The following is a 72,089-nucleotide window of genomic DNA, read 5'->3' as shown; positions in this document are numbered from 1 at the left end:
GTAGCTTGTAGAAGCAAGTTTGTTACATTTAATTATTATTCTGAATTTTCTGTTGTTTGGAATGGTTTCTTCAAGTATGCCAGTTTTCTCTACGTCTTCTTGAGCTTCTGTTACGCTTCTACGATAATAAAAGTTACTTAAGAATTTGTTGTTATTCATTCTACATAAGTCACCATACAATTTTAATGCAGGTTTCCTGATTGTAATTCAAAAATGGTTCAAATGGCTCTGAGCACTATGGGACTCAACTGCTATGGTCATAAGTCCCCTAGAACTTAGAACTACTTAAACCTAACTAACCTAAGGACACCACACAACACCCAGCCATCACGAGGCAGAGAAAATCCCTGACCCCGCCGGGAATCGAACCCGGGAACCCGGGCGTGGGAAGCGAGAACGCTACCGCACGACCACGAGATGCGGGCCCCTGATTGTACCGATAATTATTATAGGCTAATAGGTTTCCTTTGATTTTTTCAGTCAAAAGTGAGAATATCTACAGCAAGTCACTATATCTCACGAGAATTAATCAAATTTTTACAGCATCACCAACTGACTTCATGAGCTGTACCGGCCACAGCACATAACTCCTGAATCACTTAAAACCCCATTAGCCCCTGTTCGATTACACTGCTATGTTCATTTTACATTGAGGTGACAAAAGTATTGAGCTACCCCCCAACAACGTGTCGGACTTCAGTTTGGCCGGCATAGTGCAGCATCTCGACGTGGAATGGACTGAACAAGTCCTTGGAGGTCCCCAGCAGAAATGCTGAGCCATGGTGCCTCCATAGCCGTCCATAATTGCGAAAGGGCTGCCGGTGTAGAATTTTCTGCACGAACTGATCCATCCATTACGCCCCATAAATATTTTATGGGATTAATGTCCGGAGATTGCGAGGCCAAATCATTTTGTCGAGTTGTACAGAATGTTCTTCAAACCGATCACGAACAGGTGTGGTCCAATGACACGACACAGTTGTTTGGGAACATGAAGCTGATGAATGGCTGCAAATGTTCTCCAAGTAGCCGAACACAACCATTTCCAGTCAATGATCGGTTCAGGTGGGCCAGAGGACACAGTGCACTCCATGTAAACGCCGCCCAAGCCATTTCTCAGCCACCATCAGATTGCATAGTGCCTTCTTCACAACGAGGGTCCACGGCTTTGTGGGGTCTGTGCCGCACCTAAGCCTTCCATCAGACCTTACCAGACGAAATTGGGACTCATCTGACTAGGCCACGGTTTACCAATCGTCTAGTGTCACAAGTCCAGTCGTTCTGTTAGCAAAGGCACTCACGTCGGTCGTCTGCTGCCAGAGCCCATTAACGCCAAATTTCGCCGCTCTGCCCTAAAGGATATGTTCGTAGTACGTCCCACATTAATTTCTGCTGTTATTTCATGCAGTGTTGCTGGTTTGTTAGCACTGACAGCTCCATGCATACGTTGCTACTCTGGGCGTAAAGTGAAGGCCATCGGCCACTACGTTGTCCGTGGTGGGAGGTATTGTCTGAAATTTGGTATTCGCGGCACAGTCTTGACATTGTACATCTCATAATATTGAGTTTCCTAACGATTTCCGAAATAGAGCGTCTCACGAGCCTAGCTCCAACCACCATCCTGTGTTGAAAGTCTGTTAATTCCCGTCGTGCTGCCATAATCACGTCTGAAACTTTTCATATGAACCATCTGATCACAAATGACAGCTCACCCAATGCACTGCCCTTTTATACTTTTTGTACGTGATAATACCACCATCTGTGTACGTGCCTATTGCAGTCCCATGACTTCTGTCATCTCAGTTTATGACGATGTTATATCACCTTTAAAAATTAACGACAAAGTTATATTAAGTGCTCTTGAGAATTTCACTACTCATTAGTGCAAATCAAATACTCTGTGAGCGACTGGTCTATGATCCAGACAACCATAGAAAATAAAGCTCTGCTGGCAACATGGTATGATGCCGTCACCGAAGCCATCTCAACGCCTGAAAAACTACACAAAACCAGCTTAGCACCAAGTATGTACTGCGGCCATTGTTCTGTAATTAGCTTTTGTCGTTCACAAATTTCTGTGCAAGCATAGTGTAACATCCACGAGATAAATTTTAGCTACAGTGCGACGAGAGAAAATTATGCCTCTAAAAGTTATAAACATTATCTATGCGACGTATGAAAAAACAGTAAAAACGAATGAAAACGATGATAAATATTAATTATTTATACAATATTCTATGATGTAATTGGACATATCGATGTGTATCATACAAAGACAAAGATAATTGTAAATTTCTTTTATGATCTGCGTTTGTCTTCCTTTTTTTTTAACTTTTGTTGGTTGGCTTTTTTAGGTTGCGGACGCATATCGAACTGAGGTCTGTTAAGAAATTGTAATTATTTGTTAATTATTACTTGAAAATAGAGTTCATTATTATTATAAATATGAGTGAATAATTATTTGTAACTTTAATTCCTCTCTCAGTAAGCATTATCTGTGTTAATTATTTCTTTCCGCTGCAAGGAGCGCAGCCATTGATGATAGCGATTTGTATCGCGTTTTTGTCTGTGTTTTCCTTAGAAACAAATCAAATGTTTGCTTGATTAAGTCTAAATAGTGCACAATACGAAATTAGATTTTATAGAGTTTAATAAGCATTTTAAATATTAACTTATTTGCTCTAACAATAGAAAGTCTCTATCAATTGTCTGCCGCCATCTTAACAATTATCTCAGCGGCAAATTCAAATTTATTACGCAACTCTGCAGAATAAATGCCGAAGGTAATACAAATGTGTGAAAATAAATGTGCACCGGTGGTCCCGAACTCATTTTAATGAAAATGATTCGAATCAGATTGGTTCTTTAAAAACAGTGCTCATAGCATGATCCTTATAAGAAACTTTTCTATCTGATGTATGGAGCCGAAATTAATTACGCACGAGTTGCGAAGAGTATTGTTTCAGGTAACATACGTCAGTGTTGTGCGCGCCTGATATTCGGTGGTTTTAATGATCATTTTGCTGAAGATAACTGCTTCCATCTTAATCAATAGTTGTAAGGAATCTGTTGTATGAACTGTGATTTAGTGACACTTACACAACTTACAGACAACACTTTAACACGACGTTAACTTGGAGTTCTTTAGCAACTTGATCAAATCTTTAGCCGGGAGAAAAATTATTTAGTAATTACTCAATGAAATAAAATAAGATTATCATTTCCATTTACAAATTAGTTAAATACCAAACCACTGAATAACACAGCAAACGCCACAATAGGATAAAAATATGGAGCTGGACTAGAAAAAACATAGCTTTCGTAAACGTAACTGTGCCGCATGAAATCGACTTCGGCGGCATATTAAAGCCTCACTGAAGAGTGTTTCCGGCAGCCAAACAAAATAACTACACTTGAATAGCCGCTCGTTTCGTGTATTACCTCCTTAGAACAACAAACTGCAATATTCAAGCCTTTTACATATTCCGGGCAACCGACTACAAGAAAATGCAAACAAGGCTTCACCAGGGATATAGCAAGTTTTGAAGCAAAACCTTATCCCCGAAAGGGAAGTAGGAAATCCGTTGGTCCGGAAACATTCTGGTGACATTGCAAAGGACCAGCTCGTTATACGAAAGTTTTCAAATATCGACGCAACGAAGGACACAGATCTGACAAACAAATGTGTAACTTTAAATACACTTAAGCAGGGAATCACTTCCTCACGGAACAAAATTTAAGTTTTTTCTTTTATCTCTTCTATGTTAAAATGAGCGGAAGATTCTTTGTGATATTCTTGCGTTTTTATCCAGCCATTTCAAGGAGAAACACACGCACCAGAAGGATGCATTTCGAAAGGAGACATTATTTCAGCTACGTGGCTAAAAGGCGAATATTCACGATAAACACGAAATCTGCATTCGAGTCTCGGTCTGTCACAAATTTTTATTTGTCACAATAGCTCCTCTGCAAGGCACATTTTGGAGTGGAGACACCTTATCATCCATTTACCCATAGATTTATTTTGCCACTTTCTAATAATTTTCTCTATTTCTGAATTGAACAACATTGGTGATAAACTACTGCCCCGACCTGATCTCAAATGGTGCAGAAAACGCATTGCATTAATTCTTTTTGACTAGTATATTTTAAATAATTGCACTCCCTTACTTGAAAAATATGAAAAATATTTTCTTGATCTTTTTATGGTCCCTTACCTCAGTCGGTGAAAACGAAACACTTATAGTATTACTTTCTTTTCCGTCTGTACTGTCCCTCGGCGATAGAAAAACGTGAAGTTTCTGAGTCAACGTAATCAAAAAACACGGTCATATATGTCACATATTTTGATACTCGCAAACTCACTCATCAGAACCTACAGGGAACCTCCTGTTGTCCCAGAATCATGAAATTTGCCAAGAAGTATGGTTTCACGATACAACCAACGAAAAAATACGAAAATCGTTAATCTGTAATCATACGACACGAAAAAATTTGTCATTTGTTATCAGAGTGTCTGCCTGTCTCTCTGTCTGTTAAGATCCTTTTTTCACGGAGGAGGCTCGACGTATCAGGTTGAAATTTATATCACATACCAAGATCAACAGTTTTGGTGGTGTAAAAAGTTAAGATTCAACGTCAATGCAATCAAAAGATACGGCCATTTGTGCCACATATTTTCGCAATCTCAAACTCGCTAATCAATACCTATAGGCTATTTCCTATTACCTAGAATCGTGTAAATTGCCAATAATTTAAGTTTCACAGTGCAAGTAAAAGAAAAAAAGAAAATTGTTAATTTGTAATTATGTCACACAAAAGATTCTTTCTAGCTTCACATGCTGTCTGATTTCGAACTTGAAATCCCTGGGACCAGTATCTTGCCAGTATTAACGTCGATAACGGCAGAAATCGTCGAAATCTTTAATTCTTGGAATAGATGAACTGTTCATATATACAATTAAGTTTGTACGGAATTCTCAGCGTGCGAGCTCTATTCATGCCTGACCATTTTTTTTTTTTTAAAGTACTGCATATGTACTACTTTGTGTCCGGTGTCTGAAATCTTTTGCGGATACTTTTCCTTTATTATGTTAAGTAATTGTTTGAGGCCATATTCCATTTCTGCCCACTTTCAACTAATCTTTGCATATCCACATAAATACTAAATAGCGCACCATTCTCTATGTCTCCCTACAGTTTTGTACGCATGATTGCTATTTCTGGTATCAAGTTGACAATTCATGAACCTCGTGGCTGGAGTCCCACTAATCTGTCCCTTCTTCTAGTATTGGATTTTCACCGGTTTCTTTTCTTTGTACTACCATTTCATTACGTAATTTATCAGTTCTCTCAATTTACAACGTTTTTCTATAGCATTCAAATTTCAAATAATTTTAGTTTTCAAATTTCAAACAATTTTAGATTTCAAATTTCAAATAATTTTAGCTTTCAAATAATTTTAGCTTTCAAATAATTTTAGCTTTCAAATAATTTTAGCTTTAAAATAATTTTAGCTTTAAAATAATTTTAGCTTTGTTTTCCCTAGGCCTGCCTTGTACTTGCATGCACTGCTGCACTGATCGGATGCACTTAACTTTATTCTAAATTTGATGTCAATATTTGGTACCAGCAGACAGATCTTTTATTGAATAATGGTCTCTTTCAGTGTGATAGTACACATGGTAACTTAACTGTTCCTAAGGAGGAGAATTCTTTCACTTTTCTGTAACGAGTGACTTCTGTAACTTCAATGTTCGCATATTTTTATCAAAATTTCACTTTTTGGTACGTATCTGACTTACAAATCGAAAAACACTTATCATACTATACAGTACTCTAACAGAGTAGTTGTAGGTGCAGTAGCAAATGATGCAATAAGTGTAAGAAATGTTAGAATACGTTAGTTCCAGAAAAGACGAAAAAACACTACTCAGTGACAAAGGTTAGCTAACATTTAGATGAAGATAAAACGCATTTTTTATCACAATGCGAATCCAACATCCCCAACACTATTATATGGATTAATGGAAACGACGTCATGCTCAAGGTAATCGTTAAATATGTAACAATATCTTTGTTGAGGAGTTTTATAAGTGAACTTGTTGATGCATCAACGGTAGATATCCGCTGAACTAGAAGCAACTGGCGAAACACAGGTAAGGTGAAAGCCGGTCTTTGCTCCAACTAGAATATTAGCGAATCTGTAGTACATATGTTGGAGGGGCTACTTAAAAACATTTGCACGATGCATCAAGTTGCGCTCAATGCAACATCTGGCAAGCTCTCCAAAAAAATTCCGGTTACTTAGAGGGGAAAAAATGCACACATGCTTCAATAAATTGATTTCGATTGGACATAAAACGCTCTTGTTACGGCTTCGCACACGTTTATTTTGTGGACAGTAACAAATGAACCATTACATGAACGTTAATTAATGTATGTATTGGTATGCGTCGAACAGCAGCCACTAGTCGTGTCTATTACGTTTTGTACAAACGCGATCAATTTCATTTAGGGTATTTCAACCTGGTGAGCATCAGGTCTACTTATGTATCATTTTATGCTGAAAGGAACTATTGCTACAGAATAATCTGAAGAGTTCGCCATAATTATTCGTACACTGTGCTGTCGCAGAGGATCCAACAACATGATGATGAAAACCATTACGATCCTTGCTAAATATTGCGTTATTATCCATCAGAAGTCTGTTGCTAACGAGACTAATATACAGAAGAGAGGAAAAGAAAAGTGAGGATCTGTTAGATGACGATCACTTTGGCTGTAGGAAAGGTAAAGGCATCGGAGAAGCAGTTCTGAAGTTGCTGTTGATGATGTAAGCTACAATAATGAAAAACCATAAGGCTTTCATAGGACTTGGTGACTTGCAAAAAGCGTTCGCCAGTGTCAAATGGTATAACATGTACGAAATTCTGAGAAAAATTGCGGTAAGATGTAGAGAAAGACAGGTAATATACAGTACCTACAAGAGCCCAGAAAAACAATAAGAGTATTGAGATTAAAGAGGGTGTAAGAGAGGGATGTAGTCTTTCGCCCCTACTGTTCAATCTATAAACCGAAGAAGCAATGACGGCAATAAAAGAAAGGATCGAGAGTGCAATTGAAATTCAAATTGAAAGGGTATCAATGATGCCATTAGCTCATGATATTGCTATCCTCAGTCAAAGTGAAGACAAATTACAGGAAGTGCTGAATGAAATGAACAGTCTAATGAGTACACAATATGGGCTTAGAGTAAGTCGAAGAAAGACGAAAGTAATGAGAAGTAGCAGAAATGAGAACAGCGAGAAACTGAACATCAGGGTTGGTGATTCCGAAGTAGATGAAGTTAAGGGATTGTACCACCTAGGCAGCAAAATAACCCATGACGGACGGAACAAGGAGGGCATCAAAAGCAGGCTAGCATTGGCAAAAAAAAGAGCATTTCTGGCCAAGAGAAGTCTACTAGTATCAAATGTAGGCTTTCATTTGAGGAAGAAATATCTGGGAATGTACGTTTGAAGAACAGCATTGTATGGTAGTAAAACATATGAGAATCGAAGCATTTGAGGTGTGATACTACAGAAAATTTAGTGGTCTGATAAGGTAAGGAAGTTCTACAGAGAATCGGCTAGGAAAGCAATATATGGAAAACACTGACAAGAAGAAGGAAAATGATTTTACCATGGTACTAGAGGGAGCTGTTGTAGGTAGAAACTTATAAGAAGACAGAGACTGAAATACATCCAGCAAATGACTGACGACGTAGGTTGTAATGCTACACTGAGGTGAAGAGGTTGACACAGGAGAGGTATTCGTGGCGGGCTTCATCATATCAGTAACAAGACTGATGAATCAGAAAGTTTAAGATCATAACTGAGCTTTCACTAAATAGATTGTGCAACTGCTCCTACAAAAGTATCCTTGTCTTCATCATTTGAATCTTGCGTCGCTGCATAGACCTGCAGTGTAGTTGATGAAAGTGTGCGGTGATGATTCGATCATTAACTGGTTTGCTTTCAATAAGTGCCTTAGCCTAAGTACTAGTCCAGCTGATCAGTATGCCCTGAATAACGGACTGTTTTACCGTGGGTGTTTGATAGCTGCCCGTCCAACGAACTTAACAAGTAATTGTGCAAGCCGCCCTGTTTGACGTAAGAATAGCACATTTATAGAGCTGATCCGGGTGATACTTTTTGCAGTAAACTTCCGTTTCATTGTTAGTTGGATACCCAGTTGCCTCATTCTCGGATTGCTCGAATCGCTGTCATGCCAATGCCGAGATTTTGTTTAACTTTCAGGTTCATAGCTGTCAGGTTTGGATAGCTGAATTCTTCTTGTTGTTTCTGTAGTGGTAAAAAGTGTTAACGGTTCCTTTTTCATCCGGGCTAGGGAGCGGCAATTGAGTTGTTGTTGTACTATTACGTAAATATTACTATCATTTAGTATGTGGCAGAAACATGTCTTTAACAGTTAGGACCTCATTTCCAGTTTCGTTCCCGATGCAGCTGCGTTTGCGGCTGGATAACTCTCGTTTCTTTCAAGCAAAATCAAAGCGTCTTGGAATCGGGGAAAAGGCATTCTCAATTGTCAATATTTTGTGGGGGGTTTAAAGTACCGGAATTTGTTTCACACAAAGAGAAACCTCTCGAAAACCTCAATTGGAACCGGTAGGTTGAAGCTAATTTCAGTTTGGTACTAGGAAACCTAGTGTGTTTCCGGGTATATTACTCGATATGTTTTGCAGTTTATAATCCTAGAAGCCTCACAAACCAGGCATTGCCCGGGTGTTCATTTTGTCAGTTTTGCATTGGAAACGAAAACAAAAAATGAACTGTTTGTAACGAAATATCTAAAAAAATTATTTCCATGTATTCATGAAAGGCACCTTTGAAATTATCAACAGTCCTACAAAGATGTATGCATGATGTACAAATGTGTAAGTGCAGTATCCAAACCAACTGGCCGTTGTGGCCGAGCGGTTCTAGGCGCTTCAGTCCGGAATCGCGCTGCTGCTATGGTCACAGGTTCGAATGCTGCCTCGGGCATGGATGTGTATGATATCCTTAGGTTAGTTCGGTTTAGGGGACTGATGACCTCAGATGTTAAGTCCAGTACTGCTTAGAGCTATTTCAACCAAGTATCCAAATCTAGAAATATGGTCCCAGACAGTTTCTGAACGCTCGGCGTAACTGCCTCGCGTGTGTACAACATGATTTTTTAAACGTATCTATGACAAAGCCTTCTCATAGCTGTAAAGACGATTATCGTTTTCCCCTACAGCCGTTTGCACTTCGAAGCTGAAAGCTGTCAAAACACTACGAGGTGTCAGGGACATTCTTGACTTTACTGGACTGTACGAGTGTCTTAGCAGTAAACAATAAATGTGTCAGGACTTGATGCAAGACATATTCTTCACGTATCTCATCGATTATGACGATATATCTCTTGAACTATGTGTCGTACAATGATATCTGTGCACGTATATTCAGTGGCATATGTAGATACCGTCAGCGAAATATGTTATGGATAGGGTTAGTAACAAAGAAGTAATAAATTTGAACATCATGCATGATGCGGCAGTTTTCACGCAACTCAATGTTTATGACTTCATATCTCCTGATATGTCTATCGTACATTGATGTAATTTTGTAGGTGAATTCACCGGAAAATGTGGGTACTGCCTGCAAAATGCTTAGCGAATAAAGGAGTTAGAACGGAAGTAATAAAATTTGAACGTCATCCACAATGCGACTGCATTTCAAGCATCTGAGTATTTACGTCGTCAGATCTCCTGAAATATATGTGGAACTTCTGCAGGTGCATGTAGCGGCATATGTGACGTTGCCTACCAGATTTATTGCGAATACATTTAGTAACACAGAAGTAACACAGGGTGTTTCAAGATGAACATACCGGTTTTAAGGCGTTGTAGTATTTATTACGTTCAACTTACAATTGTAAACAATACACAAAAAGAAAGAGCAACTCATAGCCCCAAGAATTATCCCCGCGGAAAGTTTATGGGCTTTTCTTTTTCGGTGAATAAACTGTAACTGATGTTTCTTACCTTGATGTGCTACAGATATGTCCCGTGCCTCAATGGGAAGAAGCTGAACAACACATCTTTATTTGGGAGCAAGATGGTGCACTGCCTCACTGGCATAACTCAGTACGCGACTGGTTAAACAACGCTGTATTCGACCGGTGGATAGGGAGCAAGGGGCCAATTGACACAACATTTTTTACATGAACTCCCACGTCCACACACGACCTGACGCCGTCATGTGTATGTGTCTCCGATACCAGCTGATCTATCCAACTTTAGAAACAATGTTATTGCAACAATTACTCCTGACACATTGATCAAGGTTTCGCAACAACTCGCCTGTCGACTCGATGTGTGATCGATGTTCGCACTGAATAATTGTAAGAAAAACTGTTTCTGTTTCTCTTTCATTTGGTGTATTATTTATAATTGTAAGGTGAATGTAATATGTGTTAGAAAGCCTTAAAACCCGTATATTCATTTTGAAACAAACTGTGTATTTAAACATCGTGGATGATGTGGCAGTTTTTCACGCGTCTCATTGTTTATATCTTTATATGCCTTGAACACCGGCAGGTGGTGGTTCCAACTCCCACAGCGATTGTTGCCTGACAGTAAGAGATATACACTCCTGGAAATGGAAAAAAGAACACATTGACACCGGTGTGTCAGACCCACCATACTTGCTCCGGACACTGCGAGAGGGCTGTACAAGCAATGATCACACGCACGGCACAGCGGACACACCAGGAACCGCGGTGTTGGCCGTCGAATGGCGCTAGCTGCGCAGCATTTGTGCACCGCCGCCGTCAGTGTCAGCCAGTTTGCCGTGGCATACGGAGCTCCATCGCAGTCTTTAACACTGGTAGCATGGCGAGACAGCGTGGACGTGAACCGTATGTGCAGTTGACGGAATTTGAGCGAGGGCGTATAGTGGGCATGCGGGAGGCCGGGTGGACGTACCGCCGAATTGCTCAACACGTGGGGCGTGAGGTCTCCACAGTACATAGATGTTGTCGCCAGTGGTCGCCGGAAGGTGCACGTGCCCGTCGACCTGGGACCGGACCGCAGCGACGCACGGATGCACGCCAAGACCGTAGGATCCTACGCAGTGCCGTAGGGGACCGCACCGCCACTTCCCAGCAAATTAGGGACACTGTTGCTCCTGGGGTATCGGCGAGGACCATTCGCAACCGTCTCCATGAAGCTGGGCTACGGTCCCGCACACCGTTAGGCCGTCTTCCGCTCACGCCCCAACATCGTGCAGCCCGCCTGCAGTGGTGTCGCGACAGGCGTGAATGGAGGGACGAATGGAGACGTGTCGTCTTCAGCGATGAGAGTCGCTTCTGCCTTGGTGCCAATGATGGTCGTATGCGTGTTTGGCGCCGTGCAGGTGAGCGCCACAATCAGGACTGCATACGACCGAGGCACACAGGGCCAACACCCGGCATCATGGTGTGGGGAGCGATCTCTTACACTGGCCGTACACCACTGGTGATCGTCGAGGGGACACTGAATAGTGCACGGTACATCCAAACCGTCATCGAACCCATCGTTCTACCATTCCTAGACCGGCAAGGGAACTTGCTGTTCCAACAGGACAATGCACGTCCGCATGTATCCCGTGCCACCCAACGTGCTCTAGAAGGTGTAAGTCAACTACCCTGGCCAGCAAGATCTCCGGATCTGTCCCCCATTGAGCATGTTTGGGACTGGATGAAGCGTCGTCTCACGCGGTCTGCACGTCCAGCACGAACGCTGGTCCAACTGAGGCGCCAGGTGGAAATGGCATGGCAAGCCGTTCCACAGGACTACATCCAGCATCTCTACGATCGTCTCCATGGGAGAATAGCAGCCTGCATTGCTGCGAAAGGTGGATATACACTGTACTAGTGCCAACATTGTGCATGCTCTGTTGCCTGTGTCTATGTGCCTGTGGTTCTGTCAGTGTGATCATGTGATGTATCTGACCCCAAGAATGTGTCAATAAAGTTTCCCCTTCCTGGGACAATGAATTCACGGTGTTCTTATTTCAATTTCCAGGAGTGTATATAACAAGTTTTGTTGAAATTGGTTCACTGGTTTAGTACATGGCAAGGAACATACATAGATATATACGTACATAAATATATACACACATGTGTACTTGTCTTTGTAATACATAGGGATTCTCTTCGCAAATCATAATAATTTCGATTATGATAAGGTATCAGGTTTTGCAAATAGTTTAAGAGTGTTTTAGTGAAAACACATTTACAGGACTTGAACCATTTTAAACCGTTTTAGTCTTGCCTTACCACGGTCCATATATCACTTCGAATAGGTTACTCTGTATCAGCCGTAGTTACGTCGCGTCTGTAGTTATGAAATTCATTGAGCCATCAAATGTTTCTTCACTACTTTAGCAAAACTATCTTAAAGCATGTTAATCATTACACAGTTAAAAGTCAACAATTTCTGAAAAGGAAATTGTTTATATAATTCACCCAAAATCCAAAACCCGACACTAGAAACAATAACCAGTCATAAATTATTCATGTGTAGTCTGTATTCAGCTCTACTTCTATTTAAAACTACTTTCAAATTCGGTAATTCCTTACTTTTAGCTACATTACATACAAACATATGCCATTCGTTGATGCCCTAAAAACAAAAACCGACTTAGTGCTTTTCGCTTCACTACTGTTTGTCGAATGTTTGACAATCCAAGCATCATTGCGTGCGTCACGTATGTGTTGACAGTTTGTGGGGCAGAAAACGTGCGCACAGAAAGATGCCCTTAAGCTACACAGAATGCCAGACCTCCTATTCAGCGGCGACATATCGTAATTGGACGAGCTTGGGGAGAGAAGCCTTTGTCATACGACATAGCTCACGAGGAAGTACTGGAGTAGACTGTGTTCCGTCATTTAAAAATAGTGTGGCAGAGTTAGATGCGGTGTAGTCTTTACTTTGATCTTGTGATTACGTACAGTGAAAGAAATGGGTTCCATTATTTCTTGGGAAGGTTGTCGGGGACTGAGTTTTCTCGGGTTAAAAAGATTCGCGTACCTTGTGTAACAGCAAATGGAACGCGAGTTTTGTAACACTTTTTATGTAAGCTAAATATGAAAGAGAAGTAAGAAAGGAAAGGGAAAGAACTACTGATGTTAGCTGCACCGAGACTTTTTGCGTAATCAGCGACGACTAATGAAAATGTGTGTTACTGGAGAATCTAAACAATATTGTTCGAAATATTGGTAATATAATATGCTTCGAAGATGTTATGCTCTGTAGCAGGATGAAATTGAATGTGCTTACATCCTCAACAGAATTGTTTTGCGTAGAGTTTTCCATTATTTGCGGCGCTGTAGCACTATCGAAAATAACCCACAAGCTGTTGATATCGAGACTTTGCCATTGTTCATATCTATGCATAGTCTGTATTTGTATGTGTGTAGAGCTGTCAGCGGTGGACTGTTGCGATTCGAATGCATAACTTCCTGAATTAAGTGCAGTCGAGATACTATCGACTAACGAATAACTTATTACTGGGATAAAAGAATACCCAAAATTTACATTTTGTAGATATCCTGACTTAGTTGTGGGGACGTGTCAGAGATGGAAGGAGTAAAGAAAAGTAGCGAAGCTCATCAGGTAAGTAATAAGAGCATATACTTTGGGAAAAAAAAATATCAGAGCAGCAGCAGAAATCAACTCTTTACACATGCCAGCTCCCTGTTGCATACCCCGCACGGTAGAGTGAAAGCTAGATGAACATGTAGAACTGTGCCAGACTTTCAGTTTCTATCAAATGCATCTCTACATGAATCTTCAGACAAGCTGTTTGATGTGCCGTAGGAGTACACGGATTTGTTTTCAGACTACGTGTTTCCAATCTGCACCACTCATTGAGTCTCATATAGGTACGAGGGGGGTGTTATTGTACTATTCATGATCTTCCTTTCCAAAATGCATTCATATATGTCATCGGGAAGAGGGGAATTATTAGGACTCTTTAGTAGGCTGTTGTATAGGACATCTCGTGAAAAATCAAACAACGCATGGGTATGTGAGCAATATGACCATACGGAAAAATATCGAAAAATATGAAAAAATTACATAAAATCGGTAAATATCGAGGAAAACCTGGAGTAATTATGACAAATTAATGGGAATTACGTAAAATTGAGGGAAATACGACGAAATATGTAAAATCGCGAAAAAACTCAAATGCGAGGAACTGAGGTGGGTTGGTAGTACCCGGACACTCAAGAACGATAAAAGCTTAAAAAATTTTGCTCTGGCTGGATTCAGTTTTAATCCTCCCCCTGTGGGCTACGTGGATTTTCGTAACACATACTTCAAGAAATATGACAAAAGTATTACACAGAGGCGCTATATTAAAGTAGGCAAAACGTATGTATCCCAGTCCATAACTGTTTTCACGCACATGCAGTTGAATATAGATATTACCGAATTATGGTTGATTCTCACAAGCAATGTTATTCCTCAAGTATTAAGGAGAAAAATCAATGGATTTGTCAGATTCTGTAGGTGAGTGTACTGATGCCACACATATCACCTTTAATAGTGTGAGGGTGGTGTACTCAAGAGACGAGGTGTTAGGACGAAATTGCTATACTATCCTACAGATGAGAAAAACTCCCAAACATCATACGAGGACGTCTTTGTGCAAGAGGAATGCTATCAGAGCTGTGGCGAAGCTGCTATAAACAGCAATAAGAGTGTTACATCTCCTTTGGCTACTGATTGTGGTGCTTACTCCCTCATAAGAATTTGCTGTTTCTTCGTGTGCAGTGTATCAATGTATCAGCTATCGAAACTATTCGTGTCCGTTTTTCCTTTCCCAATTTCCTAGTGAGATATAGCCGCATCTCTCAAAACCGATACTACTACAAATGATAAGCATGATTGACGCAGGAAGTGCGTTTGACAGTACATACGTTTCTAACTTAAAAAGCTGTATAAACCCATTTATTTTTAAGAGACAGAACAGCAGTCTCTAGCTAGTTTATAAGCAGCTCGATCGGCGTACAAACACTGACGATGCCTTCCTAGGAGACTATAGTTGTGTAGAAAGAAGTAGTTCTACCATTTTAAAGTTTGTCACCATAGTGATTGGGGTAGGAAACTTGCAAGTTGGTTGTACATCTGGTGTTAGAGTATTAAGAGCGTTGCATTCTGCACGACTAATGCTTCAGAAACCATATGGCTGTAACAATATAGCTTTCTTAGATGCAGAACCATGTAACTATAGGAGTATGTGTTTGTGCTCGACGATCATTTCTCTCATGCCAGTACCTTCCTGGTACTGACGCCAGACAGTGGAATAATACTTCAGAATTTATATCACAGTTTATTTACGTGAAATGTTTCGAACTCCATCCGTCTGGCACTTGTAGTGTAACGACCCAAGTTTTGTATAAATGATTTTCTTTTGACATATGACCATGTGCAGACTTCGTCACCTACGTCAGTTACAACACACTTCAAAATTATTTAAATTCTTTTTAAATTGTCTCTGAATAGTTCTTGAACGAAATTGGAAAACATCATCATTTGAGTCGTATGCGTAGAATTTCGTCACTCAGTCCAATTTGTTTATGCAAACCTTTTCAATTTAGATGTCGTTTTGTTTCTTGTCAGAAATTATATTAATGCAAGTTATCTGATTCAACAAATATTAGAACCACATTGAATAAACTTTCCAGATTCGAACTCGCGATGAAGGTTGTCAAAATTAATAATCAATTCATTCACATAATTCTTCATAAATAAATTCTCGGAACGCGTATTTGAACTTTAGCAGTATCCACTAGTTTATTATCTTCCTACATATAGACGTGAACCTGAGCCTTGACAAGATAGGACTGAACATTTACAACATGATTAAACTTTCTATGACATCATTGTTGTAGAAACATTACAAATTCTTATTTTTCCAGTTTTTGGAAGAACGACGCAACAACTCGGTTTCAGGATCTTCCGTTGCTCTTTGGCTGTCGACCCGCGACGTATAGTGGCCAGCAATTTTCTCTCTGGTCCCGGCTGTGAAGATGCTGTCTCCGTTCGTTGCGCCGCCCTCTCCGTACATGAAACATAAAAAAATAAATACAAAACTTTAGATAATTCACAACAATTACAAAGATTACAAAAATACATAAACAAAACACTAAATTAAATTTATATTCACCTGCAAACTGGGCTGACACTGGTGGATGGGTGACGCTTCAATTTCGCGTCCCACTACACACTCCATCATGTCTGAACCACACGTTTCTTCTTAACCGTCTGTTATATCGCTGCAACATTCTCATGTCTACAGTACACCGATAAGAGGTGCTACCCTTCTCGACATGCACACATCTGGAGAGATCTTGTGCTTTTGGATGGGTGCGGTGGGTCAGACTGGTGCGGAACAATCTTCTCTGAACAGGAGTTACAGACACAGCTCGCCCTGTTCCTTCATGAGACGGGAAGTGTAGGGGTGTAGGGACCTCATACTTCTGGTCAGATGCAGATTAAATTGGCGACAGTGTTGCAGGAACGATTGGTGGAGGACTATGTGTAGGGATCTCTCAGTTTCCGACTTTATCCTAAGAATGCGATAGTACTCTGTGATGCCCAACCGCACAGGTAAATATGTCCAGTCGTAATTGCAAATTCTGCGCAATGATGAATGCGCTGGAAATACTTATACTATCTAATTGCTTCAGTATAAGACGCTCTCTGATATACGGGTGTATATGGCCAAATGGACCAACTGTACAGTAATCCATGTGCCTTACAATCTAGTATACGGTGCTTGCAAAGTAGTGGAGGGGTGATTTAGCGATGACACAGAAATTGGGAAGAAATCTGCTGTGTCATCGGCTGGCGTCTAAATTATGGAACAGCTGGTAAAAGAGCTAAAATTGGTAACGCTATCAACGGTGGTGTGTATTACAGTACATCCTCCCTCACAACGGTGTCTTTCCCATCCCATCCATCCACTGGTACGCTGTTGATTACCACATACTGATGGACTGACATCACTTGGTTGAAATGGAGGGAGCCTTGGTGAAACACTGGATATCTGCTACTTTTCACTGTGGATCATGGGACTAAATGGAATCATAGCCTTCATAAAGTTGTTTGGGAGTGTTCCTCAATACTGCAGACCCGACCTATTTCCATATGCCGTGATACCGTCCACATAGTTTTTTTTTCCCCTAATAAGATAACAGTCCCCCTTTTTATTTCTACTACCTCGCATGTCTTGTGAAAAACGCTTCTCGCGATGGTCAACACTGGAATAGTGATCATGTAGTCGACTGCGAAATGAGGAAGCAATGCTCTTCGAAACGGAACATCGAGACATCAGACTACTTGGTTGCATTTGTATATTTGGCTCCTTTTCACCGGTTATTGCATATTTTAACTAAAAGTTAGTGACGATGCATATTTTCGCTCTATGTTTACAATATTTTAAACGTTAGACGGCTGGTCTAGAGCTCGATCCAGTTTTGATGTCTCACATATTGACCGCGACCTAGAACTGTTCGCAATCGCTAGCCGAGAGGCCACTGCCTAGCGAATTCATTACATAAGAGGAACAGGCAGACTGAGTCAATGCTCCTGCGCCCACGTCTCCAGTTAATCTCCTCCGCTGTCATACCATACACGCCGGCAACTATTAAATTAAACTACGCAAGCTTTTAGTCGCACATCCATTGTTTCAGTTTAGCTTTCTATTGTCTACTACACAGTTGAACGTCTTTACGACGTGTAGCGTGTAACGAGTTGTTCGCCATGCCGCCCGAAAAAAGAAACATAGTTTCGTGGAGTGCTGACCATCCTGGAACACTTACATATGATGGAACTGTTTTATATTTCCTAGTTTGCGAGAAAAACGTTTTGTGCAAAAAAAAAAAAAGGTTTCAAATAGGTCAGCATCTCAAAACAAGTCTTGATATCGCAGGCATGCAGAAGATAGGACAACGATAACAACTTCTGACAACAGTTGCAGTAGTGGGGATTTGTCCAAAGGTAACCAAAAAAGTCTGTTTAACATAGATCTATGTGAATCATTCATTGCAGTCAATATTCCTCTTCACAAACTTATAAACCCTAACCTCAAAGGCTTCCTGCGCAAATATTGCTTAAATCAAAATATACCAGTTGTGAACGTAAATAAACTGATTTCATCTACAAAGGAAGTGTTTCTAAAGACTCCTGCTCGCATCAAGACCTACAAAGAAAAACTATGAAATGTGGCTTTAGCTGCCTAACCAGTATCGTTCGTGCACGTGGATCGAAGCTGTGTTGTTTTACAATGGGCGTTTCGAGGCCGTTAGAGAGATAGTAAACTGCTTCGATAGTGCAGAGGCTTTGACACTTTTCTAGTGCAAGGAAGCTTTTAATGGTTCCGGTATTAAAGAACACATTGCTGTGATTAACACTCATTTTTCCCATGTACCTGCAAGTATTAAAAAGCTTGAAACTCAAGGTTTGGCGTTGAATGAATCTATTCAGTTAATGAATAAAATTATTCTATTGAACTCCTCATTGCCGGAGATATTCCCAAGAAAACTCAAAGAAAAGTTTGACCATATTTTAAACAATAATCGCGGCTTTGGACCCTTGTCCAAGGATGAGGGGAGGCAGGAGTGCCTATAATTTCTCTAGTTCCTGTTTGTACATCAAGGAGGATGGCAGTCGAGCAGGCATCTGTTGCAAACTCTGACATAAAACAGCAATAGACGCAGTTCTCTGCTGTATGCTTACAGATAATACACATATTTAACTCCTCTCTCTCCAGCACCAGCATTTCGCCAGTTGAATATATTTCTCACCAAAAAATAAATAAAGATACGATCTCTCATTCCAGCCTTTTCTCCCACCAGCTTGTAGATGAATGGTAGAGTTTGAGTGCATTTGCCACATGTTTTGAGTGGTACTGTGAAATTTTTTCCAGCTGGATAACACCAGCTGTATGGCTCATCAACTTTTGGGCTGTACTGCAATTTTAGGCACTAGTTGTGTAGCGCTATGCATATGGTTGTGTAATTAGGGCCGATCTTTAACCAACCAAAATAAATAAAGTACACTAACCTAACCTTCCCCTCCTGTGTTTGGACAGTTTCCATGGGTTGGGGGTGCACATGGGCTGGCTTTCCATTGAGAAGGACCAGAGTTTGAGTTCCAGAAAGGACACCGCCATTTTTAATTACCCGCAAATTCCCAGGTTGAGGTGGGCTGGGACGTCAGAACAGCTCTGGGACAGTGAAATTCCCGCCAAAATTCGAAATTCCCACCAAAATGTGAAATTCCCAGCATTATGGTAGGTGTGGGAAGGGGAGTGAGCATACACATGCAGTCTGAGGGAAACAAATGACATAATCTGTGGGTTGTGGTGGTGGTGGGTATGGGTGGGGGGTTGGCAGTAATTTATTGATCAATTTAATTAATTTGCTTATCAATTTGATATGAAAACAAAATCGCCATTCCCCTACTACTCACGAGCCCAGTAGTGGGGGTGCTGGTGTTGTCGTGCTGTTGTTGTGTTGTTTGTCTGTTGGCACTGACAACTCTACGCAAACGCCGCTTCTCCAGGTCGTTACGTGAACGCTGTCGACCGGTCTGTTGTCTGTGGTGAGAAGTAATGCCTGAAATTTGGTATTCTTGGAACACTCTTGACACCATGGATCTCGTAATTTTGACTTCCATAGCGATTATCGAAATGGAATGTCCCATGTGTATAGTTCCAACTATCATTCGGTCAAAGGTTGTTAATTCTCGTCGTGTGGCCATACAGATGTCGGAACCTTTTCACACGCGTCACCTGAGTACAAATGAGAGCTCCAGCAATGCTCTGCACTTTTGTAGGTTATGTAAACGATACTACCACCATCTGTATTGAAACGCGTACGTTTCATATGTGTTCATTACCAGCGATGGCGAGGCATGACAGAATCTCTCAGCCGAGAGTTATTTATCGTTGCTAGTCTGCGCTTGACCGCGCGAGTGTGCAGTTGCTAGTTGCACTCAGTCAGTGCTAGTTGCGTGTAACGAGCCGGCAGGAACAGTAGTTGTGTGTGAGGAGTCGGCGGGCGTCGACATGGGTCTCTGGTCACGGTTTTGGACGAGGTATATTATTTTAGAAGGTAATGAAGCAGCATTGCGCTCAGCTAATAACATATGTTACTTGTAATTAATTTGTTCAAGAATTGCCCCAATAATACGTTTTTATAAAGTAAATCTTTTAAACATAAGTAATCATTTCAATTTAAAGAATTTTTCCTATGCATTTCCTCCAAGAATCAGAATCAAATATACGCCAGCATTGCACGGAGCTGTGCCGAAACATACGAGCAGATATTGCTTACTAATGTAAGAATTTTTGTTTTTGTGTTCGGATTTAATTATTGCACAGGGCCGAAGGTCAGCGTAGCTGCCCTTATAAAATTTATCAGGTTCATTTTAGCGTTAATTTTGTGGGGACTTAACATTTTTGCACATTTTTATTATCATTGAGTTTTATTACTGTGGAAAGTTTACATTTGGGCCATTATTATTCTTTAATTTTGCAAGCAGGTTACGCTTGGCTCATTTATTATTATGCAGTTTTGTGGGAAGATAACATTTCACGTAACATTGACTTTCAAATTCTTGCTGGGAGGTTACAATTTCACTATTAATGACTTTTTTAAAATTCTGCGGGGAGGTTACAGTATATGTGCGTATCGCTGTCCCATGACTTTCATCACCTCAGTGTATTTGAAAGAAGCTGGGAAGATCGAAACGTTATCTGTACTTTGCACAGAAACCACGCTGCAGTTATAAGAAGCAGACACGAATTGGCGACTGCTGTAGTTGAGAGGGGAGAGTGTCAGAGTTGTAGGCCATCTCTGGAATTAGTTTGTTTATACATTGAGCAAACAGTAAAGGAAAGCAAAGAAAAATCTGGAAAGGGAATTAATGTACAGAGAGAAGAACAAAAATTCTCTCAGCCCCAATAAATGCCTGATATCGTCCAACTCTGGTTGTAGTTGCAGACACTCATCAAAATCTGCCTCAATGCTGCCATCTGGATATACTGTCAGCTGACTCATGCTCAGTTGGCTAACGCTGCCAACAGATTAGCCGGATCATTGATTTTTAAGAACACGCACTGACACACTATTATCATTGTTCAACTGGCAATGATTCGTTTGTCTCGGAGTTTAAATAACTAAAAGTTAGAAAAGAAGCGCCCCTGCAAATTTTCAGTAACCCAGTGATCTCTATATTGTATTTTATATTTTAGTCATAGTGATCCACAATTGTCTATTCTAAAGGATAACTGAGATCAACTAGCTGCAGTCCAAAGAGAATATTTCATACAAGAAGAGCTACTGTAATGTACTCTGGTCACATTCATGCAGCCACACAATCCCCTCATTTATTATTAATTTGAAATCGCTGTACTGAGGCGGAACCATTTAATAATTAATAAATGTAATCAATGTTAATTAGGTTGCACCAACATGAGACCCATCTAAATCCGTCACTACAGTATTTTATCTGTAAAACAGGACTATTTAAAAAATTAAATTTGCGGTATTAATTTGGGTAGGGAGAATGTTGAAGCTCGTTACACTTTTCAGAATTTTACCTCTAGCTAGATCCTTAATACAAATTCAGTACATATTCGTATTCCATTTTCAAATTATGGCATTTACTTTTTAAGTGCTATAGATTTATTCTGCAATTATGAGCAATTACTTTCCAAATAGGAAAACACGTTCGTAGTAGGAACAAATGTTAGAATGAAATTTAAAAGCGTTACAGTGGAGAAAATCTTGAAAATTTTGTTTCTAATAGTCTATTTTTTAAGTTATTACACTGCTACATAGAATAATCAGTAAGTGGAATCATATTAAAAAGAGGTATTATCAAAAAACCATTTACATTATGAAATGCAAACTGCTGGAAACTAGCACAAATTTCCTTTCCCAACAGGAATTAAATTGTCAAGACATTAAAGAAACTGAGTTCATTTGCAAGTATCACATGTTCCATGGTAAACGACATTTGTCAATAAATAGTTCTAAACACATGTAGCATTTTACTCACTATAAAATTCTGTATCTGAAGATTAACAAGATATTCCAAGTAGCTTTAACATATCAAGGGACGTTAAATAGAACACAAAATAATCAAACCTAACAAGTGCTGTGTGGAACACAACCTCTTGTCTAATAATAACAATAAAAGTAGAAATGACAAATCTACTTAGGCGGTCTCTAGTGTGCAATCCTTAATGTGATTTTAAAATCGGTCACTTTTTCTTTCCCCTTGTAATATACTTTATTTTATATCTTTGAACTTTTCCTCATTAGCCCTCCCCCCTTTTTTCTTTGAAACCTGTTGCTTCATTATACTTATTTCAGTTCAAAGGACTCTACCTCAAACATTCTTCCTAACAGTTCCTCGACTTTGGTTGTTAAACTGTTCAATTTCCCTCTGAGATCATTCCTTAATGATTCAGTGCTCTTTACCTACGCTCTCTTCCATTGAATTCATACTTGAGTTGACTCCTGTTATTACGTTTTCCATCATTTATCCTACTGAGTTTATTAAACGTTTCAATAAATCAAAATTATATTTCCTTGCTCTCCCTGAAAATCAGCATCAAAATCTAAAACATCACTTTGCTCTCCTTCCTCATTGCTAGTTTCAGGTTCCCTGTGTTTGACACCGTTGCTCAAATGTATGAACTAACCAGAAACAGGAAAACGCAGAAAACATTTCACTGGTATTTACAGGACAAAAAGTAAACACTGTATTTAAGGTGTGAGCTTGTGAATCCATATGGGTTTGGACTTGTGATGAGCTGTTGCAACAGTCGACATCAAATCCATGTTTGTATACACATGGAATTGTTGGGCTTCTCTACTAAAGGCACGTTTTCCTCGCCGCACTCGGGAGTACTACATAACTACAGAACACTTCTTTATTTTGGAGTTTTCTTGAACTGAGTTCATCGTGGAATAGCCGCAGCGCAAGACAGTCCCAGCGAATCACTGAGTTGTGACGTTTCCTATGCTTACGGTTGATAAAATAAAGTCTAAGACCCCATTCGATCACCTCGCAAATCCAACTTGTGATTTCATCTAACTGCAGCCATTTCCAAGTTTCTAGTCCCAAAGGTCACTTCTACTCTCAGTTTTAACAGTTGTGTGCCACGTAAATACTGATAAACATATACTTTTACTTCACAAACTATCTAAAAAAGACAGTCACAGTATTAACTGACATCAGGCATGTTTATGTAGGCTGCTGTAGCCAACTTACGTTTGGATCGCATTCACTGAGATTAAAAGCATTCGGTATATTCCCAACATTGCAAGTGGAATGCGCTTAAGGATTTAACATCCCATTGACGAGACAGAACATAAAAAAAGATCGGGGAAAGCTGTGGAAGAAAATTTGTGGGATTCGTCATCATCATGTAGCGGGAGTTAATGGTGAGCTGCTATCTCCCGTTTTACATCTTATCGAGGTTCAATTGACCAATATGAAGAGCTACAATATAACTTTCTTTAACCAAACACAGATTCATCATTGTGGATACTGACTACACCATAGACAATTCGGATCGATGGCTACTGGATGCATGAAATGGCCAAACCTGCACACAAGGCCATTAATTTCTTAGGAGTAATTATTACCCGTTTTTGATATATGAAATCCAACGCCGGTCGGAAGCCATCATCCACCTCTCATCAAAGAGCTGCGCTTGTACTACACGAACTCTAATCATTCCACGATAAAAGATGAAGCTGACTTTTTAGATTCCATATGCATAAAGTTTTTCTGTTATCGTCGCTGAGGAACCTCGAGATTCGACTGAAAGCGTATTCGACGACTTATCGACTTATGGCACTTTGCGCTATTAGGATGTTGCCTACAGATATCATCGTTCATTAACTGAGTCAATGCTCTTTAACTAATATGTAAAGAGAGATCTAAACGACTTCCAGTTCTAAACACGAACTACAAACCAAACTAAAATTTCATTAAATAATAATTTCTGAAATAAAAAAGAATGTTTTTTCGTTCCTACTATTTAATATAATCTGTAAGTATTGCACCCAATGGGTGGAATCTTACCGCTGACTTCACTGTGTATTCAACTGGCTGAGGTGGCTGTCGACTATGATAAAGTTTTTAATAATGGTGCCTACTGTGGATATCGGATACCACTAGATTGTATTTTCATAACGAGACCAGTTGAAAAGTAAATCCCCCAGGTGTGTTCGCCAGGTATTACCAATTTAGTTCATTTAATTTTATTTAGTCTGACCGGCTTAGGCCCTCTATTCCATCGCACCGGGGCTAACACATACCCCCACATACAAATACACAAACACATAAAATAATAATTGGCATTAATAATAATAACAATAAGGGCATTATGAGTAACAATACTATTGATTAGTGCAGCTCATTTGAAGCCCTGTTTAGTATTATCAGAAACAGAAGGGATAGTACAAGACGAGAAGCTTTCAAACGGCAGTGATAATAGCTGTTAAGAAAGAACAGTCTTACAATAAAAGACTGTGTGATAGGGGGCGGGGAAAGTGGAGGGGAAGGGAGTGTTGACTAGAGGGACGTGCGGAAAAGTGTTTTAAGAGAAATAGCTATTGTTATAGAAGATAGGCCACTACCTGTGTTTTGAGCTTTGAAAGATATTTAATTCCTCTGATATTTTCACAGGGTGTATACGTGGACGAGAAAAAAAAAATTCCCGGATTTTTCCCGGATTTCCCGGTTAAAAATACACTTTCTCTCGTATGAAAATACACTTTTTCCTTGTAAAGTAACAGTATACTTTTCCTCGAAACTGTAAAATCTATCAATCCTTTCAATAGTTGTGGTTTTCTACACCGGCGTAGAATTTCCCGGAACTATAGAAAACGAAACTCAGGGAAAAAAACACGTTTTGGAAAGACGTCTGACGTGCAGCAGCATGTACACTGCATATTTTCGTATTACGAAAGTATAAATTCGAATTCCACCAAACAGTGCGAACACACAAATAGGAAAAGGTAATGGTTTAAATTACTATACATAATGTTGCTACAAGAAAAGAAAAGCTTTCATGTATAATATTGGTCTTTAAGATTAATAAGCTGCTGGGAGATGAAGAAGCTTGCACAGGATAGAGTAGCATGGAGAGCTGCATCAAACCAGTCTCAGAACTGAAGACCACAACAACAACAACAAGCTGCAAGAGAAGCTAAGCTTTCACACATCATCTTTTTTGCGCGTGTTACACTTTAAGATATATCACACACATGCGCCAGTAGAATTTTTAACAACGACGTAAATGCCTGAGCTTCTGGGCTCGAAAATATTCGTCCTCAAAGATTTGATTTTTGAATGAGAGTCAAACGCTCTGTGATTTAAGAAATTCATCGGACAGTCACGCACAGAGTTCATCTTGTGTAAAAGGTAATTTACTTTACTTGAAAATAACACTTTTCAAACAACCATTCGGAATATTTTCCCGCGACCTGTTAGAAATAGATTCGTTTCAGCAGTTGCACCAAATGACAGGCGTCGCCGCGCTTGGGCAGCTACGATGACGCAGAAAGCCCGTACGTTCGTGCGTGTAAAACATTAAAAGATCTTGCATTATGTCATCTACGAAACAAAACATTAGAATATACTCCAAGAGCATGGGAATTTTGTGAACGATACTAAAATGCATAATTCGGCTTAAAGTGCACATTCGTATGTCCAGATTCACATGTAAATTTTCTTGGAGTACCAGTGCCGTATTATCTCATGTTTGGTTCTTTAGTATGGCATAATACCATATGTACTAGAAGATGAAAACGTGAAATTGAAATGCAGCGAACAGGTGAAACTAGCCAATAGCTGGAGTTAAACACTTCGTTTCAAATATCAGCCTCGGCAGAAATGATTAATAATAGTCAAATTTCTTTCACAAACCGACAAAAATAACTTCATGGTTCTGCAAGACGATTAACGCTTGACTGTTAAAAAGGTGGAAACAAAATAAAATCTGAAACTAATAATATATTTTAGTCTTGCGTAATTATGTGAAAGTATTTTAATTCATTTGATAGCTCCCGCCCACAGAGATCCGTTTTGGTTTCATCTGACGCGAGAGCAATAAACGAAGAGGAAACAGCAAAATCACTTAACGAAAACACGGGAGACTACCACCTCCCTACTACAACTCAGACTGCTCTGTGCATCAGGTCCGGATCTCCGATATTTCCGAACCGGGAGAATATTAGATAGTGGCGCTCCCCCTCCCTCGAGCGTTTAAGGTAGGACTCCAAAAGCTTTAAAAAAATCGACTTTTCAAAAATATCTTCATTTTGTAGCGCACATCTTTCTGAAGAGCCTGATATGTAAAACATATGTGTTCGAGTGAACATAAGACATGTTATTTGGTCTTAAAGTGTGCCGAACTGCAGTGCCAAGCCTCTTACCACAGCAGTCTTTCATCCCACGTCTCTGTAGGTCGCTCTGTGGAATTCAAACGTGTAATATTTTGTAATGGATGCAATCAAACTATATTCCGGCCAGTGGAAATTAAAATGTCCTGTGGTGCCTCTCCTGCTTCCCAGTCGGTCGGTTTGACATCCTGCCCCTCTTTAAAAAATCTCACAATTAATACTGGATGGGATTATTTGTAACCGGCAGAATAAGAACTTTTCAGAAAATTTGCAGTCTTTACTGCCTATTAGCTCATAACTTGCTGTTTTGTGTGGCATAAAATTAAATATATTATACATATAACGAGTAAAGACAAGAGACAAGCAAGACAGTACACATTTCTTCAGTTCTTAAGTCCTAGCTTCTTTTTCTCTCTAATCTTGCCACAGATTTACATGGCGTATTTTCCTCTCTGGGAAAGAATCTATTGCCTCAAAGTTCGTCAACGTTTTGCTACATAAAAAGCGAAATGTCGTTGTCTAATACTAGAAAAGCTGTTAATACAAATAGTACCCGAGATTGGTGTGGTTTCTCAATCTGATTACGTGTATTTTGTCACTGTCTGCTAGATAAAACGAAATAGGCCTGCCTAATATTGCAGCAATTGTTACTCACACCAAATAAACGAGACTGTTTTGGCACAAATGGTCATTTTTATAACACGACAAAATATAATTCACGAAGTACCAATATCAAATGCCTATTAGGCCTACTACAAGCAAAACGTTTTGTGCTAGGAAATAGTTTCACATTTCATTCATACTCTCTAGCTTCTGAAGCGTGAGATCGAAAATTAGTAGTACGAAATTTTTATATAAATTTGGAATTGTCATATTCTTCCGTAATTTGTGTGAGTCCTCGTATCTTCTCCTTCCTCGTTCTAACAAACAATCTTGTTATCACTAATTCTGTAACTATTCCTTCCAGTGTCAACATTTATTCTCTGGTTAACTTCACTAAGTCTGCCACAATCGCCGGTTTAGTTATTCCGCATTTATTCTCCGGTTAGGCGTTATTACGTGTACGAACAACGCGTTTTCCGCGCTACTCCCAGAATAGAAGATTCGCGGCTGCTAGCCGAGGATTGTTCAACTGGCCCTTAGTAGTGTAGCCGTCTGGCCAAAAATTTTGTGTCTAAATTTCATTTTCTTGGATACACGGAGAAGACAATACGTAATCTTTGTTGCCTGTTATTGCTGTTAGTCGTTTATTTCCACTCTGGTAGGTTGAATCTATGGAATTCGCTAGTAATTATAACAACGCTGATCATTTGCGAACCCACTCAACCACGTAATCAGCGATTGTCATTCATCCTTTCGGCTTTATTCGCTCAGCTCGTATAGACCCGTCCCCTTTTGTCTGAAGGAAAGTTTATTTCTAGATGCTACGGGGATTCCCCTGGCAGACACATCACGTACACTATGCACGCATTCAAAAATCAACTTACGATTCATTCAACTTAGAATTTGATCAAAATTGTTCAAAAACCAACAGGGATGCGTTCAAAATCATATGAGTAATCGATAAACCAACGTGCGCTGGATGCTTGGCGCACTGTGAAACAAAAACAAGGTCTTTTCGTCAATAATGTCAATTTGGAGCCTCCCTCCACCCCTGAAATTGCCACCCGGGGCAGAAACCTCGGTTTGCCCCCGCCCCCTAGTTCCGGGCCTGTTGCGCATACGTGAATCTGGCAGCTTAGGCGCACCAGTAAATTTTTTTCCGGATAGCATCTGGCTGCTTGCTGCTATTGCTTATACAGCTAACTGCTACAGTTCTGTAGCCAGAAGCGGGAGAAGGTACTGCTCATACGCGACTCATCTGCACATGCGCATAAGCTCGCTCGCAACCGCTCCAACAAATTTAATGTAAACAGTCGTGACGTCACGCTCATCGGAGGCAATTTCTTGTTATGAAACATTGCATAGTCTTCCTAAAGCCTTTGACACATTTTGCTGTTCGCAGACGCTTGTATGAGCACTGTGTTTTGTTCTTGTATGTGGTGCATTTCCTTTGCAATTCGAGTTTTATTTTCATTTTTTTCTCTCGTTCGTATTTTATTGCTGCAGTATTATTCTGCAGTAGCGAGATACAGTAATATTCTTTGTTGAGTACTGGTTCTTACCAGTCAAAGTTACAAAGATTTAACTGAAAACTAAAAAATGAAAAATTCCCGGATTTCTAAAAAATTCCCGTGTTTTTCCCGGTTTTCTCCCGGATGAAAAAATTCCCGGGTTTTTCCCGGATCTCCCGGTTGTCCCGGGTTGTATACACCCTGTTTTAGGAAGATAATTTAAAAGTCAGTTTCCTGAAACAGATAATTATTTTAAGGAAATTACTGTGTTATGAAGTGCTACGGAAGGAATTTTACTCTTTTGAGAAGAAGTGTTTGTGCTGTTGAGATAGTTATGTAAGAGTTGAATATAAATCAGAGGGAGTGCTACGATTAAGAAGACAATAGAGTAAACATAGATGACTGTCTCTACGCTTACCAGCACTCTTGTACGATACAGCGATATGGTCGAAATAGCGAGCATCAGAAGTGTTTCACACGGAAGCGTGCAACGATAGTTGCAGCCGACATGAGTCCTCATCCGAAACACTTTGAAGAATAGGCTCACGATCGGGAGCATTAGTGATTCACGAATTTCTTTTAAAGCTTGAGAGGAAAGAATTCTTTATATTTCTGTAGTCAATGAATTGGTGGTGATACCTGTTTACCTATTGCAATTGTATGTTCAATCCGGTCTGATGGTCCAGGATTATGGCCAAGTTCCTTGCAAAAGGGGAAAGTCTTATTTCTGTGCTGTTTTATCACTGAGGTTGGAAGAGACTGTGAGGTAAAGAGTCATTTTGGGCGACTAACATGGCTTACGTTTTAGATGAGTTAAATGTTCTGGCGACACACTGATAAGGCAAGTAAGTCAGCCTTTACATGTACTTACATTTAAATGAAGGTCGTCAGCTTATAAGTGATACTTGCAGTGCAACAGGGTAGTCCATACATTGTTCACATGCAGTGAGAGAAGTAGTGGATGCATATACAAATATGTCTGTTGTCGTGGTCTTCAGTCCTGAGACTGGTTTGATGCACCTCTCCATGCTACTCTATCCTGTGCAAGCTTCTTCATCTCCCAGTACCTACTGCAACCTACATCCTTCTGAATCTGCTTAGTGTATTCATCCCTTGGTCTCCCTCTACGATTTTTACCCTCCACGCTGCCCTCCAATACTAAATTGGTGATCCCTTGATGCCTCAGAACATGTCCTACCAACCGATCCCTTCTTCTGGTCAAGTTGTGCCACAAACTTCTCTTCTCCCCAATCCTATTCAATACTTCCTCATTAGTTATGTGATCTACCCATCTAATCTTCAGCATTCTTCTGTAGCACCACATTTCGAAAGCTTCTATTTTCTTCTTGTCCAAACTATTTATCGTCCATGTTTCACTTCCATACATGGCTACACTCCATACAAATACTTTCAGAAATGACTTCTTGACACTTAAATCTATACTCGATGTTAACAAATTTCTCTTCTTCAGAAACGCTTTCCTCGCCATTGCCCGTCTACATTTTATATCCTCTCTACTTCGACCATCATCAGTTATTTTGCTCCCCAAATAGCAAAACTCCTTTACTACTTTAAGTGTCTCATTTCCTAATCTAATTCCCTCAGCATCACCCGACTTAATTCGACTACATTCCATTAGCCTCGTTTTGCTTTTGTTGATGTTCATCTTATATCCTCCTTTCAAGACGCTATCCATTCCGTTCAACTGCTCTTCCAAGTCCTTTGCTGTCTCTGACAGAATTACAATGTCATCGGCGAACCTCACAGTTTTTATTTCTTCTCCATGGATTTTAATACCTACTCCGAATTTTTCTTTTGTTCCCTTACTGCATGCTCAATATACAGATTGAATAACATCGGGGAGAGGCTACAACCCTGTCTTACTCCCTTCCCAACAACTGCTTCCCTTTCATGTCCCTCGACTCTTATAACTGTCATCTGGTTTCTGTACAAATTGTAAATAGCCTTTCGCTCCCTGTATTTTACCCCTGCCACCTTCAGAATTTGAAAGAGAGTATTCCAGTCAACATTGCTAAAAGCTTTCTCTAAGTCTACAAATGCTAGAAACGTAGGTTTGCCTTTCCTTAATCTTTGTTCTAAGATAAGTCGTAAGGTCAGTATTGCCTCACGTGTTCCAGTATTTCTACGGAATCCAAACTGATCTTCCCCGAGGTCGGCTTCTACTAGCTTTTCCATTCGTCTGTAAAGAATTCGTGTTAGTATTTTGCAGCAGTGACTTATTAAACTGATAGTTCGGTAATTTTCACATCTGTCGACACCTGCTTTGTTTGGGATTGGAATTATTATATTCTTCTTGAAGTCTGAGGGTATTTCGCCTGTTTCATACATCTTGCTCACCAGATGGTAGAGTTTTGTCAGGACTGGCTCTCCCACGGCCGTCAGTAGTTCCAATGGAATGTTGTCTACTCCGGGGGCCTTGTTTCGACTCAGGTAAGTAGAAATACGTAAACAGGCAGAATACGGCGCTCCTAAATAAGAGTAAGACAAGTCTCTGGCGCAGTTATTAGATCGGTTACTGCTCCTACAATGGAAGATTACCAAGATTTAAATGAGTTTGAACATGGTGTTCCTGTCGGCTCACGAGCGATTGGTCACAGCATCTCCGAGGTAGCGATAAAGTGGGGATTTTCCCCTACGACCATTTCGCGGGGGTACCATGATATCAGGCACCAGGGAAAACATCAAATCTCCGAAATCGCTGCGGCCGGAGAAAGATCCTGCAAGAACAGGGCCAACGACGACTAGAGAGAATCGTTCAGCCTTGTGCAAATTCCTGCAGATTTCTGTGCTGGGCCATCAAAAAGTGTCAGCGTGCGAACCATTCAACGAAACATCATCGATATGGCCTTACGAAGCCGAAAGCCCACTCGTGTACCCTTGATAACTGCAAGACGCAAAGCTTTACGCCTCGGCTGGGCCCATCAACACTGACATTGGACTGTTGATGACTGGGAACATGTTGCCTGGTCGGACGAGTCTCGTTTAAAATTGTGTCGAGCGGATGGACGTGTACGGGTAAGGAGAAAACCTCATGGATCCTTGGACCTTGCATGTCAGCAGGGAACTGTTCAACCTGGTGGAGGTTCTGAAATGGTGTGGAGCGTGTGCAGTTGGAGTGATATGGGACCTCTCCAGTGTATATCCTTCCATTGTGATTCCTTTGTTCCTGTCGTTACACACTGTTGGCGAGATGTAAGATGTGAGTGCAATCATTGTACGTCACTAAAAGAAAAATTTTGACTTATGAATTTAGTGAATGGTATGTCAAGCTCGACAATGTTGAAAGCTTTGCTTAAGACCAAAAAGCACGTAAGAGTCGTCTCTTATATCTTCATAGTTTGAGTTCGTCAGCCACTTTTATAATAGGAGTCGCAGCGCTGCGATTTTTGCGGAAACATCACTAGCATTTGTGTAAAGCTTGGTGGTAAGCTGATCGTGAATTTTGTATTCCGAAGTCTTAGACAATGCTGGTACAATGTAAATCAGCCTATAGTCGGAGGGTCGTTGGGCATAGTCCTTCTTAGTTCCATGACGCTGTTGGTAAGATGTTGGAGGTCAAAAATCAGTTTTAAGGATATCGATGAAATTACGCCCTTGTGCGTTGACCAAGAAAAGATACTGAAGTAGTGAAACAATGATTCAAATCTTCAATAGGAACTAGAGCTTAAGTTACAGATGTGTGTTTACCTATTCCTAGATTTCGTAAATTTTTTCACAGTACGGTGGGCCCGTTAAAGTCCTCGCTTAACGAGTGAGCATACCTGAGTTCTGGATTTCTCCAAACTGATAAATTCGATTGCGTAGTTGCCTGTAGGTAAGATAATTATCAGAGGTCGAGTGCCATTTGTATTTCCTGTGTGTTGCTTCCATGATACTGATAAAGTATTTAAGGCGATCTGTAAGAAATTGTCCATGTTTCATCTTTACTCTTACAACGTATTGAGTTTCTCAATGAAATTAGATACTTCATCATATAAGAATCTGTCGAGTTTATTGACAAGAAATATCAGGTGTAAAGTCAGATATATTCATGTGCTTAAAATACCTAAAAGTCGCCACGTGTGTTTTTTTTTTCTTTTTTTGGGCTTGACAACGAGTAAGTCATGAATAGTACATCATGAGCAGAAATGTCAAGTGCAGAGATCTGATCAGTGCAAAGATTTGGTGGCAAACATATCGATAAACAAAAGTCTTCCAATCAATAAAATTCTTCAGGATATGTAACCGCTTTGTCAGTAAGTAAAGTTCTCCACCGTTTCTTTCACTGTTGCAAAAACTTACTTTTTAGCGTCCTGGTTTCTGGTTATTGATAAGTTATTGTAATACTCTCTTGCTATGTATATAACTGCAGGTCAATGTTTTCAGCATCATAATTTCGGGTTACTGAGTTGTTAATGCAATACTTTCATCCACTTATCAATTACTTTCAGGAAATATCTTGTTTTCTTACTGCCAGACAGGTCTTAAGAGTTAAAAACGATAACGCACAGAACTTACTAACAATAATTCTAGGGTATACGATACAAGCAACTTGAGCCTGTGCCAGTGAGAAGCGCAAGGAAAGTAGACATACTAAAATGGCGGATTACTGTATACAAGAGTCCATACATCTTTTCTGCAATTGCGCTAAAGAAGACTGTGTGAAAATTTTGCTGCCATTGCCTCAGATCTCACTTAGTTTCTTATCAAGTATTGTAACGCAGTTAATCTGCAGCATACGTCGTTTGCTGTTTTCATTTTGTGTTATGTCCCTTTAGTATAGTACGTGAGTCCGCAGCTCGTGGTCATGCGGTACCGTTCTCGCTTCCCGCGCCCGGGTTCCCGGGTTCGATTCCCGGCGGGGTCAGGGATTTTCTCTGCCTCGTGATGACTGGGTATTGTGTGATGTCCTTAGGTTAGTTAGGTTTAAGTAGTTCAAAGTTATAGGGGACTGATGACCATAGATGTTAAGTCCCATAGTGCTCAGAGCCATTTTTTTTATAGTATGTGAACAGTGTTGAAGGAAAATTAGCAACTGTAACGTAAATTTCCTTTCTCTGGTTCGAGATATTGCTTGTAGTAAACTGCCAATGAAAGCAACTTTTTCAACTTTTTTTTTCATTTACTTCAGTTAATACTTTCGGCGCAGTTTGCAGACTTATGCTACCGTTAGTTTCAGGAGACACGTCTTACAAGAATTCCCTTGGCCTGTTCTGCTACGATCACGCTTGAATGCTGCCACTAGCCAAATGATTTGCTACGCGTCCTAAACGTGTATGACAGTGTGACGTCAGAGAACACACAGATACATAAACAACGATAAATTCTGGCACTGTTCACTGCCAATTCACAACGTGTCGCTGTGTTTTCCAATTCTCTAAAAGTATCTGTCACGTAAATCGAGAAGGGATCCGTATTTAATTTCCAAATACAGATTTGCGAATACAAAGGCCTGTTAATCATGTTTTCTGTGGCATCAGTTCGCAGTGTAGCGATGGTTTTCGTATCGCCAGCACAACAAAACGTTCGGTTGGCTCGTTTTATCATCAGAATGACGTCAGCCAATTACCGCCTAGGCATTATCGTAATGTATATATGACAGACCAATCGCGCACAGCACTCCGTACGTTGCCTTATTATGAAGTCCACACAATGGCGTTCAATTTTCCTGAAACGAGGTGATAACATAACAGCGGTGACTGAGTGCAGAATGCTTGCGTATTGAGTTCGTATTTACGTCTTTTTACACCGCACAGAGCAATCGACAATAAAAGACTCCCATTTCGGAGTTCGTTTGCTCTGTTTATAACGTTTCTTTCATTGCACTAAGCAAAATAAATATGTGTAGGAGACTGTAAAGACTCTCATTTTTTCCGAGTTTGATAATATATGTTATTTACGCAAGACTTAACGCAAAATTTAAGTGGTCATTCAATAATTTATTAACTTATTACAAAAGAATAAATCGAAACACAAAATTTAATGTAAATTGCATAAAATAAAAGAGAAAGCCCTTCTCAACTCGAAGGTTGGCTTGAACACTGAAGAGCGTTGCTAGGCAAGGTTCTATTTGATACAGGCTCAACAAGTTTTGCAAAGAAGAACACTTTTGTGTTACATTTATTTAACAATTAAATGTAACACCAACATCATTTTGTGAGAATGTCTTCCACCTTTATTAACAGTTCAGTCCCCTAGACATATTTTTTATGGGGATTGACCGAAGATTACTTGATCAGGATATCATATTTCTATGAGCTGCTTGGTGAGTCGCACTTACTAAGTTAATAAAAATTTACTAAAAATCGCTTTATAAACAACTGAAGGGACAAGCAGAGTTTTTAACCTTATTTCGTATTCATGAACAACAAATTCATCAAGACAATGTACTTCAAAGACATTGTATATATATATATATATATATATATATATATATATATATATATATATATATATACTTCAACAAATAAAATGTGTATAATACCTTACGAATATATTTCAATAGGGTGAATATATACAGTACCTAGTTTTGGAATGAAGGATAGTAACATATTGTAAAGCTTTTGTTTTGAGTCTAATAACATTCACACCGCTGTACATTGCCAATTATCAAACACATACATACTACACTGGGTGATTCGTCTGCCCCTACTAATGTTGTTTATATAAAACTCACAATATTATATCTGGCCCTTAGAAACCACGGGCGAGATTTTCTTATTCTCCCGCTCGCTACGCACAAACTATTGGTCCTACAGAAAGAAGAAACATGACTTATTTTGTAGGAAATTTAATGTAGTTAAATTTCGTACTGGAATGAGTTTTCGCTGGACATCAAGCTTTTTGAGTTAGTCAAGATAATCACAGAGAGGTGACTTTTAAGCCCGCCTCCAGCCCCACGCTTATCCCTTACTAGTCAGGATTTCTAGTATGTTGTTCACAGCACTCCATCCTACCACCGTACAAAAAGTTCCGGCTACACGAACGATTTTCGATATTTGACCTTCTTTTCGTCTCTACATTGATTGAGCCATCACGCTTCCAGCATAGTCGGTTATTTCTTTAACGTTTTTTATTTAAATGGGTCTGAAGACAGTGAAAGAAAAACGACTTTTGTAAACGTTAAGCTAAAGCTAATTACGTTGACAATCGGATACTAATTTAATCGTTACAAGAACAATAGTTTCTAGTCCGGAAGCCTGACAAATACATCGATGTAATTATTTGATGCCGCTAAAATTCAAATAATTGTTGGGTAAAATTTACACAAACGAGCCCCGCGGGATTACCCGAGCGGTCTTAGACGCTGCAGTCATGGACTGTGCGGTTGGTCGCGGCGGAGGTTCGAGTCCTCCCTCGGGCATGTGTGTGTGTGTGTGTGTGTGTGTGTGTTTGTCCTTAGGATAATTTAGGTTAAGTGGTGTGTAAGCTTAGGGACTGATGACCTTAGCAGTTAAGTCCCATAATATTTCACACACATCTGAACACACACACAAACGTCAGTGTTACAATTCATAAGAGTTCGACAAAGCCGGCGGCGGAATGAGACCAGTCATTGAAGAGTGAAGAAGGTCTAACGTGGTAAGCAATTCGTGCAGTCGCAAAGGTTGTACTGTAATAGGAAGGAGAGCCAGAAATGAAATAACAGAAATCCAGACTGATGGGAGGTAAGTGCGTGTGCGAGTGAGAGTTCATTTCAGTGTCACTTATGTCGGTTTGAATAGCTGGAAAACTATGATTTCTTGCGAAAACGTATCACAGTGCAAATTTAAGTAAATATAAATTTCCTACGAAATGTACTTTCCATTTTCTCTGTTGGACTAATAGTTCACATCTACCGAACAAGAGAATATGGAGATTCTGCGCGTGGCCTTTAGGAACTCGGATAAAACATTGAGGGTTGTATAAAACGGCATCGGTAGGGGCAGCTGAATCGCCCTGTACACGCTGCAAGGCACTGTATAGTGTCCGACAAAGGGTTCATCGTTCCACTAATGCCGATATTCTGCCCTATTTCATTTACGTTGTAGTGTGGGAAAGATGAGATCTTGCGCCACTGTACATCTACATCTACATGATTACTTTGCAATTCACATTTAAGTGCTTGGCATGGGGTCCATCGAACCACAATCATACTATCTCCCTACCATTCCACTCCCGAACAGCGCGTGGGAAAAACGAACACCAAAACCTTTCTGTTCGTGCTCTTATTTATCTTACACTCCTGGCAATGGAAAAAAGAACACATTGACACCGGTGTGTCAGACCCACCATACTTGCTCCGGACACTGCGAGAGGGCCGTACAAGCAATGATCACACGCACGGCACAGCGGACACACCAGGAACCGCGGTGTTGGCCGTCGAATGGCGCTAGCTGCGCAGCATTTGTGCACCGCCGCCGTCAGTGTCAGCCAGTTTGCCGTGGCATACGGAGCTCCATCGCAGTCTTTAACACTGGTAGCATGCCGCGACAGCGTGGACGTGAACCGTATGTGCAGTTGACGGACTTTGAGCGAGGGCGTATAGTGGGCATGCGGGAGGCCGGGTGGACGTACCGCCGAATTGCTCAACACGTGGGGCGTGAGGTCTCCACAGTACATCGATGTTGTCGCCAGTGGTCGGCGGAACGTGCACGTGCCCGTCGACCTGGGACCGGACCGCAGCGACGCACGGATGCACGCCAAGACCGTAGGATCCTACGCAGTGCCGTAGGGGACCGCACCGCCACTTCCCAGCAAATTAGGGACACTGTTGCTCCTGGGGTATCGGCGAGGACCATTCGCAACCGTCTCCATGAAGCTGGGCTACGGTCCCGCACACCGTTAGGCCGTCTTCCGCTGACGCCCCAACATCGTGCAGCCCGCCTCCAGTGGTGTCGCGACAGGCGTGAATGGAGGGACGAATGGAGACGTGTCGTCTTCAGCGATGAGAGTCGCTTCTGCCTTGGTGCCAATGATGGTCGTATGCGTGTTTGGCGCCGTGCAGGTGAGCGCCACAATCAGGACTGCATACGACCGAGGCACACAGGGCCAACACCCGGCATCATGGTGTGGGGAGCGATCTCCTACACTGGCCGTACACCACTGGTGATCGTCGAGGGGACACTGAATAGTGCACGGTACATCCAAACCGTCATCGAACCCATCGTTCTACCATTCCTAGACCGGCAAGGGAACTTGCTGTTCCAACAGGACAATGCACGTCCGCATGTATCCCGTGCCACCCAACGTGCTCTAGAAGGTGTAAGTCAACTACCCTGGCCAGCAAGATCTCCGGATCTGTCCCCCATTGAGCATGTTTGGGACTGGATGAAGCGTCGTCTCACGCGGTCTGCACGTCCAGCACGAACGCTGGTCCAACTGAGGCGCCAGGTGGAAATGGCATGGCAAGCCGTTCCACAGGACTACATCCAGCATCTCTACGATCGTCTCCATGGGAGAATAGCAGCCTGCATTGCTGCGAAAGGTGGATATACACTGTACTAGTGCCGACATTGTGCATGCTCTGTTGCCTGTGTCTATGTGCCTGTGGTTCTGTCAGTGTGATCATGTGATGTATCTGACCCCAGGAATGTGTCAATAAAGTTTCCCCTTCCTGGGACAATGAATTCACGGTGTTCTTATTTCAATTTCCAGGAGTGTATTTTATTTTGATGATCATTCCTACCTATGTAGGTTGTGCTCAACAAAATATTTTCGCATTCGGAAGAGAAAGTTGGTGACTGAAATTTCGTAAATAGATCTCACCGCGACGAAAAACGTCTTTGCTTTAATGACTTCCATCCCAACTCGTGTATCATATCTGCCACACGCTCTCCCCTATTACATGATAATACAAAACGAGCTGTCCTTTTTTGCACCCTTTTGATGTCCTCCGTCAATCCCACCTGGTAAGGATCCCACACCGCGCAGCAAGATTCAAACAGAGGACGAACAAGTGTAGTGTAAGCTGTCTCTTTAGTAGACTTGCATATTCTAAGTGTCCTGCCAATGAAACGCAACCTTTGGCTCGCCTTCCCCACAATATTATCTATGTGGTCTTTCCAACTGAAGTTGTTCGTAATTTTAACACCCAGGTACTTAGTTGAATTGACAGCCTTGAGAATTGTACTATTTATCGAGTAATCGAATTCCAACGCCCTTATCTCTCTCATGTCTTTTTTTCACGATTCCTTCACCAGAGATACGAATGTGGCAGCATAGTGATCGCACTGTTTTCTTTGAGAACAGGTTATGTAAGCTTACTCAACAGATTTTTGCAGGAAGTTCATCGTCTTTCTTAAAATGATTTCCTCATATTTTCGAGTTTTCCTGTTAGTCTCATTTGGATTATACCGCCCTTTTATGAGCCCAGTAGCACATCTGTGGATTCGTTCCTCATACAGGGTGTGATGAGTAAAATAGCAGATATTTTTATACGTGGTATTTTAAGACTTAAACACGTCAGTGTGTAGATTATTTTTTCTCTGCATTGAACATTTGTATCACAAACACATCACAAACTTTACGACCTAACATTTTCTGCATGGCCATAGCTAGGCTGCGAAATGAACGACGCCTGTCAGTACAGACTTACAGTTTTGCAGCTATGCACCCACACAGCTTTATCTAACCTGCTCCCCAGGGGAAATTACGCATTAAAGGCTTTTCTTGCCACATGTACTTGGGGATACTACGCAACCTAAAAATATATGACTTGTAATAGCTACTATTATTAGTCCACAAATGATGAAAATAGTGATGAAATGTTATTCAGTACACCACCCTCGGACATCAATAGAAATATCTTCACCAATATCTGTTACACACTCTTGATTGCTATGCCTTCTTGATAAGGACTCAAAATACTGGAAAAACAGAAGTGGTGCCACTAGATTCTTGTACGTGATTTCCTTTGCAAAGGCATTTTCCCAGAATCCTTCCAACAAATATATGTCTTCACGTAGCAGTAACATAATGTACTCACAACTATGCAGAATACAGTTCTGATCCCAGTTGTCACCTTCTGCATACTGAGGACATTGCAGAGGTGCTGTTCGAAGTTGAATACATGTCTTTCGCACGGGGTTTTCATAATATTGCCCAAACCTTGTATGTGTAGAGCTTAATGTGTTCACCACTAATCTTGTGATCAATTACTATCAGGTTCTTTCTGTTTGCTAAAAGTCTTATATCACATTCATCGATTATAAACAGTGACGCTATTCATTACACCAGCTATGGCTAAACGATTTGAAATACCAGCTCAGAGCTGTTTGACGAAAATTATGACATGACAGATAATACAGAGACGGGACACCACTGCCGTTGACGGTGGCAAGTTTTTTCATGCAGCATTTTGAGCAACAAGATCACAGTCACATCGTTTCACTCTCCTTATCTTCACGGATACACTGATTTTATCCTCTTGAAATAGATTCACGGTGATATCGTAGAGCAGCAGTAAGTGGATTACATAAATTATGTTCATCCTGATAGCAAAAGGCAAGTCACCATGCGCCAGTCGAGCAGAAATCGTCTGACCAGCTTCTCATTCACATCTATCAGTTACTGAAAGCAAATAGTTTTCGCCATACCGTCCTCAAACAAGATCTCTTGAACGCATTAATGCACAGGGCAAATGTATTTCAAATGATGGCCATTTTCAGTCTGAAACAAAGAATTCAAAACATGAGTTCGAGAAGACCAGACACAGCAAGAAAGTTATCGCCGTTGCTTTTAGGAGCAGTGGTCGAAAGATGTTTCATGACTGAACGGAAGATCTCAAGACAGCAAAACTGATCAGCGACGAATAGCAAGACAGGACATGTTCTGCAGAACTGTGGATTGAGACCGGTGCTGTGATTCGCTCCGCAGATTCGATGTATTTTTAGTCTTGTTAATGAAAAGTAAGGCACAGGGTGACAGTTGTGTACCTGATTAATGTGACAGTATTCACGTCAGACAAACTGTTTGCACTGTCACTGCCCTGAACACAAAGGCATTGCAATAGAAAGTGCACTAGCTAAGGTGCTTAGAGAATGGTATCAAAATTCTATTGTAAAAGTTGAGGACTTTTGTTCATGCAACAACGTACGAGATTCATTCTACGAAATGCATGCAACAGAGCTGCAAGCTATTCTTTTTTTAAAATCTAAACCTTTGCGTTTACATTTATAATATGTCTGTGTAACTTAACGCTTCTAAATACGATTACTAAGTTATCTATAAGCTGTATAGCTTGTATACTGTGACATGTACATAATAACACTGTGTAAGTTTCCGAATATAAAACATGACTTTGCAACACTATGAATTTAGTATGGTGCGGAATTTCCTGAAGCCAATATTCTCAAAATGATAATAAGTCTGAACTAGTATCTGTGACTGGTAACTTTCCAACAATCGAGACTTCGATATTGACTGACGTACAGGACAACCATGCGCAGTTATCTGTACCAATCTGAATCTATATAGAATCTTCAGAACGATCTTCTGTCGTAGCTCTAATGTTAATTCTTTCTTGTCCAAAAAAGATAGCGAAGCTCAGCTCCGTTCTGCCGCCTTACCTGCAACGTAAAACTGTTACGTGTAGACCTGAAGTAAATCACCTAGTTTTTGCTAAAAGCGTTGTTACACAATGCTTAGTAAGTAAATCAGGCAAGGTGCAATGCTTGTGACCATGCTTCAGATCACGCAATTGTACAGTCCGCGTGAGCAAGCTAGTACTCAGTGGATTTTCAGTCATCACAGGAAAATTTGAAGATCCAGGAGTAAGTGAACCAAAAGTCTATATCAGTTTAGTTCCTGTATTCTAACTGAGAAAGCATGGACCGTTAAAAGGTTAGTCTTTGAAAATATAAACATCTGTCAAGCACTATTGGAGTAACAGTCCCCAGGACATAAGTAACGAAACATAAAGTTCTATTTGTAAATTGAACAACTGTAGCCAAACACGGTTTCTACAACAAGCGCATTTTTAAGGACGAAGAGTGATGTAACGTTTCACTGAGTACATTCATGACAGTCAAGACATAGTCAATGCAAAGCTCTGTTCACCAAGAACCGAATTTAAACATCATGGCTCACGGAATAAAACTCTTCCTCAGTACTGTCGCTCAAACGTTTGTGATCGCAGCAAATGCAAATGCATTAGTGGATATCTCACCTCATTCCGAGTGCCCGGAGATTGAGAAAACGGCGTACCGAAAGTAAATGTCCCCACCACTGCTGACGACAGTACAAGCTCATGGCAGACGCATGCCCAGCAAGAAGAAAGGTAGCCAGAAAATTACGTCATCTACCAGTAACAACATTAATCCAGGTAGCCCACAGAGATCCCCTCCCCAAATGTGCTCAGGAACCAAGCCCCTTGCGACAAAGATTACAGAAGTACTCCCACTTCTTCTGATACAAACGCGTTGAATTGCTATATTTTGTTTTTCCGCTACTAATTTGGAGCACGGCTCGTTTTCGCACTGAACCTGTAGAAAACCTAGCATTTAATTATATATATAGACATTACTTTGATTTGTATTAAATGAAAAGCGGAGTGGCCGAGCGGTTCTAGATGCTACAGTCTGGAACAGATCGACCGCTACGGTCACAGGTTCGAATCCTTCCTCGGGCACGGATGTGTGTGATGTCCTTAGGTTAGTTAGGTTTAAGTAGTTCGAAGTTCTAGGGGACTGATGATCTCAGAAGTTAAGTCCCATGGTGCTCAGAGTCATTTGAATCATTTTTGTTGTGTTAAACGATTTTCAGATTACAAGGCCATCATCAGGTACTTACTGACTACTATCACCAAAAAGTTACAATCTTTGTAAACTACACTGGAAAAGGAGTTACACATCTAGACTGAAGCACAAACGCACAGTAAATGACATCTTTGACAGTGTGGTGCTTATACAATGTAAAAAGTAAAAATTGAACAATAAATAAATATAAAGAGAGTAAACAGGAAAACTCTTTCAACACTAAACTGGAAAAGCATGCCTACATAACATTTTATATTAATAAACAAAACCAGTAAAATGAAATTAATACTTGACAAGACAACATCAAGAGGTTGAAGCAGCCTTGCCAGGTACTAATTTCATTTTATTATATTGGTTTTTTTTATTATTGCAAACTGTTATGTAGGGATGCTTTTCCAGTTTTGTGTCAAAGTTATTTCCTTGTTTAATCCCTTTATATTTATTTATTGTTTAACTTTTTACATTTCAGTATCACAGCAGTTTGATGAAGCTGGCTATTACTCCTTTCAGAGTGGCACTAAATTTTCCAAAAGGGATGCGCAGAGAATTATGCGCTGATAAGATTGTAGCACAGAATTCTCATCATCGATTTTCGTTAGTAGTCCCTTTTCATGCCGACCATCGCTGGGACCGCATCAGACTCCATTTTGTCATAAGTAATGTTTGATTTTGTCACGATTTCATCAAAAGTCTTGAATAAATATTCTCCGAGAGCCTTGCTTTTAAACTGCAACACTCCTAGCTGTTCTTTCCTAAATGCTTTACATTCAATACCCAAAAATCGAACGAAAGTAGACATTTGTTCTTCTTCAAGAAAGTCACACGATTAACCAAGTGCTATAGCGTAGCCAGGGGTCTTCTGCAGGAATTCAAGCAAAGTACTATTATTGTCAACAGCCTAAAGTTCGGTTCTTCTCGTATTGCTCCATGTCGACAGTCGAATATCTTGAACTGAGGCAAAGGCAGGCTTTTTCTGTCCAAAATGGCCATAGCCACTTTCAGTATACATTTTATTACTATCTTAGACTCTGAAAATGGCTTCTGGTGTTTGCTGAGCGCCCGACGCACACATCGCTACTTCTGCCCATTCACAGAGCGAATTAGCGAGGCAGTACTTTTTTTAGTGAGAAGCTAGATATGCCTGGTGTTTCTCTCGACGGGAAAAATTCTTACGGAACTGCTGAAGAGTTCTTCGGTAGCGTCGGTTTAAATTGGCACTTTCACATTAGGCAAACTGGAACAGCTCCAGCCCTTTATCAATCAGCATAAAACGATACAGTTCAGTCCAATCAGTCAAATACTTCCTATTTTTACTATCATGCAATTACATCCATGCATCTGGTGGAACAGACGACGATATGGTGAACTACGCATTCCTTCCCTGTGGTGTAACTATGACTGCTGACATTTATTGTCAACAAATGAGACCAGTTCCGGACGTAGTCACAGAACAACGACCAGAATGACTACTTGAAGAGATGCTGCATCACTGTAACATCCGCCCGTATTCTCCTACACTGACAAAAAGCACTGTACAGGTGACGGAATGAGAACTACTTTCGCACCCATCTTATTCACATGATCTTGCGCCCTCAGATTTTCTCCTTCCACGCTCTCTATCGAATAATCTTCAAGAAACTTCCTTTCCGGATGGAAATGCGCTCCGAGCATGGGTCGACGAATTCTTCGCCTCAAAATGACGTGTTTTCTACAGCCGCGGAATAGAAAAGTTACCCCACCGTTGGCGGAAAAAGACTCGAACTTAGAAACCAATCCTATATTTCTAGCTTACAACCAAAATATACATTCTAGACACCTTGTTCGGGATAGAGAGATGGCAGCAATTTCTAATTTTTATTAGAACAACCATATCGTATCGACACTCCCTACTCAACTATACCTACAGCACCTTATAACTCAACTTTTAACATCTAGAGATGTGCCAGCAGTTTTTAATTTTTGCTTGAACAACCATTTATCATATCCGCACTTCGTAGTCGACTATACCTACAGTACTGTATTACGCAATTCATTAACACCTAACATGAAACATTTTTTTTTTTTATTCTTTTAATTGGACTTGTAGTCCGGGGTGATAGGTTACAATACAGCATCACCGGTCTATTGCGGTCTAACTGTGTTGGTGAGCCAGTAAATTTCCACTGTGCAGTGACTGCGTCACTGCAATTCACTTTGGAGGTGTGGCGGTGGGACTCGTGGTCCCGTACCACCCTCTGACGGTGATAGTACTACATGAGTCAGGCAGAATTTATTGCCTAACATGTGCAGGTGAAAGTGTGGCGGTGGGACTTATAGTCCCGTACCGTGGGTGTGAGTGGCGAACGCGATGAAACATTTTACTACCACTACGAAAATATGTAGCACGTTTTATTTTGTGACTGCGAGAAGAATTCTGTACATGCACTGGGTATGTATCAGTAGAGAGTAAACCTCAGTCACTTATTAAATGCACTCTATTTAGATCCACATTGCGTAACGTTTTCTTTTATAGGTCTGTGAATCCAACTGTCTTGAAAGTCGTCTATGTGAAAGTGACAACTTACACCTTGTCGAAATACCGTTTTTTTTTGTCACCTCCTTGTAAGTCCTCTGGTCTTCTTTGTTGTTATTCGCGCCAATAAACGCTGTGAACATGGCACTCATCTTTGATCATAATTAATAAAATCATGATCAATATGTTTCCAGTACTTTGATTTCAAAACTATAGGGGGGAAATCAAAAACCTTGTGTTTGAGGGCATTGCTGCAGCAAACATGCAACGTAGCGCGGTTATAGAAGTATACTAGGGATTAGTGTGAGGCTCTTGTCTTTTCGAGATGCGTGCGATAAAAGCTGAAAGGTGATCTGTGGAGATCTTAATACCAAATGCTTCCAAACAGGACCAATGTGCTGTTATTCTTTTCTTTGCTGCCGGCGGAGAAAAATTGGCAGACATCCATTGGAGAATGAACAATGCGTACGGGGCAGCACGTCTGTCGAAAAGCATCGTTGTGGTATGGTGCGCGGTGCTTCTGCTTCTCGATAACGCACGTCCCCATAATGCAAATACTGTAACGCAGAAATTACGCCAAGATATGTGGGAGATACACGAACACCCGCCCTATTGTCCTCTCACCTTGCGATTATCACGCCTTTGGTCCCTTGAAACAGGGTCTGAAGGGTCACGATTTATGTTGCGCGAGGATGTGCACAGGCGGTTACGAACTTCTTCACGCAGCTGGACGCGGTGTTTTACCAGAACGGTATCTTCAACCTGGTGTGCAGGTGGAATGATTGCCTTAATGTTCACAGCGATTTTTCCCGATTCTTGACTGCACGGCCTTCGAACATAAAATTTTTGATTGCCACTCATATTTCTAGCTGATCTCTGAAAATATACATTTAATCCAGCATCACATCACTTGCGTTAAAGGCGTGACATAGGACCTGACAATATTTTTTAAGGATACAGTAAAAGATCGAATGAGTGAAGTTGTTCTTTTATCCTCGTAGCGGCTAGACATGCCAAACACATAGGGAGCCTCAAAAGGTACAGTACTGCTTCAACGTGTTGTAACACCAGAAACAATTAAGGTATTCACGCCGTGTTCGGCTTTTGCGACAAAGCTACGAAGTTTTGTTTGTGTTTGTTCCAGGTTGTGAATGAATCATAAAGACAACGGTTAAAGAAAAGGCTCAGTGTGTCGAATGGTTTATGCAGACCAACCTCGAGATACGAGTTCAAAGGAACATCCAAACACGGTTTAGGAAGCAACCATCATCGCTGATATCGATACGCTAGTGGTACAGGAATTTTATGCAGACAGGAAACATTGATATGAAATACTGGACGACCAGGAACGAATGAACTAAACTAAACTCCGTCCGAATTAGCCTCCCTGGCTTACTTCGTCGCCTTACATTACGGCGATGGACTTCTTTCTATGCAGTTACGTCAAGAATAGAGTCTACGAAACGCCTGTCAACCACATTAATGATTTAAAGAACCGAATAGTCGCTGTCATTGCCACAGCTGATACGGATATGTTTCGCGGAGTGTGGATAGAGCTCGATTACAGAATGGATGTTGTCTGTGCCACCAAAGCCACAAATGTCGAAACTGACTGAGTGGCATAAAAACTTTGTGAGATAGTGTGCCACATAAGCCGAACGAGGATGAATATGTTGTTGTGGTCTTCAGTCCTGAGACTGGTTTGATGCATCTCTCCATGCTACTCTATCCTGTGCAAGCTTCTTCATCTCCCAGTACCTACTGCAACCTACGCCCTTCTGAATCTGCTTGGTGTATTCATCTCTTGGTCTCCCTCTACGATTTTTACCCTCCACGCTGCCCTCCAGTACTAAATTGGTGATCCCTTGATGCCTCAGAACATGTCCTACCAACCGATCCCTTCTCCTAGTCAAGTTGTGCCACAAAATTCTCTCCAATCCTATTCAATACCACCTCATTAGTTATGTGATCTAGCCATTTAATATTCATCAGGATGAATACTGATATCTTAAACATTTTGTGGCTGTGCGCTCAGCACCCGATTACGCAGTTACACAGAATGTAACAGTCAGCCAACCAGTTGGGCACAACTTTTTCTAGAAACACATTAACCAGGTTTCGATTTATCTAATAATGTCTTCATCAGAATGGTAAAAGTTACATGACAACTTTTAAATTTTCAGCAACAGTGCTATCGTAAAAATGACATGTTTTTGTTTCGTGAATCAAGAATATAGGTCATAATAAAAAAGACAAACCGTTATCACAGAATAATAGGATCATAGTCGCAAGCGGCGGCACAAGTTAACTAATGTGCCGCCACTTCCAACTATGATTCTATTGTTTTGTGACAACGGTCTGTCTTTTTTATTATGACCTATATTCTTGATTCACGAAACAAAAACACGTCATTTGACTATAGCACTGTTGCTGAAAATCTAAAAGTTGTCATATAACTTTTACTATTCTGATGAAGATATTAGAGCAATTGAAACCTGTTTCATGGGTTTTTTAAACAATCTTGTGTGTAACCGGTTGACTGACTGTTACATTTTTATATAACGGATGAATATCTTAATTAGTTTGGATGCTATAAAATACTGAAGTTGTACCGTATCTTTTGAGACACCCAGTATATAAATACTGGCTGTTAACCGCGGCGGCACGTGCATACTTTTAGTTTCGTTGTGATGGGTGAAAAACGTGGCATTATGAAGTGTTTATTCACGCTAAATCATCTGAAAGCATGCACTGTATTTTTTAATTACTTTTATTTGGAAAACGTCTCGAGTTTCGTACCGACGTACAGTTTTTAGGGGTTCCTCTAGCTCACGTGGTAATGGAAGTCAGATTTTCCCCATCAGAGCAAGTATCAACCAACGCATCAGAATGCATTTTGACCCATTCTTCCTAAACGTATCAGTGATTAACATAATTAATAGCTCATAATCAAATGCAACCTTACGAAAAAGCCTCCCAAGTTCTGCATGTAATGGTACGACCTCTCTGTTTGCTGTAAACTCCATTCGAACAGGCCTTGGAAGGCTAATGGTACCGTCCGGCCGCCGTGCCATCCTCGGCCCACAGGCGTCACTGGATGCGGATATGGAGGAGCATGTGGTCAGTGCACCGCTCTCCCGGCCGTATGTCAGTTTACGAGACCGGAGACGCTACTTCTCAATCAAGTAGCTCCTCAGTTTGCCTCGCAAGGGCTGAGTGCACCCCGCTGGCCAACAGCGGTCGGCAAACCGGATGGTCACCCATCCAAGTGCTAGCCCAGCCTGACAGCGCTTACCTTCTGTGATCTCACGGGAACCGGTGTTACCACTGCGGCAAGGCCGTTGGCTCTCTGTTTGTTGTACAGGATTTAAAAGACGCAGTCGGTCAATCTTCAAGCTGTCTCAGTAGCTATAAGAGTCACGCGATAGCCAGCGTCTATCATGCAACGGGGTGGTGAACTGTTCTAATGCCTAAGTAGGCATGACGTTCTGCATCTAAGTTCCGGTGGATATCAGATTGCTCCTAGTTTTGTAGAGTTCGCTAGCTTCCTCAGATCGTGCTAATTATGTGCTAAAGCAGGTTCACATTTTCGAGGCGTATCCGCGTAGCGGATCACTCGCGCTGCTGCTGCTGCACAGGCAACTCCATTGAACGCTGCCAAGATGCCATACAGACGCTACCGTCGTCGTTCCAAACAAACAGTCTATAAGACTATCGAAAATATTCAATTCTCCACATCATCAGCCGACAAGAAGAAAAACGCTGAGAAGAATGCTGCTGCCACCGCACTTCTCGACGGACCTTCTGTTTTCTGTGGATGTAGACTTAATTTCAGCATTGACATTAATGATTCGTTTTCACATGGTAATGGCTGGCTTACTGTGGCTATTGTACGTGGTGGCACTGGAGTTCCAAATGTTCCCGGCCTGGAAAGTTTTGTGGACAGAGACATCATCGCCTATCGCACATATCACATTGCAGAATTAGCTAATAAAGATTTTGGAAAATCCGCATACATGTCTACCTCCGCCCTATCCCTGTATACACGTAATAAAAGAAAAATTTCTGTAAATGAGTCTGTATTTATCTGGATGAAAGGGAAAGGTGTATGTGAATATATTAAGTTTGTTGGTGACTGTACTTTGTATTTTCATAAATAAAGTGATATCTTTTATATATATCTGTGCAGTCTATTCTTTCCGTTATGTCCGAAAGAATTGCCACCACATATATAATTAAGGTGAAACGCCTAATGGTCTCTTACGGGAATCGGTGAATCGCCACAAGTAATGACGATAACGGGCACGGGGCACTACATTAGTAGCTTGTGGATAACTTGAGAATTTGGGTCCGACTGGAGGCGAGATAGTTCGTGCAGTTGCAATGACCATTATGTTCAGATGGCACAGTGGTCAGAGCAGCTGCCACGTAAACAGGAGACCCAGGTTCGAACCCCGGCTGTCCGGCACAAATTTCCAACATTCCCTATTGATTTCAATCAATGCCCACTCGCAGCCGATGTCTGTAATTCCTTTGTGTCATAGTAACAATTTCTTAAGACTTTCACGGCGTAATAGATTTAAATACGGTTACTGGGCTTGCCGTCAGATTTTATTGTTGTATCCCCACAATATTTCTCCGTAAGAACTGTCCAGATTCGCCAGCGGATGTAGCAGTTCTTTTCGGAAGTTCAGAAACCGCACACACGAGCAAACATTGGATTCAAAATGTCAATCAGTAATCTGCACTGCGCAATAGAATAAAAGCATCACTTATTCGAAACCCTGTAATTGTCTTCCATTACGACGCATAAATTTTAAATTTGGCTCAAAGATGCTACAACCCTCCAGGTGTAAAAGCGTGGCGCCCTGCGATGTCATCCTCAGGCTCGACGACGCCTCCAAACAGCAAGGTGTGGACACATGAAGAAAAAAAGGGCGCAGCTCAGAAGTCCAAGAGACGTGTAACGTGGATTAATGACGTCACACTGGCACCAGTTCTCACCACGGTTCTGTCCAACGTCACCGTCGACGTGTCACGCTATAGAAAGATCGTCAAAGCCCCTCTGACCGATATTTCACCCTTTCTTTTGACGTCTCTGCGATGGAGGTCAGACCCGCGACGCTCAGCGCTGAAATCACGCGGTTTTCATGTAGTGGACGAGGAAAACGATTCAGACACACCGCCGCTCAAAATCGGAACGAAACGGCCTCAGGTAGTGGAATAAAGAGCATCAATAAAACCATCCCTTTCCGTTGATTCCCACACACATTTCGCCATTGAAATCAACAGTTTGCAATGCGATGAACGACAGGAAGACGTTTTTGACAATCTTTGATACTACTGTCATCTCCCTGACGCTTCAACACTAGGCACTGTGGCCTAACAACCCCATTTGAAAGTGATCTCACCCTTTTGGAGTGTAGTGTTACCGCAATTTTTGCTCCGGTGTGTGTTCTGTGTGTGGAATGAAACTGAATGTTCCCGACGTAAAAATTAGGCAACGGAGTATTAGACTGTAACTATTAAGGTGTGCTTTCTCAAAAGCTAATTGGACATCAATAACCTTGCTTCCTAGTATATTTATTCCTTAACGAAATTTGTTGCAAGTATTCCCAATCAATAGCTCAGTACATAATATCAGTACTAGAAATAGGAACAGCAATCTACATAAAGACCTAAAATCACTTACCTTGGTCCAAAAAGGGGTCCAATATTCAGGAACACGCATTTTCAAAAAACTGCCAGCAAGTCAGAAACCAATAAAAACTTGGTTTCAGAGTTTGAAGGACTTTTTGATACAGAAGTGTCCGATTCCACCCATCTGCTTTGACCCATGACGTCATCAATATGGCGGAAATGGCTATTCTAAGTGTCTATGACGTCACTACATACACACGGCAACAAACACGAAGATACAAGTAAATAAGACAATAACATCTTCCTCCAAAAATACAATCAAACTAATGGGACAACAGCGGGAAGCAGGAGGATTTGGGGTGAGGGCAAGCTAAATATAATAGTAAAAAGAAGCACACCACGATCCCAAAACACAAAAATGACGAAGAAAAAGAAAAATCGGACACTTCCCTTGAACAACATATAGGTAGAATGAGATTTTCACTCTGCAGCGGAGTGTGCGCTGATATGAAACTTCCTGGCTAATTAAAACTTCGTGCCGGATCGAGACTCGAACTCGGGACCTTTGCCTTTCGCGGGCAAGTGCTCTACCAAGTGAGCTATCTAAGCACGACTATAGAGCGCCTACCGAGGAGATCACAAAGATCACTCGCTTTTTTTTTCTTTATTGTTATTTTGAAACCTGTATTACAGGCAGGCCATACAGCAGCAGACGCCGCCGCTCTTTAGCCGCAGAGAACACAACTATACAAATGAAGACATTTAAAGAAAAAACATGGTGGACATATAAATGGAGACAAACACTGTTTAAAATACAAGGTGCCGTTCACGGGCGGAGAGTCCAGGATAAAATTGTGCAGATACTTCGACACAGACAAAGACGAAAATTGTCACACGTGAACGTAGGGGCACAAAACGAATAACACTGAATCATTGAGGCACAAAACGACGGTACACACAGAACACGAGGCGTTGATCTCCGGCGCGCGAATGTTCACTATCCGTGTACGAGTCCGGGGACCTGCCAAGAGAGGAGGAGGGGGGGTGGGAGAAGGAGAGGGGAGAGCAGATGCCATGGGCAGGGGAGGTAGGGGGGAGGGAGGAAGGGGGAGGGGGAGCCCGGGGGAAGAGGGAAGGAGGGAGGGGATGGGGGAAAAGGAAAGAGAAGGGAGGGAGGGTGCCTAACGGAAAGGACACAGGATGTTGGGGGGGGGGGGAGGATCACAGTTGATAGGAGGGGTAGATGGAGGGGAGGAGGACATCATCAGGGAGAGGGAGCTGGCGGAAGCCACCTTGGGAGAGGGTAAGGAGGGTGGAGAGATGGAGACCGGGCGGGACGTGGGAATACAGGCGTGGCAGAGGGCGGGAGTGGGAAAGGATCGGGGAGACGAGCGGGTGAGGAGGATTGAGTTTACGGGAGGTGTACAGGATCCATATCCTTTCAAGGAAAAGGAGGAGGTGGGGGAAGGGGATGAGATCTACATCTACATCTACATCCATACTCCGCAAGCCACCTGACGGTGTGTGGCGGAGGGTACCTTCAGTACCTCTATCGGTTCTCCCTTCTATTCCAGTCTCTTATTGTTCGTGGAAAGAAGGATTGTCGGTATGCCTCTGTGTGGGCTCTCATCTCTCTGATTTTATATTCATGGTCTCTTCGCGAGATATATGTAGGAGGGAGCAAAATACTGCTTGACTCTCCGGTGAAGGTATGTTCTCGAAACTTTGACAAAAGCCCGTACCGAGCTACTGAGCGTCTCTCCTGCAGAGTCTTCCACTGGAGTTTATCTATCATCTCCGTAACGCTTTCGCGATTACTAAATGATCCTGTAACGAAGCGCGCTGCTCTCCGTTGGATCTTCTCTATGTCTTGTATCAACCCTATCTGGTACGGATCCCACACTGCTGAGCAGTATTCAAGCAGTGGGCGAACAAGCGTACTGTAACCTACTTCCTTTGTTTTCGGATTGCATTTCCTTAGGATTCTTCCAATGAATCTCAGTCTGGCATCTGCTTTACCGACAATCAACTTTATATGATCATTCCATTTTAAATCACTCCTAATGCGCACTCCCAGATAATTTATGGTATTAACTGCTTCCAGTTGCTGACCTGCTATTTTGTAGCTAAATGATCAAGGATATATCTTTCTGTGTATTCGCAGCACATTACACTTGTCTACATTGAGATTCAATTGCCATTCCCTGCACCATGCGTCAATTCGCTGCAGATCCTCCTGCATTTCAGTACAATTTTCCATTGTTACAACCTCTCGATACACCACAGCATCATCTGCAAAAAGCCTCAGTGACCTTCCGATGTCATCCACCAGGTCATTTATGTATATTGTGAATAGCAACGGTCCTATGACACTCCCCTGCGGCACACCTGAAATCACTCTTACTTCGGAAGACTTCTCTCCATTGAGAATAACATGCTGCGTCCTGTTATCTAGGAACTCTTCAATCCAATCACACAATTGGTCTGATAGTCCATATGCTCTTACTTTGTTCATTAAACGACTGTGGGGAACTGTATCGAACGCCTTGCGGAAGTCAAGAAACACGGCATCTACCTGTGAACCCGTGTCTATGGCCCTGTGAGTCTCATGGACGAATAGCGCGAGCTGGGTTTCACATGACCGTCTGTTTCGAAACCCATGCTGATTCCTACAGAGTAGATTTCTCGTCTCCAGAAAAGTCATTATACTCGAACACAATACGTGTTCCAAAATTCTACAACTGATCGACGTTAGAGATATAGGTCTATAGTTCTGCACATCTGTTCGACGTCCCTTCTTGAAAACGGGGATGACCTGTGCCCTTTTCCAATCCTTTGGAACGCTACGCTCTTCTAGAGACCTACGGTACACCGCTGCAAGAAGGGGGGCAAGTTACTTCGCGTTCTCTGTGTAAAATTGAACTGGTATCCCATCAGGTCCAGAGGCCTTTCCTCTTTTGAGCGATTTTAATTGTTTCTCTATCCCTCTGTCGTCTATTTCGATATCTACTATTTTGTCATCTGTGCGACAATCTAGAGAAGGAACTACAGTGCAATCTTCCTCTGTGAAACAACTTTGGAAAAAGACATTTAGTATTTCGGCCTTTAGTCTGTCATCCTCTGTTTCAGTACCATTTTGGTCACAGAGTGTCTGGACATTTTGTTTTGCTCCACCTACCGCTTTGACATAATACCAAAAAACTGCCAAGTCAGTACATAGAACTTTACTTTCGAATTCATTGAACGCCTCTCGCATAGCCCTCCTCACACTACATTTCGCTTCACGTAATTTTTGTTTGTCTGCAAGGCTTTGGCTATGTTTATGTTTGCTGTGAAGTTCCCTTTGCTTCCGCAGCAGTTTTCTAACTCGGTTGTTGTACCACGGTGGCTCTTTCCCATCTCCTACGATGTTGCTTGGCACATAATCATCTAACGCATAATGTACGACGGTTTTGAACTTTGTCCACTGATCCTCAACACTATCTGTACTTGAGACAAAACTTTTGTGTTGAGCCAACAGGTACTCTGAAATCTGCTTTTTGTCACTTTTTCTAAACAGAAAAATCTTCCTACCCTTTTTAATATTCCTATTTACGGCTGAAATCATCGATGCCGTAACCGCTTTATGATCGCTGATTCCCTGTTCTGCGTTAACTTTTTCAAATAGTTCGGGGCTGTTTGTCACCAGAAGGTCTAATACGTTATCGCCACGAGTCGGTTCTCTGTTTAACTGCTCAAGGTAGTTTTCAGATAAAGCACTTTAAAAAATTTCACTGGATTCTTTGTCCCTGCCACCCGTTATGAACGTTTGAGTCTGCCAGTCTATATCCGGCAAATTAAAATCTCCACCCAGAACTATAACATGGTGGGGAAATCTACTCGAAATATTTTCCAAATTATCCTTCAGGTGCTCAGCCACAACAGCTGCTGAGGCAGGGGGCCTATAGAGACATCCAATTACCATGTCTGAGCCTGCTTTAACCGCGACCTTCACCCAAATCATCTCACATTTCGGATCTCCGTCAATTTCCTTCGATACTATTGCACTTCTTATCGCTATAAACACGCCTCCTCCTTCACTGTTCAGCCTGTCTCTGCGGTATACATTCCAATCTGAGTTTAGGATTTCATTACTGTTTACGTCTGGTTTCAGCCAACTTTCTGTCCCTAGTACTATATGGGCGTTGTGATCGTTTATTAATGAGAGCAGTTCTGGGACCTTTCTATAGACGCTCCTGCAGTTTACTATTAGCACATTAATATTGTTATTCGCTGTTGCATTTTGCCTACTACTACCTTGCCGCGTCTCAGGAGGCGTCTTGTCGGGCCTAAGGAGGGGATTCTCTAACCTAAAAAACCCCCATGTGCACTCCACACGCACTCCGCTACCCTTGTAGCCGCTTCCGGCGTGTAGTGCACGCCTGACCTATTCAGGGGGGCCCTACATTTCTCCACCCGATAGCGGAGGTCGAGAAATTTGCACCCCAGATCTCCGCAGAATCGTCTGAGCCTCTGGTTTAAGCCTTCCACTCGGCTCCAAACCAGAGGACCGCGATCGGTTCTGGGAACGATACTACAAATAGTTAGCTCTGATTCCACCCCGCGAGCGAGGCTTTCCGCCTTCACCAATTCCGCCAACCGCCTGTACGAACTGAGGATGACCTCTGAACCCAGACGGCATGAGTCATTGGTGCCGACATGAGCAACAATTTGCAGTCGGGTGCACCCAGTGCTCTCTATCGCCGCCGGTAGGGCCTCCTCCACATCTCGGATGAGGCCCCCCGGCAAGCAGACAGAGTGAACACTGGCCTTCTTCCCCGACCTTCCCGCTATTTCCCTAAGGGGCTCCATCACCCGCCTAACGTTGGAGCTCCCAATAACTAATAAACCCCTCCCCCCGTGTGCCTGCTCGGACCTTGCTGAAGGAGCAGCCACATGTCCACTCACAGGCAGAGCGGGCGATGCCACACGGCCAGCCTCCACATTGACCCTCCGCCTCGTGCGCCGCGAACGCCGCTGAACCCGCCACTCCCCTTGGAGAGAGGGTGGCCCAACCGCGCCCGGTACCCGCGAAGATGTCTCGACAGCAGGGACTGTGGGTGAAGCATGTAACACCTGGGGTGTACCTTGCGACGCACCTGACTCCCCACTGCCGCTACACTCCGAGGCAGCAGCCTGAAGACGGCTGACCGCGGCCATCAACACGCTCAGCTGTTCGCGAACAGTGGCCAGCTCCTCCTGCGTCCGTTCACAGCAGTCACACATCCTATCCATCCTAAGCAATCAATTTACTGAAGAGAGTTAATCAACCTTTAACTAGACTGCTAATTCACTAAAGGCGGCTGCTTATTCACTAAACTGTGGTTGCTAGCCAATTATTGTAGAAAACAATGAAAATAGCACTACCTGTCTCTGGACTGTATTGAAAACAAACACTAGCACTACTGGCACTATGGTTGACTACAGGAACTCTCTCTGACTGTATTCAAAACAAACACGAAATCTATGGAACACTATTACTAGCACTCGAAAATTAAAGCTTCCTAAAAACAAACACACGGAAGAAGAAGTGACAAGTAAGAAAAATACAGTTAATACTTAAATTAAGGTAGCTCGCTGCACAGCAGACGTGAAGCAGGCGGCAGTTACGACGACACTGACACTGACTATGACTGACTAAAGGGACTCTCTCTGACTGTATTCAAAACAAACACGAAATATATGGAACACTATTACTAGCACTCGAAAATTAAAGCTTCCTAAAAACAAATTCACACGGAAGAGGAAGTGACAAGTAAGAAAAATACAGTTAATACTTAAATTAAGGTAGCTCGCTGCACAGCAGACGTGAAGCAGGCGGCAGTTACGACGACATCGTACAGGATCCGCGTGGGGAAGGGGAGACGGATGCGATAGGCGAGGCGGAGAGCATGACGTTCAAGGATTTGGAGGGATTTGTAAAAGGTAGGGGAGGCGGAGATCCAAGCCGGATGGGCATAACAAAGGATAGGACGGATGAGGGATTTATAGGTGTGGAGGATGGTGGAGGGGTCCAGACCCCACGTACGGCCGGAGAGGAGCTTGAGGAGACTGAGTCGGGAGTGTGCCTTGGCTTGGATTGTCCAGAGGTGGGGAGTCCAGGAGAGGCGACAGTCGAGGGTGACGCCAAGAGTGGGGGTGAGGGCGATAGGACGGCCATAGATGGTGAGATAGAAATCAAGGAGGCGGAAGGAAGGGGTGGTTTTGCCTACAATGATCGCCTGGGTTTTGGAGGGATTGACCTTGAGCAACCACTGGTTGCACCAAGCAGTGAACCGGTCAAGATGGGATTGGAGAAGGTGTTGGGAGCGCTGCAGGGTGGGGGCAAGGGCAAGGAAGGCGGTGTCTTCGGCAAACTGGAGAAGGTGGTCGGGGGGCGACGGCGGCGGCATGTCCGCCGTGTACAAAAGGTACAGAAGGGGGGAGAGGACGGAGCCTTCGGGCACACCGGCGGAGGGGAAAAAGCTGTAGGAATCTGTGTCATGGATGGTGACATAGGAAGGACGGCGGGAGAGAAAGGAGCCGATCAGACGGACGTAGTTCATGGGAAGGCGAAGGTTTGGAGCTTGAAGAGGAGACCGGAATGCCAGACGCGGTCATAAGCACGTTCGAGGTCCAGGGAGAGAAAGATGGCGGAGCGTCGGGAGTTAAGCTGGTCGGAAAGGAGATGAGTGAGGTGAAGGAGAAGGTCGTCGGAAGAGAAGGACGGCCGAAAGCCACACTGGGTAACGGGAAGGAGGCGGTGCTGGCGGAGATGCTGGTGGATGTGGCGGGTGAGGATAGATTCCAGGACCTTGCTGAAGACCGAAGGATCAGTCGCAACCTCACGCTATTATGTAGCAGTTACTTGCATAAGATCTAAACGTGTACCCGTGGTGTCACCGCCAGACACCACACTTGCTAGGTGGTAGCTTTAAATCGGCCGCGGTCCCTTAGCACATGTCGGACCCGCGTGTCGCCACTGTCAGTGATCGCAGACCGAGCGCCACCACACGGCAGGTCTTGAGAGACGTACTAGTACTCGCCCCAGTTGTACGACGACTTTGCTAGCGACCACACTGACGAAGCCTTTCTCTCATTTGCCGAGAGATAGTTAGAATAGCCTTCAGCTAAGTCCATGGCTACGACCTAGCAAGGTGCCATTAACCATTTCTAGAGAGAGTCTCACTTGTATCATCAAGAATGCTGTATACAAATGATGGATTAAAGTTAAGTATTCCAGCAGCTACGTACTTTTCTTATAGCATTCATTACGTATCCTGTTTCAGACATAACGCCAGCCGGCGTGTGTAAACGCGTGCCTTTCGGTTACCCGTCACTGTGGACTGGCTGTCTTGTCAGTCCACAACAGTACCACTTTCATAACACTATATTTACATAACTTATGGCATTAGAATGACACACAAACTCATGAGGGTAACTATTAGCAACCGGCCGGGGTGGCCAAGCGGTTAAAGGCGCTACAATCTGGAACCGCGCGACCGCTACGGTCGCAGGTTCGAATCCTGCCTCGGGCATGGATGTGTGTGATGTCCTTAGGTTAGTTAGGTTTAAGTAGTTCTAAGTTCTAGGGGACTGATGACCTTAGAAGTTAAGTCCTATAGTGCTCAGAGCCATTTGAACCATTAACTATTAGCAACAATTAATACGTAAAACTGTCATTTGATAAAATAAGTGTTCTAAAGATCACGCTTTATCATATTGTTCTTATTTCTCGGTCACTAAGTGCGACATATTGAAATGATCCTTACAAGCGCTACTAGCGCCAACGAAGTGCATTTTGTAAATAAAGCTCACGTTATATCTTTTGTCAAGTAACAACAAATTAAGTTAAGACAGGTCCCAACACGACGAAATATGCAATACTTCCTATAACGTACTTTACATAGCCATATCAATTTCATAATTAATTTTAGCCCCTGAGGCGTAACTGTCACTGTTACGTGCTATAGTAATTTTAAATATCTAGCACATTACAGACATGAGAAAAAGTAAGAATTGTAATTTTTACATAGTTTTACTCATAATAATTTCATATTACTACTTAGTTACAACATAAATATCACAAATATGTCGTCAAAACTGTAACTTCAGGCGCAGCTCATAGAGGGCGCCACACGCAAAACCGATGTGTACTGTGAAACCAACATATAATTTTACGACAGTAATAGTTGAACTGTGTAAGCATTCATTTCAGCACGAACAACTGCTACAATTCCGCACTGGTATGTAATGTTTACAGTAAAAGACAACGATGTGATGGACTTATAACTTTTGTAAATCACATTGTAATATATACTCTTGTATTTGTTTTAGCATTGATAATGACCTGACACAGGTCGAAATCTGATCTGCGCTGTGACTATAACGTCATATTAAAGCAACTTAATTCCACGACTGATTGGTGCTCCATCTAACCCAATATAGCCACTGTCGTTGCGTGCACCCACCCCATGGAGGGCAACCTGATGTATAAAACTGTTCAGTCCAACAGAAATCAATATTACTGCTATGTGGCCAATCCAAAGGAATGAAAAGAAGGAAACTGACAGTATTCAACCCTTTAACGACGAAAACAAGTTCTGCGTACTGAAACGACTTCCGTGCCTGTTTTATTCTACTCTCGCTGCTCGTCTTACATGCAATCATAACAACTGCGAACCCGGTACCAGCGACTGGCTTGTGGCCGAGCCGTTCTAGGCGCTACAGTCTGGAACCGCGCGACCGCTACGGTCGCAGGTTCGAATCCTGCTTCGGGCATGGGTGTGTGTGATGTCCTTAGGTTAGTTAGGTTTAAGTAGTTCTACGTTCTAGGGGACTGATGACCTCATAAGTTAAGTCCCATAGTGTTCAGTGCCATTTGAACCATTTTTTTGAACCAGCGACTGCCACCTGCCACTGCGACGTGTTGGCGTGTGTTTACTGGTATGTGCTTTGAAAACTTTTCTTCTATCCTCCAGTAAACGAGTGCCACAATATCTCGAAATGAAATCAGTTCCTGACTATATTAATTAATATAGGGCGGACATCAATAAAACCGACAAATTGCATGATGGATTCTCGACTGGAAATCGAAGAAAAAATGTCATAAGAACAGGTGTCAGTATATGCTTCATTGCCACTATAGAAGGCGCTGACGAATGAAAGTTTCTCTGAGCACGTGCCGTGTCTGTAGAGCACACACGAAAATTATGCGGATTGATGATGCCATTTGTGGTAAAGGTTGCTCCGTAAGCAAAGAGGGCTGATGACAGAAATCCCATAAATGTAATCGTCTTGTGCTGAAACGATCGACAAAATGCTTCCCGTAAAGGGAAATCCGCTGCTGAAAATCCTTTCACTCGGTACAGGTGATAGGGATCGTAGCGGTTGTCATGCAGGATACACATAATCGCAATGTGCCGGGCAACTTTCCTGGAACTTCGTCTCAATATCTTCGTCTCAGTATCTTCCAAATCTGGTGTAGCACAGTCCGCCGCCTCCCTGCACGTATGTCTCTCTGAAAGGAACTATGACGACATAAGCGCCCAAAAAAGGCTTGTAAATGTTCTGAGATATAGTTGGTGTCTTTGAGGGTACTTGTTTTCGTATAGCGTGCTGCCTCTCGACGTTTTCCTTCTGATTGGTAATGCACAAACATCATCTCGGCTTGTTCCCGATATGAATACTGGACTATTCTGCAGCTTATAGTGCGCTACGTCAATCAGAGGGCCTGCATCACAAAAGGGACACGCGGCACGTGGTCAAAGGAACTTCATTCGCCATTTACCGTGGCAACTACGAATTTACGGACTCATGTTTTTAGGACCTTTTCCCCTTCATTTCCAGTCAGGAATCCGTCCCTGAGATTTGTCGGTTTGTTTAGCCTGTATAAAAAAAAGGTAAGGAATACATCTATTTCAGATACAGAGAAAGGGGAAAATTTTTTGTTGGATGATAAACGGAATTGTCAAGGAAAACCTAAGTCTCTGACACTAACAGATTTTTCATAACATCAAGATATTCTACAGATCAACTACAGGTTTTAGGTAGAATGGTTTTTAACAAACTGCTTAATGTGAACAAATTTGAACACTACAGGAACACGTTAGCTGCAAAATCGTAATGTCTCCGAGACATATGGAGCGCCATGGGCTGTCTTTTACCCAATAAATGAAAAAAAAAACCAAAATAGCTCGGAAATTGCTAAGAGAAAGCGTCCATTGTACCTAAAAATTCCTTTCCTACTAGTTTCAAATACGGAAGCCGACTAGGCAAACGACTGAGTAAAACTCTGTCTACAAATTATGGTGTAAGAGGTCCATGACTGAGGAATTTATTGCTAGTGCAGTCGTGCACATGTAATTTCGATGGATTGCTCACGCGCTGCCTGCGATATGTAAGCTATAAGAGAATCTCAGACCAAAGAACAGTGTTGGCTGCAGTAGGAAGCGTGTGGCAGTAGGAGTAAGTAGTAGCTAGCAATCTGCTGTATCGAGTTGTCTGGGCCGGTAGTATGGAGCGATGGCGGCGCCTGATCGTTGTAGTTTAAGGTAAAAGCAGCCTCGCGCATATGTACTATTGTTATATCAAGCCCCATGTAAATGTTCTTAAAAAATCTCTTAATAATAATCTTTCTTATAAAACGTAACTTTTGACAACCATTCATCTCAATGTAAAGAATTTACTAATTTCTCCAATCCATGGTCATCCCGATTATCGTAAAGAAAAATCAGTTGTTTCTTTTTATACATGACAAATCTATCGGCCAGCATTGCACTGGGCTGTGCTAGAAAAATTTCTAATAGGAGCAGATATATATGCGTTATCCGGCGACCTTATTGAGGTAAGAATTTTCAATTTATTCAGTATGATCTTTTAGGGCTATGACGTAGCACTGCTGACGTCCAAATTTACTAGTTTAGATTCACAGTCAGTTAATTATTGAAAGGTTATATATGAGTCACTTTTTTTACTAGGAGGTTAGTCACATTGTTTTATTGGTAGGTTACGGAATTTATCTGTTGGTGCGATACACTAAATGTGAATGCCATATATAATTAGTTTTTATCTGTTGGGAGGTTACAATGGGAGGTACGAAATCCCCTTGCATGAGCCGATTCCAAAATATTTCGTGAACGTGCTTGAAACTTGATTCGAATACACCATCCGTTGTTTATTTGTATTTATTTATTTATTTCAATCAGTCTTCTGACGGGTTTGATACGGTATGCAAAGACTTCCTTACCTGTGGCGACATCTTCGACTCAAAGTAGCACTTGCAACCTACGTCCTCAGTTATTTTTTGTATGTATTCCAATCTCTGTCTTATTCTACAGTTTTTACCTCCTATAGCTCCCTCAAATACCATGGAAGTTAATCCCTGCTGTCTTGAAAAGTGTCCAACGATCTTTTCCCTTCGTTTTGTCAACACGTTCCACATGTTTTCCACCTCGAAGATGCTGCTGTGAGCCTGATCATTCCTGATCTTATGAATCCACCTAATTTTCAGCATCCTTCTATAAAAATACATCTCAAACGCTTCGAGTCTCTTGTTTTCCGGATCTCCGACGGTCCATGATTGACGATCATAGTGTTCCAAACGTAAACGTAAAGCCTCAGAAATTGCTTCCCCTTCGCTTAAGGCCGAAGTTCTACACTGATACGTATCTTTGAGCCAGGAATGTCCTCCTTGCCTGTACCAGTTCTTTTTTAGTTCGTCGTGGATTATTTTCCTTCGAAGGTAGCAGAATTTTTTAACTTCTTATACTTCGCTATTACCAATTTCCAGCTTAAGTTTCTCGCTATTCTAATTTCTGTTTCTTCTCATTAATTTTGTCTTTTTCTGACTTAACTCTCATTCTATATTCTGTACTCATTCGACTGCTCTTTCCATTCAACATATCCTGTAACTTTCATTTCAGACAGAAATATCATTAGCAAATCTTATCATTGATAACCTTTCACCCTGAATTTTAATCCCACACTTGAACCTTTCATTTATTTCCGTCATTGCTTCGATGTATAGATTGAACAGAACTGGTGAAAGACTACATCGCTGTGCTATGCCCTTGTTACTCCGAGCGCTCAGTTTTTGGTCCTCCAATCTTATTCTCCCCATCTTGGTTTCTGTGCATATTGTGTATTACCAATCGTTCCCTACAGCTTATTCCTAATTTTCTCGGAATTTCGAACATCTAACGCCTTTTTAAATTATCGAACATCTCTTCGTGTTAACGTGTCTTGGTTTTTCTTCATTCTTTCTTCCGTTACGAAGCGCAATGGCAGAGCTTCATCTCTAGTGTCATTAACTTTCATAGAACGAAACTGATCATCATTCAACAGATCCTCAGGTCTCTTCCATTCTTCTGTATTTTTTTCTTGTCCGCAACTTTCTGTTAAGCTGACTGTACGACAGTTCTTGCATTTCTCTCTCCTTGCTATCTTCAGGACGGTCTGGATGGTAATTTTCAGAAAGCCTGATGGTACGTCTTCAGACTCATTGATTCTACAGACAAACCAGAACAGTTATTTCGTTGCCACTTTCGCCAGTGACTTTAGAACTGTGTAACGAATATTATCCATACCTTCCTTCTTATATGACCGCAAGGTTTCCAAAGCTCTATTAAATTCTGACTCCCCTATGTCTTTCATATCGACATCAATTTTATCTTCTATCACGTCACGTGACAGTTACCCCACATCTCCCCCCTCCCCCGGTCTGTCTCCTACATACCCCTCCCCGTTTCCCGCCCTGCCCCCATCTCCCATAAAGCCACTCAATACGCTCTTTCCACCCGTATGCCCTCTCTTCTGGGTTTAACAGAGGAATTTTTCATCAACTCTTGATGTTGACTTCTTTGATTTTCATTGCACCGAAAGCTGTTTTGATTTTGTATATGCTGGATCAACCCTGTGCAGGAACTGCATGATGTGTGTACGAGTACAGGTTTTGACTCAGGAACGACAATATATGGAAGTTTGGGTCTGCCCATAATTCGTTCACGGTTAAACAAAGCTGTCAATGCAACAACTCGAGTAAAGCGGGAAATCCGGGTTCGAATTCCTCTCCAGCACAAACTTTCATTGTCGTCATTCCCTAATGTATCCATGTCCGAAGGAACATTACATCATTCTTCATAACAGTACTGCAGCATCGAGTTCATAGTAACTCGCTCTCTGCCTTGCCTTTCTATTGACGACGAATTCCACTCCCGTTACTCCATTATCTGCTGCCGGTATTACCCTTTCCTCTTCTGAGCAGATATTCTTACCTTCCCACTTAAATTCACTAACTCCCACTATATGTAGATTGAGCTTCGTGTACAATTCGATCTCGGTCGATACAGAGTTCTTCCGAGTCGTAACACGATCCTCAGATACGTAGAACACTTCAAATCAACTGGGTACATAACAGATAAAAAGTGTACAGACCCGAGACGCAGTGTAACGACACCAGAAATTGTTGCAAGGGTAAGGCAACCGGTAGTCATAAGCTAGGATAGCAGCCAGATGTCTTAACTGTGACGCAGCAGTCAAATGTGATAGGCTTAGGCAAATTTTGCATACAATAAAATTTCATACACACAAACTTCTTATGCAACAACTGAAGACAACTGATTTTGCTGTACTCGAAAATTCTGCTTGCAGAATGCAAGTGATTTTGAGTGATAATATGATTATATTGATGAGCGATGAAGCTCAATTTATTTTAACGCGATCAGTAAACGAAACGTATATCACCGGGCCTTTGAGCCTCCACTCGTTGTTCCCCAGCGTCCTCTAGACACTGAAGAGTCACAGTCTTGCGTGCTCTTGGCTCTCTCGACATTATTGGAGCGTATTTTTTCGAAGAAAATGGGACTACAGTCACAGTTAATTCCGCTCGATACATTCATATGCTTGAAGTTTCTTGAAACCGGAACTGAGTAGACCAGGAAACCCTTTAGAAGACGTTTGGTTCCAGCAGGTTGGCCACATCACAAACCACGAACCTTCAGTGGCTATTCATTGATGCCTATTTCCTGGACAGATTAACTCACATTTTGGCAATGTTCCTTGGTCTCCCAGATCTCTAGACTTATCAGTCTGTGACTTTTTTCTATAGAGCGTATCTCAAGATGTGTGTCTACAAGCACGAGCAGAAAAATAAGGACCAGTTGAAGAATGCAGTCATTCAGGACATTGGTGTCATCCCTACGTTGGCCTGTGTGATAGAGGATTTGGAAAGAGACCTGAATCGTGCATTCGAAATGATGGACGTCTCCTCGACGACATTATTGGTTACTAAATCTGGCCAACATTAAACCACAAGTAACGAGTTTTGATATAACGCCAATAAACATACATTAATTTAAAAACTGAGCAGGTAGTCTTTATATTAAAACTGTTCATCTCCCGTGCGTCATCTTTTATCTCATTATTTTTTGTTAATTTCATTATTTAATAAAATAATTCTATTTATTGTTACTGGCTAATTGATTCAGTGACATTTAATCACAGTATCTATCTCGAAAGAAAACTACACTGCTGGCCATTAAAATTGCTACACCACGAAGATGAGGTGCTACAGACGCGAAATTTAACCGACAGGTAGAAGATGCTGTGATATGCAAATGATAAGAGCATTCACACAAGGTTGGCGCCGGTGGCGACGCCTACAACGTGCTGACATGAGGGAAGTTTCCAACCGATTTCTCATACACAAACGGCAGTTGACCGGCGTTGCCTGGTGAAACGTTGTTGTGATGCCTCGTGTAAGGAGGAAAAATGCGTATCATCACGTTTCCGACTTTGATAAAGGTCGGATTGTAGCCTATCGCGATTGCGGTTTATCGTATCGCGACATTGCTGCTCGCGTTGGTCGAGTTCCAATGACTGTTAGCAGAATATGGAATCGGTGGGTTCAGGAGAGTAACGCCGTGCTGGATCCCAACGGCCTCGTATCACTAGCAGTCGAGATGACAGGCATCTTATCTGCATGGCAGTAACGGATCGTGCAGTCACGTCTCGATCCATTAGTGAAGAGATGGGGACGTTTGCAAGACAACAACCATCTGCACGAACAGTTCGACGACGTTTGCAGCGTCATGGACTATCAGCTCGGAGACCATGGCTGCGGTTACCCTTGACGCTGCATCACAGACAGGAGCGCCTGCGATGGTGTACTCAACGACGAACCAGGGTGCACGAATGGCAAAACGTCATTATTTCGGATGAATCCAGGTTCTGTTTACAGCATCATGATGGTCGCATCAGTGTTTGGCGACATCACGGTGAACGCACATTGGAAGCGTCTATCGTCTATTCGTCATCGCCACACCGGAGTAACACCCGGCGTGATGATATCGGGTGCCATTGAATACACGTCTCGGTGACATCTTGTTCGCATTGACGACACTTTGAACAGTGGACGTTACATTTCAGATGGCTCTACCCTTCATTAGATCCCTGCGAAACACTACATTTCAGCAGGATAATGCAAGACGGTATGTTGCATATTCTGTACGGGCCTTTCTGGATACAGAAAATGTTCTACTGCTGCCCTGGCCAGCACATTCGCCAGATTTGTCACCAATTGAAAACATCTGGTCAATGTTGGCCGAGCAACTGGCTCGTCACAGTACGCCAGTCACTACTCTTGAGGAACTGTGGTACCGTGTTGAAGCTGCATGGGCAACTGTACCTGTACACGCCATCCAACCTATGTTTGACTCAATGGCCAGGCGTATCAAGGCCGTTATTACGGCCAGAGGTGGTTGTTCTGGGTACTGATTTCTCAGGATCTATGCACCCAAATTGCGTGAAAATGTACTCACATGTCAGTTCTAGGATAATATGTTTGTCCAATGCATACCCGTTTATCGTCTGCATTTCTTCTTGGTGTAGGAATTTTAATGGCCAGTAGTGTATTACACGCTCAGATACACATTTTCAAAGTTTAAAGATTCTGTGCTAGTAAAAAGAAGAAATATTTTAATGATTACTGTGAAATAACGCTGATAAATATTCGCGAATGGAACCCCGGAAACCAAGGCTTGATTCTACACTCCTGGAAATTGAAATAAGAACACCGTGAATTCATTGTCCCAGGAAGGGGAAACTTTATTGACACATTCCTGGGGTCAGATACATCACATGATCACACTGACAGAACCACAGGCACATAGACACAGGCAACAGAGCATGCACAATGTCGGCACTAGTACAGTGTATATCCACCTTTCGCAGCAATGCAGGCTGCTATTCTCCCATGGAGACGATCGTAGAGATGCTGGGTGTAGTCCTGTGGAACGGCTTGCCATGCCATTTCCACTTGGCGCCTCAGTTGGACCAGCGTTCGTGCTGGACGTGCAGACCGCGTGAGACGACGCTTCATCCAGTCCCAAACATGCTCAATGGGGGACAGATCCGGAGATCTTGCTGGCCAGGGTAGTTGACTTACACCTTCTAGAGCACGTTGGGTGGCACGGGATACATGCGGACGTGCATTGTCCTGTTGGAACAGCAAGTTCCCTTGCCGGTCTAGGAATGGTAGAACGATGGGTTCGATGACGGTTTGGATGTACCGTGCACTATTCAGTGTCCCCTCGACGATCACCAGTGGTGTACGGCCAGTGTAGGAGATCGCTCCCCACACCATGATGCCGGGTGTTGGGCCTGTGTGACTCGGTCGTATGCAGTCCTGATTGTGGCGGTCACCTGCACGGCGCCAAGCACGCATACGACCATCATTGGCACCAAGGCAGAAGCGACTCTCATCGCTGAAGACGACACGTCTCCATTCGTCCCTCCATTCACGCCTGTCGCGACCCACTGGAGGCGGGTTGCACGATGTTGGGGCGTGAGCGGAAGACGGCCTAACGGTGTGCGGGACCGTAGCCCAGCTTCATGGAGACGGTTGCGAATGGTCCTCGCCGATACCCCAGGAGCAATAGTGTCCCTAATTTGCTGGGAAGTGGCGGTGCGGTCCCCTACGGCACTGCGTAGGATCCTACGGTCTTGGCGTGCATCCGTGCGTCGCTGCGGTCCGGTCCCAGGTCGACGGGCACGTGCACCTTCCGCCGACCACTGGCGACAACATCGATGTACTGTGGAGACCTCACGCCCCACGTGTTGAGCAATTCGGCGGTACGTCCACCCGGCCTTCCGCATGCCCACTATACGCCCTCGCTCAAAGTCCGTCAACTGCACATACGGTTCACGTCCACGCTGTCGCGGCATGCTACCAATGTTAAAGACTGCGATGGAGCTCCGTATGCCACGGCAAACTGGCTGACACTGACGGCGGCGGTGCACAAATGCTGCGCAGCTAGCGCCATTCGACGGCCAACACCGCGGTTCCTGGTGTGTCCGCTGTGCCGTGCGTGTGATCATTGCTTGTACAGCCCTCTCGCAGTGTCCGGAGCAAGTATGGTGGGTCTGACACACCGGTGTCAATGTGTTCTTTTTTCCATTTCCAGGAGTGTATAAAAACACCCAGCCAACATTCCTAACCATCCTGTGAGAGCTTGTCGACCAACTTACGATTCGGTCTGTATATAGAGCATTACACAAATACTGTTATAGGTTTAGCGAGGTGGCGCAGTTGTTAGCACACTGGACTCGCATTCGGGACGACGACGGCTCGAACTCACGTGGGGCCATCCTGATTTAGGTTTTCCGTGATTTCCCTAAATGGCTTCAGTCACATGCCGGGATGGTTCCTTTGAAAGGGCTCCCTTCCTTAACCACATAGGACCGATAACCTCGCTGTTTGGTTCTCTCCCCCAAATCGAACAACCAACCAAATTCTGCTCTAATGTTGTAGAGCCCGTAAATAAAATTTATTAGATAAAACCAAATCAACTCACTGTTTCAGTCCCCACTTTAATGTATTATAAAAGCTATAAACAGTGCTGGATATGATTACCTTAATGTTAATTATAAAAAATTCGACGTCGTTATAAACTGTGACAAAATCGGGCAAAAATAACAGATGTGTAAAACTCATTTATGTGCACCACCCCGTCACGAATTCCTCTCCAGAGCCAACCTCTTCATCTCAGAGTTCCACTTGCAACCTAAACCCTCAATTATTTGCTGGATGTATTCCAATCTCTGTCATCCTCCCCAGTTTTTGCACTCTACAGCTCCCTCTAGTACCATGCAAGTCATTCCCTCATGTCATAACAGATGTCCTGTTATCCTCTCCCTTCTCCGTATCAGTGTTTTCCACATAGTCATTTCCTCTCCGATTCTGTGCACAACCTCCTCATTCCTTACCTTATCAGCATGACTAATTTTCAACATTCTTCTGTAGCACTACATCTCAAATGCTTCGATTCTCTTCTGTTCTGGTTTTACCACAGTCCATGTTTCGCTACCGTACAATGTTGTGTTCCAAACGCACATTCACAGAATTTTCTTCACTAAATTAAGGCCTATGTCTGATTCTAGTTGACTTCTCTTGGCCAGGAATGCTCTCTTTTCCAGTGCTAGTCTGCTTTTGAAGTCTTTCTTCCTCAGTCCGCCATGGGTTATTTTGCTGCCTACGTGCCAGAATTCCTTTACTTTATCTACTTTGTGATCACAAATCCTGATGTTAAGTTTCTCGCAGTTCTTATTTCTACTACTTCTCATTACATACGTCTTTCTTCGATTTATTCTCAGTCCGTATTTTGTACTTATTAGACTGTTCATTCCATTCAGCGGATCCTGTAATTCTTCATTTTCAGTGAGGATAGCAATGTCATCCGCTAATCTTATCGTTGATACTCTTTCACCTTGAACATTAATTCTTTCATTTATTACCGTTATTACTTCTTCGACGTATAGATTGAACAGTAGAGGCGAAACACTGGATCCCTATCTTACATCCTTTTTAATCCGAGTACTTCGTTCTTGCTGTAGCACTCTTCTTGCTCCCTATTGGTTCCTACACATTTTGTGTATTACTCATCTTTCCCTACAGTTTACCCTTATTTTTGTCTGAATTTCGAACATCTTGCACCATTTGATATGGTCGAAAGCTTTTTCCAGATCAATAAATCCTATGAACGTGTCTTGATTTTTCTTCAGTCTTGCTTCCGTTATCAACCACAAAATCAGAAATGCTTCTCTGGTTCCTTCCCCTTTCCTAAAGGCAAACTGATCGTCATCTAACAGATCCTTTCATTTCCATTCATCTGTACATTATTCTTGTCAGCAGCTTGGACGCATGTGCTTTTAAACTGAATGTGCGATAATGCTCGCACTCGTCGCGCCTTGCAATCTTCACAATTGTGTGGATGATGTTTTTCCGAGAGTTAGATGGTGTATCGCCAGATTCATAAATTCCACACGCCAACGTGAATAGTCGTTTTATAGCCACTACCCCTAATGCTTTTAGAAATCTGCTACCTTATTCGATCTTAAACCTTCCAAAGCTGTTTTTAAATTCTGATGCTAATACTGGGTTCCGCATCTCTTCTATATCGACTCCTATTTCTTCTCGTATCACGACATCAGACAAGTCTTCGCCCTCATTGAGGAGCTCAGTGTACTGTTTTCACCTATCTGCTGTCTCGTCGGCATTCAACGGTGGAATGCCCATTTGCACTCTCCATGTTACAACCCTTGCTTTTAATTTCACCGAACGTTCTTATGAATTTTGTATGTGCTGAGTCAGTCCTTCCAACAATCAATTCTTTTTCGATTTCTTCACGATTTTCAAGGCTGATTTGTGCCTTAGCTTCCCAGCACTTCATAGCTATTTGATTCCTAAGAGACTTGTATTTCTGTATTCCTGTATTTCCTGGAACATTTTTGGACTTTCTTCTTTCGTCCCTCAAGTAAAGTATTTCTTCTGTTACCCGTGGTTTCGTCGCAGTTATCTTAGTTGCAACTATGTTTTTCTTTCCTACTTACATGACTGCCCTTTTCAGAGATGTCCATCCCTCTTCAACCGAATTGCCTAGTGAGTTATTCCTTATCGCAGTACATATAGCCTTAGAGAAGTTCAAGCGTATCTCTTCATTTCTTCGTACTTCCGTATCCCACTTCTTTGCGCATTGATCCTTCTTGACTGATCTCTTAAACTTCAGTCTACTCTTCATCACTTTTAAATTGTGGTCTATAGCTGCTCCTGGGTACACCTTATAATCCAATATCAGTTTTCGGATTCTCTACCTAACCATGACCCGGCCTTTTACAAGTACACCTCCTCCTCTTGTGATTCTAGAACAGAATATTTGCTATCACTAGCTGAAATTTAATGGAGAACTCAATTATTCTTTCACCTCCCAACTTTCTGCTACCAACCCCATGCCCCCAGTAACATCTTGTTTACTCCTTCCTCTACAATCACATTTCAATCCCCAATGACTATTAGAATTTCATCTCCCTTTATGCACTGAATTATCCTTTGAGTATCCTCATATACTTTCTCTTACTCTACATCTTCAGCATGTATACCTGAACTATCGTTGTCAGAGTTGGTTTTTTGTGGACTCTGATGAGAACAACCCTGTTACTAATCTGTTCACAGTAACACGTTCTCTGCCGTACCTTCCCATTGATAACGAACCCTACTCCCATTATACCAGTTTCTTCTGCTGCTGATATTACCCTATACTCATTCAACCAGAAATCCTTGTCGTCTTTATGTTTGGCTTCGCTGTGTTCCACTACATCTAGAGTGAGGTTTACCATTTCCCTTTTCAGACTTCCTAGCTTTCAGACTTTGTAGCTTTCCTACCACGTCCAAACTTCTGACATTCCACCCACCAAGACGTAGAACGTTATCCTTTCGTTGGTTATTCATTATTTATTTCTCATGGTCAACAACCCCCTCCCCCCACCCACCTACCCACCCCTTGGCAATCACCTCACGGAGATTGGAATGAAGGTCTAGTCCGAAATCTTTTGCCAATGGCGAGGTCATCATGACACTTCTTCAGTTACAGGTCACATGTCCTGTGGATACACTTTATGTGTCTTTAGCTCAGTAGTTTCCATTGACTTCTGCATCCTCATACCATTGGCCATTGCTGATTCCTTGGCTCTTAGGAACAGCTTCCCACTCCAAGAGCAAGAGAATGCCCTGAACCTCTGTCCGCTCTTCCGCCCTCTTTGAGAAGGCCGAAGGCAGAATGAGGGTGACTTCTTGTGCTGAAAGTTTCCGGCCGCCATTGCTGGGGTTTGAACCCGGGACCATGGAGATTTTGATTGCTAATCAAAGACGCTACCCTTAGACCACGGGTGCATAAGGATACGCTCTCAATATAACCGACTTTTGGCGCTCAAATATGTGAGAGAGCTCCATCATTTCACCTTTTGTTGTCCGGATGAATTGGTCAGGCAGCTGGAGAACAGAGACAATAATGTGACCTCAAGCAATTGTCTCATGAATGCGCTTCGCGTGTATGGCTTTTCTATGCGAAGGGTTCGCAAGATACATCAGTATTAGCACAAGATGTACAAACATGAATTGGCTGCCTTTTTCTTCTAACGTAGGACCAGTCCATTTCCAGATACATGCCACTGTATAAAATTACATCTGCTAATTCCCCTGCACAAGCACATAATGTGTCTAATAAG

The sequence above is a fragment of the Schistocerca cancellata genome, chromosome 9 (genome assembly GCF_023864275.1).
Source record: "Schistocerca cancellata isolate TAMUIC-IGC-003103 chromosome 9, iqSchCanc2.1, whole genome shotgun sequence".
Taxonomy (NCBI): domain Eukaryota; kingdom Metazoa; phylum Arthropoda; class Insecta; order Orthoptera; family Acrididae; genus Schistocerca; species Schistocerca cancellata.
Note: the sequence above shows the minus strand (reverse complement) of the source record.